Source organism: Cyprinodon tularosa, unplaced genomic scaffold, assembly GCF_016077235.1.
Source record: "Cyprinodon tularosa strain WSP-4 unplaced genomic scaffold, ASM1607723v1 ctg37, whole genome shotgun sequence".
In the NCBI taxonomy this organism is placed as follows: Eukaryota; Metazoa; Chordata; class Actinopteri; order Cyprinodontiformes; family Cyprinodontidae; genus Cyprinodon; species Cyprinodon tularosa.
Window position 1 is genome coordinate 360,215 of NW_024039085.1, and position 60,948 is coordinate 421,162.

The 60,948-nt window shown below is 37.5% G+C and overlaps 2 protein-coding genes across 2 annotated transcripts; both read right to left on the minus strand.

Annotated features, from left to right (window-relative positions):
- Positions 1-11,782: 11,782 nt before the first annotated feature.
- Positions 11,783-42,486, minus strand: loxl4 (lysyl oxidase-like 4). Its single transcript, XM_038296451.1, has 15 exons — positions 42,331-42,486; positions 41,006-41,338; positions 35,069-35,370; positions 34,773-34,987; positions 27,674-27,712; positions 26,333-26,546; positions 26,051-26,228; positions 21,995-22,149; positions 21,742-21,909; positions 21,303-21,465; positions 20,967-21,210; positions 17,833-17,948; positions 16,447-16,583; positions 12,334-12,445; positions 11,783-12,250 (listed from the first exon to the last, which is right to left on the minus strand). Exons 2-15 carry the CDS (start codon positions 41,316-41,318, stop codon positions 12,180-12,182), a joined length of 2,427 nt encoding a protein of 808 aa, XP_038152379.1. The 5' UTR covers positions 41,319-41,338; positions 42,331-42,486; the 3' UTR covers positions 11,783-12,179.
- Positions 42,487-47,591: 5,105 nt separating this feature from the next.
- On the minus strand, positions 47,592-60,694 carry zgc:123010 (uncharacterized protein LOC641500 homolog). Its single transcript, XM_038296423.1, has 16 exons — positions 60,472-60,694; positions 56,392-56,474; positions 56,225-56,302; positions 56,077-56,134; positions 55,790-55,996; positions 55,490-55,603; positions 55,249-55,294; positions 54,954-55,044; positions 52,221-52,362; positions 51,994-52,098; positions 51,799-51,892; positions 51,530-51,563; positions 51,349-51,426; positions 51,104-51,206; positions 50,879-51,000; positions 47,592-49,565 (listed from the first exon to the last, which is right to left on the minus strand). Exons 5-16 carry the CDS (start codon positions 55,844-55,846, stop codon positions 49,430-49,432), a joined length of 1,122 nt encoding a protein of 373 aa, XP_038152351.1. The 5' UTR covers positions 55,847-55,996; positions 56,077-56,134; positions 56,225-56,302; positions 56,392-56,474; positions 60,472-60,694; the 3' UTR covers positions 47,592-49,429.
- Positions 60,695-60,948: the final 254 nt, after the last annotated feature.

Consider the following 60,948-nt stretch of genomic DNA (forward strand, 5'->3'; position numbering starts at 1 on the left):
TAAACACCATCACAATGGAAAAAAAAGCTTTATTGCATGAACAAGTTAACGAGTTTCTATGACAGTTGGAACCGACTGAAAAGGGCGACTGCATTTGGGTTTTGAAAATTAAGAACTTTTTTTTCAATTGAAAACCCAAAAAAAAAGAGTTTTAAAATGAAAATTATTTAAACAAAAAGGATCCAGTGAAGCAGAAGTTGCTTGGCAAAAAAAGCATGGAAAGGTTTCAGGATTTCCATTGGGAAAAAAAAGGGCCCCTTTCCTTTGGGAAAAGCGACAAGGGAGAACAGAAATCTCCGGTCCAGGGCCCAAACCCAATGCTTTTTCCGAGGAGATTTAAAGCGCTCTGCTTTTGTAAGTCGTAAAGAAGAGCGGGCCCGCTGCATAAAAAAAGATCCCCTGTGAAAGATGGCATTCTTAGGGTAGGAGGGCGGCTAGGGTAAATCTGCCATGCCCGTGGACACAAAATATCCCGTGATACTGTCCAAACATTCAAGAGTTGCATTTTTCATTTCCCGAGTGACATCCATTTAAGAGGATTCCCGGGCATTTTGGCAAAATAAAAAAGTTATCGCAGTTAAGAGAGGGAAATTTTGGGTCCCCCAAGCAGTCTCCACCATCAGGAAAACTCATATTCCAAAAGGGCCGGGCCCGCAGAAGAAATTTCAAGGGCCCAGTTGGTGAACAGAAAATGGCACCCTGCCCGAAGATCGTTTTTACCCCAAAAAAACCACCAAATTACTAAAGTTGGAATTGGGGTTTTTCTTTTGGGCCCATTTGAAGTGAAAAGGGGCCCGGGGAAAAGGTAATAAAAAAAATGGTGGATGGGGGGGGGGGCACCTGGCCCCACCTCGGGCAGTGCACATTGAGGGGGGCTGGAAATTGGGGCACCAAGGGGCCCGGGAAACAATGTCCCTTTGGGCGCCCTTTTGAGGGGGAAGGGACGGTCTCCATAACCGACGGGACCAAAGGGGGGGGGGGGACCAATTTTTTGGGGGTGGGGGGGGGGAAGGGGGAAAATTTAGAGAGGCCCCTGAAAAAAAAACCCGGGGGAAACCCAAACGAGATTGAGGGAAAACAAGCAAAAGGGAAAAGGCAAATTTTTAAGTGGTCTTTTAAAGTCCCCCCAGCTTCAATTTAAGGCGGGACTTGGGGAAAGGGAGATCCCTTCAGTTCGTAGAAATTTTATGCCCTTTTTCAAGGAACCCGACCCCCAAACCCACGGACAGCCTTAAAAACCCCCTTCTTTGTGAGGGTTTAAAGCATAATAAATGGGGCCCACCCCTAAATGCGGGTCAGATGATCCATAAAGATTTAGATCCTCTGACCCCTAACCACCTGTTGTTGATGAAAGGGACAGCCTAACCCGCCACCCCGGAAAACTTCAACCAGGATTATTATTTCGCAAGAAAGGCTGGAGGCAAGTACAGTTCTTGCGGGTCTATTCCCGGCCAGGTGGGCCTCGAATACCCCCCCCCCCTCCAAAAAACGTCAGAAGTACGAGACAGAAAAGGAATTTTTAACCTGGAGATGGGTGCTAGTAGTAGAAAAATTTATCTCCACGGGAACTCATTTGGGTCAAGGGAAAAATAGTTCAATTTCCCACCCCGACCCAGTGGAACTGTACTCTGTCAATTTTCAAACGAAGAACAGCATCCTGGAGAGATCTGTGCATAAGCTATGCTTATTGCAAGAAGCCATATGAAGAGAAAGAAGATAAAAGGACTCTTTTACTTTAAGATTGTTTATTTGTAGTTTATTAATAGTCTTGATTTGATGGCTCTTAGTTTAAGTTAATTATAATTGAGTAATCTTACAATATACCCAATTAGGGGCCGGATATGTAAGAGCCATAAAGCAGAAAAGATAGAATATGCAATAAATAAGTACAGTTCATAGTTGCAGTTTATATTTTCTTTCATTCTTAGTTCATGTCATTGTGTATTTCATAGTTCTAAGAAAACAGTTATTGATATAAAAAATATTTGATGACTGCCCCTTTAAGTGATGTAACTGAGAACGTGCAGGTGCTGTTTTGGCAGAGCTGCATATGGCATGGGAGCATAAAGTTTTCTTACCGTGCGTCTTCTGATTTTGTAACCCTTTTATTTCTAAGTAAAGACATCAAAACTTTAAGAAATTGTCATGTCGTGCGAGTGAAGAAATTACTGTGTCTGCAGCTCTAAGTGGTATTTGGGAAAATGAAGAAAGATTGCCACTACAATATATATATATATATATATATATATATATATATATATATATATATATATATATATATATATATATATATATATATATATATATATATATATATATATATATATATATATATATATATATATATATATATATCAGATATCCAGCTCTGCCTTTTCAAGCCAGTTTTCAAGCCAGTTTTATTATTGTCTGGTCATTTACTCACTCAGAGTTTTTCCATTAGTAAAAAGGGACAGTTATTCAAATATATTCATTATTCAGAGAAGCATCTACTTATCTTCAATCATCAGCAAACCAGCTGCTGAGCTCGCGCCTGTGTGTCAAGTGATCCGCTTATGATTTATGAACTCACAGAGATGCATAAATGTAGGCAGAATATAATCAGAAGCGGGGGAAAAAAACAGTAAAAACATCATTCATGCCAAGCTTTTACATTACACAACAGGTTTTCATCTCCAGACATGATAATACAGTCACTATGATGAAAATAAACTGCCACGTGTCTTCAGAGATGAAAATCTTTCACAGTATCTGCAGCTTGATCGCCATATTCCCTCTGTCTGGCTGCCGTATAAACCATGCAACGTTGACCCTAAAAGAGTTACAGCAGAACTTGTTACTGTGTCTAGCTTTTTTTGTGTGTTCCTCTTGGGTTGTGCATATGTGTTGAGGGGGTGCATGTATGGACAGGTCTGTTATTCAGACAGCACACACAGTCTCCATTGTTGATATGCCTGTGGTCCCCTTCAGGTCAGGGTGGGGTTCCATGAACCTTTCCATAATAAAAACAAAGGTGCCATATAGGAAATCAACCCAAGAGGATTTCGATGCAAAAGTAAGAAGCGTATATACAGGTGCTGGTCATAAAATTAGAATATCATGAAAAAGTAGATTGATTTCAGTAATTCCATTTAAAAAGTGAAACTTGTATATTATATTCATACATTACATACAAACTCATATATTTCAGATGTTTATTTTGTTTAATTTTGATGATTACAAATGACAACAAATGAAAATCTCAAATTCATCATATCAGAAAATTAGAATATTACTGAAGACCAATAAAAACAAAGGATTTATAGAAATGTTGGCCAACTGAAAAGTATGAACATGAAAAGTATGAGCATGTACAGCACTCAGTATTTAGTTGGGCCTCCTTTGGCCTGTATTACTGCAGCAATGCGGCGTGGCATGGAGTCGATCAGTCTGTGGCACTGCTCAGGTGTTATGATAGCCCAGGTTGCTCTAATAGTGGCTTTTAGCTCTTCTGAATTGTTGGGTCTGGTGTATTGCATCTTCTTCTTCACAATACCCCATAGATTTTCTATGGGGTTAAGGTCAGGAGAGTTTGCTGGCCAATTAAGAACAGGGATACCATGGTCCTTCAACCAGGTACTGGTAGCTTTGGCACTGTGTGCAGGTGCCAAGTCCTGTTGGAAAATGAAATCTGCATCTCCAAAAAGTTGGTCAGCTGCAGGAAGCATGAAGTGCTCTAAAACTTCCTGGTATGTGGCTGCGTTGACCCTGGACCTCAGAAAACACAATGGACCAACACCAGCAGATGACATGGCACCCCAAACCATCACTGACTGTGGAAACTTTACACTGGACTTCAAGCAACGTGGATGAAGTGCCTCTCTTCTTTTCCTCCAGACTCTGGGACCTTGATTTCCAAAGGAAATGCAAAATTTACTTTCATCAGAGAACATGACTTTGGACCACTCACCAGCAGTCCAGTCCTGTTTCTCTTTAGCCCAGGCAAGACGCTTCTGACGCTGTCTGTGGTTCAAGAGTGGCTTGACACAAGGAATGCGACAGCAGAAACCCATGTCTTTCATACGTCTGTGTGTGGTGGTTCTTGAAGCACTCACTCCAGCTGCAGTCCACTCTTTGTGAATCTCCCCCACATTTTTGAATGGGTTTTGTTTCACAATCCTCTCCAGGGTGCGGTTATCTCTCTTGCTTGTACACTTTTTTCGACCACGTCTTTTCCTTCCCTTCGCCTCTCTATTAATGTGCTTGGACACTGAGCTCAGTGAACAGCCAGCCTCTTTAGCGATGACCTTTTGTGTCTTGCCCTCCTTGTGCAAGGTGTCGATGGTCGTCTTTTGGACAACTGTCAAGTCAGCAGTCTTCCCCATGATTGTGTAGCCTATAGAACTAGACTGAAAGACCATTTAAAGGCTTTTGCAGGTGGTTTGAGTTAATTAGCTGATTAGAGTGTGGCACCAGGGGCCATCAATTTTGAACCTTTTCACAATATTCAAATTTTCTGATATGATGAATTTGAGATTTTCATTTGTTGTCATTTGTAATCATCAAAATTAAACAAAATAAACATCTGAAATATATGAGTTTGTATGTAATGTATGAATATAATATACAAGTTTCACTTTTTAAATGGAATTACTGAAATCAATCTACTTTTTCATGATATTCTAATTTTATGACCAGCACCTGTAAATGGAGCATCTTCATATTTCCACTAGTTTCATTTTTACATCAATCTCTTACAATTATGATTCACGTCAGCAGAGTAGGGTCAGTGCCAACAAGAATCAGCCTGGCTGGAGATGTAATCAGGTTCTGAAAGACAAAATCACATTCTACTAGAGCAAGTCTCAGACTCAGTTGTCTGGAAGCAGGATAAGATTGGTGATAAAAAAGAGACTTGTTTCCAGACAAGAAGCAAATTCCTCTCTAAATTACACTTTTCCATGTAAGGGGTCAGTGTATAGTTTGAGGCACACCTTAGACAAACCGGGCCTCCTTCATAGGGCTAACCAAACAGACAATACAAGTTTACAGGTGGCCTGTTTCCTAAAGTAGACTTAACTTGACATAAATGTGGTAAATAGAACCACAGCACCTAGAGAAAACTGAGTCAGGCTCAAGGCAAATGGCTGTTTTCAGGATACCACTTTGTGAAAGGGCATGAAAGGATGCTGAATCTGTGTGATTTCACTCAGTGGACCATGGTGCGGTGCTTTCAAGTTTTTTTTTCCTGTTTGTCCAGCAGCTGTTTCATCCCAGCGACTCACAGCTCTGCTGTTTTCTTTCTGGGCAGATTTGTCAGCTGTGATCAACTGAGTCTTTTGTTGAGCTTTTTTTTTTTTTCCTCCATCCAGACGCACCCTCGTTTACCGAAGCTTTTATAAGCAATTTTTAGTCATTAAAACCTGGATATTTTTGTTACTGGAATGGTTAAGCAAGCTGTGCTTAATTTATTCCCATTCAATCCAAAACCACAAAAGGTATTTTTTGTAAACTAATTTAAAAGTTTCTTTAACGTCAGTAACTAAAGTGGACAAAAAGACTTTTTGAGGATTTACCTCAGAGAGAATGGATGTTCTCATTAGACAGAGACAGATGTATTAATGCAGCTGTAAGGAAATCACTATTTGTGTTCAATAAACAAAACCTTCCAAAAATCTAGAGATATATCTTAGAACCTGTCTGTCATCTGTCTGCAATATTATCTGATAACCTTGAGAACTTGCAAAAGTTTTCACACTTTCTTAACCTTATTTGTTAGAATACAAAGAGAAATCTCTTATTTTATTGGATTTGTCTGGTAGACTAACCAAAATGTAGTGGATACGTGCAAAATTAGAAGACAAATAAATATCTGCTTTTAACTGATTTTACCTCATATATCTAAAAGTGCAGCACTTTCTGCCTCCTTTCTCAAATACAATCCAGTGTAAACAATTGCCTTTAGTAAATAGTGGCTGCCTGCTATAAATTACCATCTCTCCAGTTGTCTGTAAAAGCAATAGATTCTTTTTGAAGAAGCTCATTAAAGAGAAAGAATCCCTAAATTTAAGAAAAACTTCAAACAGGTCAGAGATAACAGTATGGTGAAGCTTAAAGCTGGGTTAGGTTATAAAATAATACCAAAGCTTTAAAGGTACAGTGATTAATAGTTACAGGGATTTACTGACATAAATGGTATATAAATATTCATCCAGGTCAACATAAATAATGTTATTATGGTATTGAAGGTAATTAGTTCTATCCTTAAATCACTATAGAATGCTTATGCACATCTCTCAAAAATGTTTTATAACTTTTCTGAGAGAATTTGATGCTTTTTACATTTTCTCCATTGCTGCTTGTCGAACGTCATCATGGGACATGCTCAGAGTAGTCCGGAAAAATAAGATTCCACCATGTTTTTCTGTATTTTAGTTGTTTCTTTCTTTAGATCATGGACTATATACAATAAAGTGTAAACCAAAGAAAAAAATTAAACTCAAAAAGATTAGATTTGTGTTTAAATCCAAAGCCAAAACAGTTAGCTCCTGGAAGTAGCATGGGTTCCGATCTCTGGCACAGATCAGGCACAGGCGAGTGATAAAACAGAAATGATTTAAATGCATTTATTTTCTCAGGAAATACATTATTTTAGTATGCCTACTATTTTCATGGAGGGAAAATGTAATTTAGGTAGTTTTTACAAAGTAAAATAGAGTAAAAGCTATGAGAATAGTTAGTGACACACAAGGCTAACCTGTACATTCAACTGATAACGACACTTTTCATCGGATAAAGTCTAGTTTAACTTTACACCACTTAATACGGCAAACAGCATAACAGACAAGCATGTCTCAGTACTCAGTACTTTAGCCACCTCCATTTTAAATGTAACGTACCATATCGAATTAAACCATCCTAGCTATCTTTGGAAATATCTGCTACTGAATGAGGAACGTATGACATCATTTTTGTTTTTTGAAGTTCTGTGTATTTTGACTAAGTGAAGGCTTCAACGCACATACAGTACACCTTGACTGCATCAAGTATTTTCTATTTCTTTCTGTATATTAGGATCACGTATTTAAAGAGGGAAATACGAGATTCTATTGAGTAGGATTGTGGCCTAATTTACCAGATGAACTTGTTCTACCTCTAGTTCAACTTGTTAATTTATAGGTTTGTGAACTTTGAAAAACGTGAACTATGAGCGTGAACTATTTCATTTTTAGCTAAGTAAACTGAACTTTTAGCTAGTTCTTTTTAACTATGAAGTGGCACAACAATGATGACAGCCTCCATATTGTGGGAGGAGAGAGGCGGTGTGGGGGGGCAGTTAATTTTGCTGCAGTCTGAAGTCTGACCATTAGATGTTACTGAAAATTACAAATTATGGCTTTCAACATCTTATGCAGTTTATCATGGGAAACTGGAGAGCATTTGGTACAACGTTAAAGCTACTGTATAAAGCCGCTGATCCAAACTGAAAGACCAGACAAGGGGAAAGTTAATTAGAAAGTAGCAAAGGGCGCATGATAACCTTGGAGAAGCTGTCAAGGTACCATTCTCAGGTGAGAAAATAAGGAAATGGGTCCACTCTTTGGCTGTGTTATTAACAAATCTGCTGTTTGTTTTAGTTTGCAGTTTGCAAATATTCACAAGGCAACTGAAAGTCAGAGGTTATTTTGTTCAACCATTCTTTAATGGTAGGATTTAAAAAGAAACCTCATCAAACAGGCCACAACAAAAAGGATGTACCGAAAGGAACATGTTAATTAAATCATGGTGTGTCCACTAATTACCACCACAGGTGTCTACAATCTTGTAATCAGTCAGTGGGCCTATATGTTGGGCTATAGTCACTGTGCTGTTTGGCATCATGGTGTGTATCAAGGGTTGTCTATGGATATTACATAATAATAATAATAATAATAATAATAATAATAATAATAATAATAATAATAATAATAATAAAAGAAAAGCATGTGAAAGGCTGTTAATATGAAATAAAAGAGCCCAGAAAAAAGCCTGAGTTGACTAAATTGGAGATGACCAAGGAGAAGGCTCTCTTTACTGTGAAAAATGGAGGAGGCTCTGTTATGTTGACGGACTGTGTTGCTTCATCTGATACAGGATGTCTTGAATCTCTGCAGGTTTCAATGTAATCTCAAGACTATTGAGGGATTCTAGAGAGAAATGTGCTGCTGAGTGTCAGAAAGCCTGATCTCAGTTGCGCACTTTCATCTGGTTTGGTCTGCCGCGGTTTCCGTAGACTCGTGAACGCGCTTTTAGGAAATCCTATACACTACTGTTTATGCTCTAAAAACATTCTAAATGACTTCGTTTCGAGTAAATTATGGACGCTACCCACTCAGGACACTTGGAATACATTGGACGAGCAGTATGGAGGAATATTGACACGTTTTTTTTGTGGACTTTTATGGACCTTTCTGCCTCGGGCACCATAGACCTCCATTATTTGAATGTCAGCAGACAGCAAGAAGCCTCCCAGATCTCCAGATGCATTTGAGATATCAAAAAAGTACTCCAGAGTGTTGTTCAGCATTGGGTTGAGTAGAAAATGAAGGCTAATCATGTTTTGGGTGTACTATTCCTTTAATGGGTCTTCAACAGAATGATGACCCAAAACACAGCTAAAAACACCCAAGAATGATAAAAGGGAAAACATTGAACTATTCTAAAGTGGTCTTCTATGGAACCTGACCTAAATAGTATTGGCCATCTTCCGAAGGAGCTGAAACATCCCATCTAGAACCATTCAAATCTGAGTTAAATGAACCAGTTTGCTCATAAGGTGTGGGCCAAAATACCAAGTGAAAGGTTGCAAAAGTCTCATAAAAGTTACGCGAAACGCAGTGATATCCTTAAAGGGTTGTGCAACAAAATATTAGGTCAACGGTAAAATAATTTTTGTCCTGGCCTGTTTCATTATTTTATTTTATTTTTTTATTAGTCTGTTATAAAGCATGCTTGAAAGGCAATGCCTGAGTGATTTGTTCATTTTTACTGAATATTTTATCTATTCTAACTTTCTATGACCATTGTGGGCTTTGTTTACATTAAACAAGGGGTACCAAACAATGTGTCCATGTGTGTACACAGTGAATCATGGAGATTATAATTTCATGCTTTGGAAAATCTCCTTTCAGTGGGAAAAGGAAGATGTTTAGATTTGACATTAAGATGGATAGAGACTGATACATAGCAATCCGTTAAGAAAATGTTAGAGGATGCAAAACACTTGAGCCCTGGGCAGTTTTAGTTTCAAGCATGAGAACACTAAACATTATTGTACAAGGATTGACCTATTTCAAAGCATATGGCCTTATCAATATTCAGACCAAATGCCAAATAAAAATCAGCAGTAAGACTTGAAATTGATGTTCAGAAACACTCAACCTGACTAATACCACATTTCAAAGGTAATATTTACTGTATAAATAATGTTTATTTTTAACATAAAATGCCAAAAAAAGAACATTGAGGTCTTTGGTTATAAAGTTACACATGTGAAGTGTTTAGGTTGAACGGGTACTTCTGCAGAGGACTTTTAACTTCAATCTATTCTTTTGCAGACAAAAGTATTTTCCATGGCTACTTTGGGATTAATGCTTACAATGTTCCATGCATTAACAAGAAAGAGGCAGGAAGCAGCAGACAGCTTAGTGTGAGATGAAGTTTTATTGATTCACAGTAATGATAAATGAATGGGTTGTGATTTGACTCTGACTGAGACAGTGCGCATCCACAGTTATCTGAAGTTCCTTCAGGGCATGAAATATAACAAAGCTTATCACTGCCATACCTTAAATTCTTCCCAACAAAGTAAACATGTGGGTTCAAATTAGTTTTTGTAAGAGCACCAACATTCCCGAACCGCTCTGGTTTATTTGTTGTCATCACAGCAAAAATTCAAACTAGTCACATCATATGAAATATATTGTTTAAATGAGGTCAAAGTCCCTGAGAGTATAGCTTTCTATGAATATTACTGTCTGTCAGCGCTTTTAGGGTTTCACTCTCAGCTTTAAAGGCGCAAGCAAAACTGGCCATAGAAAACAATATCCCAGTGCTATGCATAGAGCATAGGTAGCAATACAGTAAAACGAGGAAGATGAACCAACTCATACTATGGAGTCACATAGTTTTAAATAACACAAACAACAGAAAATGGTTTTATGTCAAAGTCAAAAGCATTAAAAACAGCAAACCTTAAATTCAACATTTCTAGACTTTAACGCTACACTCCTTCAAGAAAATGTAAAAGATATGAGGTTGACATGAGACGTATATTGTAGTTATTAAATTGATTAAATTAGTCAGAATTAAATGCATCAAAAACCATTAACTGAACCATCTGAACAAGTTAAGCCATAAAACCAAAGTAAAAATCTAACAGATTAAAAGGCTGGGTCAGCAACACTAACCCCCATGAAGCTTTTTAAATGTCTGTACAGCTACTACTTATTCAAAAAAAGAGAGTACAGTACATTTCTGAGGGCCTCTTTTAGTTAAAAAGAGGCCACTGTTTACTACTTTAAAGCCTGGACAGTTTATTTTTCCTCCCAAACATGTTGTTTTTGTTGAGAAGCTGGAAATGCCAGCCTGTGGTCTCCATGAGGCTGACAACAACAAGGCAGTTTTTTTTTTTTTTTTTTTTAAATCTGAACATCTGAATAAATCATTTACCAGATATCATCCACTTCTTATTCTTTCCTTAACTTCCCATCTTTCACTGAGTCTCTCAGATAATCAGTATATATAGTGTAGTTTAAGCAAAAATGCTAAATCAAATTATTGTCTTTTCAATGATTGTAGAAGTAACAAATCCATGGTGTTTCTTTATAAAGCACAAGCCCGAGCCCTCAATCGTAACTGTAACCTTAGGTCTAACCAAGCGGCGGTAATTAAAAGGCTTTTTATATGTTCTGAAACCCAGCCCGCCTGTCTACCACAATACTGTGGTTTTGTCAGACCAGTTTTCTCTCCCACAAGAGGCTGGAAGAGGAAAACTATACAGTTACAATTGTTTTAATGATTAAAATAACACAAACTAAAATTATTCATCTACAGGATGAAACATTACAGGATAAACATTTTACCCTTGATGAGTATACCTGGAAAAATAGAAAATATTTTAGATGTAACGTTTAGATAAAAATCTAACAACTTGTCATGCTGTATAGAACCCAATAAATAAAGTAATAAAATACAGTTTCAATAGCAAAATGAACGAGAAACCTGATGACAACCCCTTTTGGAGTTTCCAGTATGTAAAATGATAAAGAGGTTAAATAAAAACATAAATTTAAAACATTGCGGCTAATTAATAAAGGGACTTGATCTGAATACTTGTTAAAAAGATAAAGTGCTTTCTTCTATTAAACAAATGACCTCCTGTTATATACTCGAAAGGTGAAGCACAACATATGTTATAAACTGATAAAAGATAATTTGTGAGAAAAGTAGAATTTATAAAATAAAGCATGTCTATTAAACAGAAGTATTGAAAATATGCTGTACAAAATATTAAATCTAAAACATATTTAAGATTTATGTGACATAATATTACAGTATTGTTGGTGTATGAAAAGAAAGCACCAATATTCAAAATTAACCGACTATAAACTAAAATGAAGAGGTTTGTAAGCTAAAGCTAACATCTGAAATTTGTTTTAACTTTTTTTGCAAAATGTGTATAAACGAGTTAATTAACCACACTTACTGGATTATGACATAAACCACACAATCTCATCTCTGTTTTTCCAACAGTAAATAGTTTTTATATCCAGTTTAGGAATGACACCAGTTTTCCTTTTCTTTTTATCTATGTTTGTTTTAAGTATTAATTGTTTGTACTTTGGTTAAATTCTGAACAGCTGAAATCTATATCTTATCTTTTTTTCTTTACATAGCAAGAAACGATGCTGACAACGCTACAACTTCACCTCTGCTGCAACCAATAAATGTTCTAGTTAGTAGAAGACTTGATGCGATAGTTGCTGGTGTCACATATATTCAAGAATGTTTTACCCAGATTTGCCAGGACACCAGCAGGCACTGTATCATTATAACTGTGGGTTCTACCGTCCTGAGATGCCTGGGCCTTTCGACTTTAGCCTACTTTAAATAGTCTCTGTGCTTCACTAGAAAGCCTTTAGTCTGGACCCTGCAATGAACTACACAAAATTGTTGGTGATTTGTCTTTGGTGCTCAAACAGGTCTTCCGTCTCTGCGCTGTAAGCATCCCCTGTAGAAAACAAAAATACAATAATATCAGAAAAACTTAGAAATCTGACTGGATGAAAAAAATAGAACATTTTCAGTCTTTACCTGCATGACAGCTGTACATATAAGCTCTGTGGCCATCATATTTGCATCGACATCTCATGACGTTGTTCATAAAGTCAGACTCAGCCATATCCAAGGAGGGGTTAACTTCCACCTGTAAAGCATGAAATTATTATTTGCTTGGTCTACTTTCATTGTGATAGTCATAAAAAACAGTATTTGCAAAAGACAGGAAAAATCAAAAGTCTTTGGAAAGACTAACTAGAGCTATACAGGCCTTCCGCAGAGACAACCTGCTACAGGTTGCAAAACAGTAAAAATTTTGAAATGGTTTTAACTTCCAGCAACACAGCTATACTAAACATACAACTAAAGCTGCAATGGAATAGTTTAGAACAAAGCATATTTAATATGTTAGGCATGTCAAGAAAAGGGTTAACTTCTACAGACAGCTTGACATGATTCATTGCTGGCATTCCTTCACTGGGAAAGTCATTGTAAGAAAACAGTAGTTTCACATAAAAACAGATCGGCTGTTAATAAACACCTCTCATGACTTGTATTGTTTTTATAGTCAATCTATTTCTCAGCTATAAACAGACGGCCTTGATGACTTTTCCATGCAGGTTTCCAGTTTGTAAAGATAAATACAATGTGGGGAACTTTTAAATGGACCTGAATCTTGGTCAGAAGATCAGAATAAAGCTTTTTGTCCAAAGTACAAAAAATGTTTGATTCTATAGTAATGCATTTAGAAAAACTGTCAGCAAAAGGTTTATCTCGCTTAAACTTTTGAGAGTCTTAGAACCTGGCAGCAACCAAAATATGCAATACTTTGTGCAGAGCATTGCTCACAAAATATTTAAACCCCAGTTTGATATTTGAGAGATGGGAACTGTGTAAACTATGGTTGAGGCAACATCATGAGGCAGGATATTTTTCTTTAGTGGGTAAAGGGAAATTGGTCCAAGCCGGTGTACCAAGCCATACCAGACCACACTACATTATAACACTTAATTTATAAAGCTCCTGAAAAAAAAGCCAACTGAATTTTAATTGATAAAAAAACATATTAAATGTGTAATTTTTTTACCTTTTTCATCATATACATTCATTTCACCGAAATGTGCAAAAATGCTCAATTTAATCTGTTAAAATTTTCCGAAGACTTTTAATTGTAAAGATTTGGTCAGATGTTATTCAACAACTATCTTTCCTAGACTAAAATAATGAAATATTTCTGTAAATTATTTTTTTTCCTCATGTTTAACTCTTTCAGTATCAATACCAGTGGTGAGGTACACACGTCGTAACATGTGAAAAGTACAAAACATCAAGATTCACTTGGCACTTGAAATCTGGACTAGATTTTTATGTTTAAATAACACTATTTAAATTAAATGGATTGCAACCAAGTGAAAAAACAATGTGACAAAGACTAGAGGAGGGATGCCCTCGACTTTACACTGCTAGTAAAGAAGCACAGGCCCATGCAATGTCTGGGCAGCAGTTAGGCCATTATTTCAGCTGTTTTTTGGAGAGCTGAGGTCCATTTAAAGCCATTGAGTAAATGAACCATTCTCTAGAAATGCAGATAAGGATGAAAGGTTCATTTTGATCTATATAGAAACAGGATGTTGGACTATCTCTCCCAAGAAGACAGACCATCTCTGACACACACAAGTGTAAGGATGCCTTTTCTGGGCTAGGGAAAAGCTATTTTCACAAATTTTGCATATAACATTTATCTATCATTATGTTGGCTCTATATTTGATTAAGTCAATAACAATTATTGTTTTAATATTCAATAGATGGAATTCATTTTCTCATTGATAGCCTGTAACTTGTTGCCATCCTTCATGCTGCTATTACCCTTTCTGTCTCTGGTGGCATTAAAAAAATAGTAAAGAAATCAAAAACGCTGATGGTCAATATGTTACATGGAGCTCTGTCATGTATGTTGTCTTTAGAGTCACTAAAAGCATTAATCTAAATGAACAAGATGTTACATATAGGTGCAGCAGATCAGACAGCTAAGTGAGCCACATAAAGAAAACCGATTTGAGGTCGCTGAAGACTCCAGACCGAGCAGGTTCACAAGAATAAAAATACTTAGCAGCCACAAAAACACAGCATGTGTTAAACCTAATCATGTTAAAAGAGGCGTTGATTTCAACCTGTAAAGAAATGACTTGATCCCTTGCTGTTCCCCCCCTTACTAGGAAAGTCACATTAAGAAAATAGTAGCTGCAAGTAAAATTGTAAGAGGGGCTATTATTAAACAGCACTGGTGAGTGGTGTCATTTTTATAGCCAATCTGTTCCTCAGCTATAAAAAAAAACAAAAAAAAAACAACCGGATGACTTTTCCATGCTGAATTCCAATTTGTAAAGATAAATAAAATGTGCCGAACTTTCACATGGACCTGATGCCTTAAAGGATTTTAATTAGGATTTCCATATATGAGCGTGTGACCATTTGAACACTGGCTTTTAACATGTTTCATGGAAAATATGAAACACACTGGTGGATCTGTCAGGAAAAAGTCATTGTAAAAATGTTTATACCATGTGCCAACTTCTTTATATCTTGCCAGACAAAACTGGCCACTGAAGACTTTCTGCAACATTTACAGGGGTCTGATGGAAAGAAAATTATAACATAGTGCATGGTTAAGTTCTTGCATGAGAGGAACGTGCGCCCCATCTCATACCACTATAACTCTGCAAAAATAAAAACAGTTTCAGCCTAAAAGCCAAGTCTGTTGCAATAGAGCAGTTATGAGTAAGCATGTTTATATGTCTGAAATCAGTCATATTCTGGGTGCTACCATACATGTTCTAATGGCGTGTCATTTACAGAGCAGCTCTGTAACCTGCTGATACAACTATTCTACTAATCTTGCCAAGGGATAATACTGTGAAGCTATTAACTCTAATAGCTGCTCTGTAAACTACTACACCCACTTTAAGTAAAGGTTCCAAACAGCTTCTGGTAGAAAGAAGCCAATATACACCAAAAACAGGATGAAAACTTTGAAAACAAAGCAATGCACCAACAAAAAGTGTCCCTTCATTTTTTTGGAGCAAATTACAGCGTTGGTCCTAAGCGTACCGTGCAGAAGGCATCTCTTAGCTGAAAGGAGGCAGTAAAAATAAAAACAGGGCAGGAGGAATTCACTGGTGGCAAATTAGCCGTTCCTAATGGTAAAGGGGAACTAGGTGCTGCTTTACTAAAGGAAGCCAATAGTTAATTTGGGTAAATTGTTGCATGTCTGGCAGGTTCAAGAGCAGGCCAGCTGTTTTTTTTCTTTGTAAAGCCTGTTGTTAAAGATGGTTGAGGGTTTTTTTTAGTTTAAAGACTCTTAACTTCTTCACTGCTTGGCTTGCTTTATATTTCTTCACGCTATGCTAAACTACTATAAAACAAACCCTACATAACATGTTTAAAATACACAAACCTACCAAATAATGCATACGCATCAATTAAGAGACACTGATTGTGTAGGGGCAATAATCATCAAATGAACCCACTAACTGACTGGGTGACAGCAATAATTAACTAAGGGGTTCATATGGTGAGTGTCACTGTGATTTGTCTCCCACAGCTTGGAGATAATTGGCAGCTTGTCATGATCTGAAGAACCCCATATACCACAGCAGCTCAGGGTTCTGACATGAAAACTGGAGATAATGGGATTGGAGTGCTTGATCTGTTTATGACTGCTAGTTGCAAAGACTTGAGGAAATAAAATGGGTATAAATGGTAGAGGTAGAAATAAAAATTGTGTTTTTGCAGTTTTAAACGGACTAGAAGAACAAAAACCAGTAAGTTATGAATAAGCAACCTGTAAAACTCCCTTTCTACCATAATATATAGTCCTCATTATAGATGCATGAGAAGCTGGCTGCTAACAGAACTTGCCTCATTAGAATCTAAACTGTTCCACCCTCTTGTAGCAGGAGAACATAACATGACCCTAAAACTGGCCTTTACACATTATACTCAAACTGTGGGTGTAGGAAAGTGCACTTAATTTTTCTGTTCGACTACTTTAAAGGGGAAGCAAAAGCACCATGACCAAAGTTGTTAGATTTACAGTTTCCATCCAAGATAGATACAATGGATTGGGAGAGTTTAAAAACACCTCTAACCTGGAAAATGTAGTCCCCTGGTCGTACATCTGTCACATCAACCCACTGACAGTCAATGTCATGGCGATAGGTGTCCCAGCAGCCAACAGAAATGCCTTGATCACCCATGTTGTAACAGGAGAACCTCTTCTGCATCCCTGTGACAAAACACATTTGTCAACATATTTGTCACTAACAACATTCCCAGTTTGGACAATAAAGGATATTCTTTATCAATTGAAAATGATTTCATGTTTGCAGCTTGTATTTTTTAAAATTTATCCACTAACCACAATAATTCATCAGTTGAACAAAGCATAGTATAAGTAACTATAAAAGAAAAGCACACCATTAGGTATTGTTCATATTCAACAGCAGATTGCAGAGGAATAGAGGACTTAGAATAGAGATTAGATTCAGACTACAGCAATTTATAACATGGCTTGAAAGCAAGAAGTAAAAATTCTGATTAAAAAGAAATAGGAGAAAATATTAACAATCCTTTTAAGGCGGTTTTGTCCTTTACTACCCATTAAACCAACTGATAAAGAAAACGGTTCAAATTGTATTAGAAACACTGAGAGAGTTAAGCTTTTGCAGTTGTCCCCTCTTGACAGTCAGATTTGCATTTAAAGACTGTGAACTTCTTCACTGCTTATCAAACAAAGTGCCAAGATATTTAGAGGAGTCTACAACCTCAACTTTTTCATTGTGCATTTCACTTGCTTCTATCATTCTCTGATTCTATCAAAAAATAATAAGAAGATCTTGTTTCACAGTAAGATCCAGGAAGTTATTGCTATACAATTCCACAGGGGACAGGTAAGGTCTCACCATGACCTGATTCTAAACCCTAAAGATAGAGGAAGTCTGTGTCATCAGAAAATTAAAAAAAAATCTAAAGTGTTTAAGACATTCTGAGATAATCGATGCATATTTAAAAAATGCTAGTGGGACAGGACACAGTCTAGTTGTGAACCTGCTCTCCAAAGCTTGAAACTAGACATGCGTCCATTTGAATGAACCCTCTGGACTCGGTCCATGAAACTGAAAAGCAACAATCTAAAACCTAGTCCGTTATTTCAAAGTAAGACAAACAGTGAGTAACTAAAATTTGTGGCTCTATTTCATTAAAATCAGAATAAAAATATGCAAGAAAAATTCTTGGATGTAATCTTTCTTTCTCCACGTGCTTTGACAATCCAAAATGAAAAGCTTAGTATCTTTAATCGCTTCACCAGGTTGTTAAGCAGACTGTAAGGGATCCAGTTTGCCATTCATTTAGGTAACCTCCATGTCCCCTGAGCTAATACATTAGCCACAGTGTGCAAATGTGAATAGTTGGAAGCTGAAATATTTAAATATATTTCCTGTCTCTAATATGAAACATGACTTCATGAACATTACCCTCAGGGCAGTATGTGTCCTCCAGACAGAAGCTGGCTTTGTGTCCCTCTGCAACCTTTGTGCCATTTAGCGTCAGCAGGTCGTAATGGGTGAACACCTCGATGCTGTGGTAGTGCCTGTGATGTCAGAGGGGAAAGTCCAGGTGAAAGTCTGAATCTGCTGACTGAGGGTATTTACATATCCAAACACTGGCTTCCTATGGCTGCTTTAGGCTATGACCTCACTGCCTGAATATGAACAGGGTGTCACCAGAACACCTCTAATAGAGGCTTGTTTTAGGGTCAGATTGGCTGGGCTATTTACTCTCTCTAAGTCAAAAGAGAGCTTTGAAACGTCCATGCATAAGTACATTGTGCTTTAGCAAACTGAGTCAGACTTGATTTTGCCAAAAACAGCTTGTCCCTTGTCTAACCTGCAGTTTTCTTGTCCATCTACCACTGCCGCAGACAAGCTAGCAAATTAGGATAGGTGACAACACTGTTTCTAGCTTTCAAAGAGATAACCAATGTAAAATGTCAAATAAATGGTACCTATGGTTATTTCAGCAAGCTTTTAGCATTTTTTCATTTTCCTGTCAGCCGGTTTAGTTTCTATCAAAGGTGCATATAAGTTACTACACATTGAGGAAGTTGTCATTGCATAAAGGAAACTTTTTCATTTTCTCCCAAAAGACTATTTGTGAAATATTTATCAAGAAGTCTGTTAATAATATTTTTTGTATAAATTTGTGATTTTTCTTTCTTTTCTTAATCTGTGCTATTATACAGCGGAAACTACAAGTGTTGATGGTAAGGCAGGGGAATGTGTGATTCTTTGTGGAAGTCTTCATATAATTTGAAATTACCCACACTTTGTCATAACCAGAACTGAAATGTATAAAAACCAACCCAAAAAAAGTGTCCCAGTGAATAGAGTAGTGAAATTAAACTATAATGTAATGTAAATCCATTTATTGTCCCACAATGGGGAAATCCACTCTCTCCATTTGACCATTCCATAGCAGCTCCGCAGGAATATTTGGTGTAAGTCCGTCTGAATTCATCGAATTCGAGTTTCACTGTTAACATTTGTAAGTTAATGCATTGTATGAGAGAGATGAAAACTGTGATGAAGAGACATCTGGAGATGTATAGTACAGGTCTGTGTGTATTAGAAGGAGATTTAGCAGAACGTTGTGATCTTGGCTAATGGAGAATTCATTTATTAATTCATTCATTTATATAATCTGTTACACTTACAGTAGTTTTGATCCAAAAATAATGTTTTTTACATCAAATGATTTTTCTTTTATTGTTTTTACTTCTGTAACAGTGTAACCGCGACACTTAAAACTCTTGCAATTTATTTCCCACTTCTTGGCTTTTACTGATCCTTTAATGCTGCTGCTCAGCTCTCATTCAGCAGATCTTCGATCCTTGAACCTGTAAAGTTTTTTTTTCTTTGTCTTCAATGCCATTTCTATGAATAAACTCCTTTTGGTAGCAGGGGAAGTCATAGCCTTACGACTTATATGCAGTGTTGTGCCTGAACGCGTTCATTGAACGAAAGTTCATGAACTCGTTCATATTTTGCACGAACGTGAACTGAACGTACTGTATTACTGCCTGATGAACGTTATTGTGAACTCGTTCATTCTGGTGTCTGTGAACGGCACGCTCTCTCAGTTCAACTCCGTTCAATAGGTTGCCAGATTTCTATAGAGTCCTCCAGGCGAAACCCCGGCTAAATCACACCGTAAACAGGCTTTAATATGTAGCGGGGAAAACACCCAATCTGGCAACACCAGCTACCAGTGTCATAGCCTACAGCCGCGTGCGTCATCAAAACAAAATGCAGCGTGGAAGCCACAGCAGCATGGAGGCTACCGTGGATGCGACAAAGCAGCAGTATGATCACTTAAAACAGGTTTATGACCAGGTGGTCGGTGAGGATGATCGCAACAATCTTACATTTCTCTGCAAACTTTCCCCGCCGGCTTTCAGTAAAAAAATCCGCACTTAAATCTGCCTGGTATAATTTTCCAGGATTCCAGTATTCCTTTTTAGTATGTACTGAAATGGAATTTCAAATGGAAAAATAATTAAAAAAAAAAAAACATTTGCACCTTAAAGACTACTTTCCTGTTTTTCTTTTAATAATTCCTCATAAAAAAGACCATTCAAGCAGCACATTTTTCCTGATGTTTTTGAGAATATACTGTAGGGGTGAAAGCTGCAGCTGCTACTAGTGTGAAGTGAATGGACAGCAACAAAGCGTTAAAGCAACAATGGGGAAATGCTGTCCCCTCGATGCTAATGTAAACCCTGGTTGGATAAGGATTCAAAACTGGATATGAAAATGAAATCTGACGCACAGTTTCAGTGTTACAACTGATAAAATAATTGCTGTCTGTGGTTCTACAGTAGGCTATGATGTAATTGAGCAATATATGAAAAAAAAAAAAAGAACTATGAACTAGTTCATTTTTTGGAACTGTGAACTTAGTTCAAAATTTTGAATTATGAACTATGAACTGAACTAGTTCATTTTAAAATGTGTGAACTGAACTTTGAACTAGTTCACGTAGAAAGAGAACTTTCCCAACACTGCTTATATGTAGCCTTATATGGTAATAATAAGGCAAGAAATATGCTGAATTACATTTCTTGGGAACATGAACTCACTTATGGCCAGGTGGACTGCATCAGGTTTACGAGGATTATTTACAATCATTGACGGAAGCTAAGAATGTTTGTTAAATCCGATGTGGCGGATTCGTAAGAGCCAACTGCAGGAGAAAAAAGTAAGAGAAAGTTAGGTCAAGAATGCAAAAATGTTGCACAAGGCCCACTGACTCTTTAAGAGGTACTGAATGACAAGAAAAAAAAGTATTTGTTTCAGCTCAATGCTGGTCTTGTTGGATAAGTGATAATATGTCTTGAATAAGATGCCATAACCGCAGTTTTAGACATAGTAGATGATATTAAAAAGCAGAACTAATCAGTTCCAATGTTCATATTAATCATTTAAGAACAGATGCAGATTTGGCTTTTTTAGTCCATTTCCTAGAAAAACAGGGAACCAGATTGTTCCACCCCAAGATTATTCACCAATAGACTGTCACCTCCACCTACTTCTTAACTGTGAGCTCCTACCTGTGACACTGGTGCCATGTCCAGCTTTCTTTAGTTGCCTTGGGTCTAAAGTCGGACCGACCGAGGTTCATAATACGGGAAGAGAAGCGCAGGAGGCGTCGGTGGCCATAAGGCCAGTTCATTCTGGCAGCAGATGATGACAGACAGTTCTCTTCATGAGCACAAGTTAGCAAGTGGAGGGGTCGATCTTCTAAGTAGGTTGTTTCCTGGACTAACTGGGCATCTACAACAAGGTCCGGAGCAGCTAAAAGATGTAAGATGAAATATATGTTGAAATTGTGGCAGCAGAAGAGAAGAGACATCGTAAGGTTTGTAAAAAAAAAAGGTTTAACATACTCTCTGAGCATCTAACCCCAGCAGCCTTGGCTCCTCCTCCCCGAGGGCAGTGGACATGGTTGTTGCGACGACATTGCTGGATGGAAAACTCTGTTCCCACACAGTGAGTCCCACTAAGTATCACTTCACTTGCGTTTGCATTACCAGACCAGTACCAAGTCTCCTGCCAAAGTAATAGCATGTTAAAACAACCAACATGAAGAAGATCGCCATGGCTCATTATTTAGAGAACTTAGAAATGTCCATTCTCCAGGAGGTAAAGTAAGTCTCATTTTGATAACTAAACATGTTCATGAGATTTTGACAATTCCAAGAGATCAGATGTTTATATATTGTTGTGCGAAGGAGTTCTGCTTTATAATTCTCATAGCAGAAGCCTTTAAAACTTTTAGAAAAGCTGGCACTTTTAAGAGGAGTTGTAACAGGCTGAGTATGTTACCTGATGAGCACTCGCAGCAAAACCCAGGCCGAGCTGTCTGCACACCACCATTGCTTCATTGATCCCCCAGTTTTCACTGCAGACAGCGCCCCAACGCTTACGTCCCCCGACCTCCATCAAAACTTCTACACGTCCTTCTGAAGAGGCTCTACCACCCGCTAGACGCACCTGAACAACAAGGAGATTAGAAGATCTAATGGGTCACACACACTTCTGACTGGCATCAAGAGAACTAATGATCTAATTTTTATACCGTTTTCTCTGCACCGGTCTTGGGAACATTACAGCGTACTGAAGCATCCTGAGTGTGTTTGAATGTCCAAGGTTGAACTTCCTGGAAGAAGCAGTCCAGTATAGAGCGCTCTGTCCCCATACACTGTACATTGTTCATATGAATAGGTCCTGTACCTGAAAATAAAAGAAAAGATGTCAAAAATGAGAAGAATGTGTGTAAGAATAATGTACTAAAACAACTCGACAGCTATATATATTTTGTGTCTTGTGCCATCCAATGCAAACACAGTGCTGTAAGAAAAAAAAAGGTGACACCTTTAACATCAAACAGTCAATGAAAAGTTTATATCTGTCATGACAAAACAGTCCTGCAAGCCAAACATGTCAGCAAAAACATCTACTTTAGGCATCTGTCATACCTCATTACCACCATTCTTTTTCTTTGAGCACATCAACAACAATCACATTATGTGTAGTCTGCCACCCTGAGTGAGCAAACAAGGCCAAATGTGTGTCAGCTTTACAAAAGGCTGACTGGTGTGTGTTAAGATCGAGATAATCTTTTAATAATATAGACAATGATGGGCGAAAAGGGTCTTTCAAAAGCAGTGGTGTAAATGGCTACAGGATGTGAAAACACAGACCAAACAGCAGCTTTACTATTTCCTTAAAAGGTTGAAAAAGAAGAACCTGCATGGCAGCAAACAGAGCAGAAATCACACAATCAACAAGATAGAGAAAAACCACAAGAAAAGGGGGGTGAAGAGAGATAACAGAGTCTAGATTGCAGCCTAACTTGATTTGGTTGTGTGATGGTTTTAACAAATTGTAGGTTAGCTTGCAGAGTGGTCATCATGCGTTGGTTCACACCGTGTGTATAAAAAGTACAGATCTTCCCCACTTCCACATTTATCTGCCACAAATTTGATCTAATCTCCCAATGTTTAACTTGTTGAGGGAAAGGCTCATGAGAGAGATCCTCAGAATCAACTGTGGCATGATCTGTTTAAGCCTAACCCTAAAATAAATCCACAGAAACCAGCCACACATGCTTTGATATTCAAACAAACAAACAGGCATGAGGGTGCCTTGGTCTCATTTGTAACCATTGGACACTCTGTGTACCTCGATGGCAAAATTACACAGTACAAATAACACAGTTGGTTTAAAAAGGAAAGAGAGACATTTTTGTGTCATTTAATTGAGTGTTCATGATGATGATGATGATGATGATCCTAAACTGAGTATGTACTGGAAAAAGGCTTGATTATTTAAACCTTTAGAAAAAACAAAGAGAAGAACATGTTTTAATAAGTACTATTTTCAATATTCTGGAGAATAATAAATATCTTGAAAAAGAAAATGTTTTATTATAAATTGCGTTCCAGTAAATATTGTGCAATGTCTTTGATTTTTATTTCCCCAGACATGATCAGATATGAGTTTTAGTAAATTGGATAAATTAAACGTTTGAATAAGCCTGTCCCTCTCCTGACATTTAGACGATTAAAGCCCACCAGGATTGTAACCACATATTCAAACCTTAAAATGTATAAATGGTAGCCTATATGCTAACATTTTCTATTTTAGTAGGTGTGATAAATGTGCTATAGTAAAATAAATAAAAAATAAATAGTTTATATATTCAAGTGTCTTGTTAAAAAAGGGTCTTTGTTGATCTACTAAGTATGAATGCTTGCCAGTCTTTTTGTCTTTTTGTATGTTAATAAAACTACATTATACAATTTGAAAGTTTCCCAAAGCATAAATTAGCTCATCATGCTCAGGTGTGTTTCAATACTTGTTTTGGGCTTCTGAACAGCTACCATCAGCTGTACTTCCAAATCGCTTAAACTATTAAAGCCTGAATATTGGATATATTGCTAAATTTAGAAAGCTAGCAATATCATAAAACTTTCAATCCCAAAACATTAGTGAGAATCAATTTATCTTAACTTATTATAGGGTCTATGTTTTAGGAACACTAAGAATAACGATAATAAAATATGTTAATCACACATTAATTACCTGCTCTCTTGTGGCATTCATGTTTAAATTTCCAAAACAAATGTATGTAGTGAGTTTCCTAATGTTTTGTAACTCTACTAATCTCCCATTCAAATGTTCCAAATATGTTTTCGTCTTTTTTTTAAACTTAACTAAATTTGGTACAATGTGAGTAATGGAAACTGATGTTAATGGAAATGATATATCACAGCAGTTGTGCATTATAGGCTACATGCTATAGACGAGGAGCTGTGATAAGACCTTGACATTAAAGTAGCAGGGTACAGTACTGTATATGTGAGCTTTCGAATGAAAAGCAAACAAGGAGCTTCGTTTTTAGCTTTAACTAAGTATGTAATTAGAGGGTGGCTGTATGCTTCACTAGCCTCATCCCTCCATGATAGCAGACCCATTCGTAGAGATATATAATGTAAACCATTTTTTTATGTGCATATAAAGATTTTCCAATTTGAAAAACTAATAATAATAATTGCAAGATAGTTGGAGTTAAGCAAGGGACAATAAACTGCGAGTAAACCAGCTTTAAGTTGCAGTTTAAGCTGAAAAACTTTCCAGCATAATATACTACCTGCTGTTTGAAGTTATTTTAATGAGATGACAGACAGACAGACAGACAGACAGACAGACAGACACAGCTATACTTATTCCCATGTTGCCTCACAGTTCCAGTCATCTGGCTCTCAGAGGGCTTACACGTTTACAGTTGTGATAACAATTTGAATTTATAATCCCTTTCTCTGACATTCCTTTATAAGGTATAATGTTTAAACAACTATGGAGTTTATTTTTATTCATCATATGGACAATCGAGTGACCCAGTTATACTTGGGTGCAGAAATTGCAGCTTCTGAGTGCAGCAGTTGCAGCTGGAGTGGAAAACAACTCCCGATGACAACTTCTCTCAATGCAATACCTCAATGCATTGACACATGTGCTGCGATGAAGATTTTCAAGGTATTGAGATTAATTGAGATTGATCTCACAGTGGAGAAATTCCCTTGTCACATCAGCTCAATATATAAGAGGGTGCCAAAAGGAGGAAAAAGTGCATGGGGTATATACAGATCATCCACATATGTAGGTTTAGACTTTATCATATTTTTGCGTGTTCAGTTTTGATGTTTAGTTTTTTACTTGCGGTCCTTTCAGGTATTTCCTTCTAAATTGCTGAATACCAACATGTAGAGAATGTATACGTTTTTGAATGTATCATTCAACATAAAGGTGCCAGGACAGTTAACTACTGCTCATAACCCTTTAAACAGAAAATAACTTCCAAATAAAAACACAAATAATTAAATAAACATTTGGTAAATTAGACTTTAGCTGGTTAATCAAAAAGTAAAGAGGCAGAAATGGCATCTACAGAAATAGCATAAAATTGAATTGGCTTTGATCATCCAAAATGCTGAAGCAGTGAAACATCATCCCACATTTCATCCTCTTCAATGTAATTTAGGACTACACCCTGGTAGCCTGAGACATGGGGAAGCTGTTCTCCCTCACATATCATAAGGGTGGGGACACCACTGAAACAGCTGGATACTGGCTGTAACTGTGGGTGACACAGGAGCTGGACATTTCCAGTTGAAGAGTGGAAAAAAAAGCATTGGTGAGTAAATGAAAAGCTAGCTTAGATCTTACAGGATTTCATCTCTGGGTTGAGTTGCTAAATACTAAAATAAACCACCATAGTCTTTTTGTTAGAGTGTGAGTGCTCATGCACATGTGTTTGGGCAGCTGGTACCACTGGCACAAAACTCACATAATCACAGCTGGAGATAGAGCAATCAACATATTTGCAGCTCACAAGGTAACACACCTTGAAAAAAAGGCAAACGCACATGCCAGGACATTATCTAATCAGTCAGGGCAGACGGGTGCGGTGTCTGCAATAAGCAAAAGATAAGCAAAAGTCTCCTTGTTCTCCCTAGAATACCATGATGCGCAATAAACATATTTGAACCACCAAACTGCTTAGAACACCTGGTATAGATATATATTTATCAGAAAAGCTCCAAATGTCTTTTGAGTGTATCTGTCTTACCTTGGCCCATGTATGCTCCGTGCAGGGCGTCCTTGGCGGTACCAAACCCAAGCTCTCTGCACACAACACTGGCCGCCGTTCTGTCCCACAAGCGATCAACAATTGTCCCCCATTTCCCATTTCGTAGAACCTCTACACGGCCTTCACCCAACCTGGGACCTGCCTTGAGACGCACAGGCTGTACAGGGTAGAACATTTAGATTGAGATTCCTTTCTTTATAGAACAGAAACTGAAACAGAGACAGATAGTTCTAACATGGATATAACTCTTTTAAATCTTACCACCACTGGATAAGGAGCCTGGGGTCTTCCTGAGGAGATGCGAGCAAACTGAGGTCCTGGTATGCACTTGGCCACTGCAAATTGGCCATTTTTACATGGGGTTGGACTTCGGGGGATTGACAGCTGAGCGTGGCACTCTGATAGAGTGTTTTCTGTGCCCAGACAGTGCACCTTCTCTACCCAGAATCCTTTCTTTTTTGCCATTTGGCTTAGCCTGGAGAAACAAAAAAGATAGTGTGTTATATATTTAAGCTCTGGACAAGATGATGTCCCATTGGTTAGATTTTTAGCGATGCTAATGTTTATTTCTTATTATTACAACAGATTATTTTTAGTATGGTCCTTTTAACCACAGAATATAATCAACAGTGGTGTAATCAAATCAAGACGAATGTATCCAAACCAACGTTCCTTTATTGGTGAAATAGTGCCTGTGCTTGTAACTGTGATTAACCACATTTATTTCAGGTAGGTTTTATTGGGCTTGATTCCGCCTGATGACCACAAGACCTATAGACTCAAGAATTAGCATTGTCCGACAAGATTAAGTAGAGTACACAATCTCAAAGGGCAACATATCCTCACCAATATAAATTAGTTAAATTCAGTGAGATCAACACATTTTTGAAGAGGGTAACAGCTCACCTCTAAGGCTTTTAGACTCAAGCAAATCACAGTAAGAACCTTTTTGCAAAAATGGAGAAAAAAGGGAAATGGCAAATCTACCTAGAAGTAGCCATATATATAGCGAGAGCACACAGAAGTGCCCAGTATAACATCTAAAGGATTCTAAACCAAATTGGCCTCAGCTAAACTCAGTTTTCAGGATTAAACAGAAAGAGACAGGGAGGGCAAAACTTACATAAATGGGAGCTTGCTTTTTCAATGTCACTCCATTGTAGTGATTTATGGATCATTGCATAATGAACAACTTCCCATATACAAATGGATAAATCAAGCTTTCAATGGTTGAACACAGCATTAAAGAGGTGATCATAATGCCTTCAGGGTCTTTCTTTTCTGAGGTCCTTTAGACACCAGGAAAACACCCTGTAGTAGAACCAAAACTTGCTGGAGGGACAGCATATATCTATTCTTGGCTTTCCCTAGCTGACTAATTATATGAGCAACTAACTCTTAGATGAGACATTTACTGAATGGATGGAATTTTACCAGCAAACAACAACAAAGTCCACATTTACATCAGTAGAGCTTGTTATAGTTTAGCAAAACAAAAACTGAAATCTAATTAATTTAATTTAAATTAATTGAAACAGATCTAAATCAGGACTCCATGTATCCCATGCTATTCATCTTTGAACATGTAGTTGTTTTAATTACCTTGTTGAAGGATCTTTAACCTTGTTATCCCATATTTTCCTGAAAAGAAACAAAACCAAAAAAGTCAAAAATTATGTTAAATATTTCACAGTTCTGTCCTCTTCTACCATGACGTACTTAGGCTGTTGTAGAGTCAAAAGTTATTAAGCACAAAGCTGTGAAATGAGGACTTAGTTGTGTAGGACCCACTGAATCTAAGAATTAGGATCAATATATAACATGAGGCCAACATTATATGCATACCAAGTATGAAGGATAAAAAATAAAATAAAAAACCACCTAATATATTCTGAACTGTAATGTCACCATCAAAACCACCCATGCAATCAAAAAAAAATGTTGCATGCCATTTCAGCGAACCAAGAACAATAGACAAACAAAAACTGTGTTACCATGAGGGAACTAAGCAGTAATGTTTGGGCTGGCTCAGTTCGGATGGCATTGAGGAAATCCCTCTGTTCAACCCGCAGAGACATAATGTAACAAAGAGTACATGCTGCTTGGCCCAGGCCAAGTCATCCGCAGACCACTGCAAAGGCCATATTCCTTCTACAACAAAAACATGATCTAAATTAAACCGATACACATGGCTACAGGCAAGCTACCACTGTCGTGATGTGGCTTGTACCAATACTTTATGTGGGACACTATATTTCTTAAATGTCAAATATCTTATCTGCCATAACAAGAGAAATTAACCTACATTTCACTGGAAAAGATGATGTATTAAAATTAATGCACTATTTTTCTACCACATCTTTCAAGAACACTTAAACGAAATGTTTACTAAAACTCAGTATGCTGTTTTCAGTAGCTCTCCCATTTTGGAGAAACAGACACATCTATGTGTATCTGAATGAAAGCGAAGGCGGGTCAATATTTGCATTGCTGACATGAAACTCAGCATGCTCCTGTAATAGTCAAAGCACAAACCTTGAAAAACAAACTGAGGATGTTGGAATCAAGAGGCTCGTTGTCCATGACCTAATGTCCTGTTTGACAGCTGCATGAAGTCATGGATTGATGAATGTACACTTTCCAGAATCATATAACCTATTTCCGTGAAATATGTGCTGTCCTAAAAATATGTGTTTTTAAAAAATATTTTAGGATGGTTTCATATTTAGCAAGCCTTTATTCTACAATCATCTGAGCTATGCATTTACTCAACTAGATATTTTATACCCAGTTGCCTCATTTCTTTTTTGGTCCCATTAAAGTACAAATGCAATTACAAAAACCATAATGCAGGCCAAAACTTTGATTATTTCCAAATGAAATTAAGACTTCTGAATCAACCTAATTTAAATTAATTCGAAACAATGTTAGGGCTAGCCTAGAGAAGTTCGATAAACCTCAAGCAAACTGTGATTGTTTGGAGCTCTGAATTTATCCTTTACAGTGTCTTAAATTAGTCTTATAAAATACTCTAATGTGTCTGTCATGTGGCTTCACAACAGTGGTTTATAGAGAGCAGAGTGTGTATGTACACTCCTGATGAGGCAAACATGTCTGACTTGTTTGTGACCTCACCACAAACAAATCAGCTAACCGTTCTTCCTTTTCAGAGAGCAGGCTGTAAATGTTACATCCTGGTCTTTCATTTGACTAAACTACAGGTGGTTTGAATTTAATACATATTTGCATATACCGGTAGTTGTAACAAAGAGAATAAATTTGTCTGAATTCAGTTTTTGTTGGAGCGTCAATGAACTGCACTAAGACAGCTTACTGTCTGGGCTTTGTTTAAAAAACGTCTCTGTAGGATTTGTTGTAACAAAGATAAATAAAGCTTAATAGTTGATTAATACATAACAGCCAGGTGCCTGAAATTCTACATAAGATGACTCACTTTCACCCAGATTACCAATTTATTTCTAAAATTATTTGCAGTTTGCTGCATTAAAAACTGTGTAAAAAGATTTACATGTATAAAAACATGCAAACTAAATATATGTGCAAAGCTGATCTACTAAACCAAGTAGGCTTGTCCCGATCCGATACGTGGATCGGATCGGGACGCCGATATTGGCAAAAAAATGCGTATCGGCAAAGCATGTAAAATGCCGATCCAGACTGCCGATCCAGTTTTTTTAAAAAAATCCGGTCCGTATTTTCCAGTTTTGCCGATTGAAACGATCCATTCCACTATTTTGCGCCAGTGTTTCCCTGTTTTGCATTTTTATTAAAACTTACAGTAATACTTGCACCTTTAACTGTTTACGGTTTTACTGTTCACTGTGCAATTTCAGATTGCTATTCATAATTTTGTCCAGTTTGTGTTTATCTCTTAATAAACAGGTAAGTTTGTTGTTACCAAGCATTGTGTTTCATTCAGTCTCACCTAATTTAGCTGGCTAGATGTTATCAAGAGTACTAAAACCCTTTTCAACATGAGTCTTACAACTAAGGCTAAATACTTTAACTTAAACTTAAATACATGGTCGGATAGGCTGGTATCGGCCAGTATCGGTATCGGATCGGAAGTCCAAAAACAATATCGGTATCGGATCGGAAGTGCAAAAACATGGATCGGGACATCTCTAAAACCAAGTGCCTATCAAATTATATGTGTAAGAGGAAAGGAAGCACAAACACTTCTGTCTGTGTCATCATCAATATGCAGAACACAATGCTAATGACTAAAACTTGTAAAATACCGGTAGGAGGATATTTAGCACTGCTATATCTGGCACGTTTGAAAGACATCAGAAAGCAGGCATTTGTACAATGACAGGCATTTGAGATGGAGACTGTGCACAATTGAATAGATTTGGACTGCCTGAAATAACAGCAGGTAAACGTATTTTGTAGGGAAAACAATGTCTACGTGGGACCTATTATTTGCATTTTTTCCTGCTGTAAATAAATGCAAGCAGACAAAATGAAAAGCAATATGACACAATAAAAAAACAACAACAAAAAAACTATAGCATGTTTAAGACAAACAAAACTAAACATTAACAACCACCAAACCATCAGAGAGCCTGTAAAGAATAGAGACACTGAGGGAGGGGACAAAGAGAACTCCCCTATGCATGCTTAAAATTTAGATCTTGAGCTTTATCTTTTCTCCGTGTTACTCTACTGCCCTATATGGAGCAGATTATATTGTATTACCTTGGTTTGCATTAGTTTGGGTCAAGTGGGAGTTGTGCAGGAGTTGGTGTAGGTAAATACAGCTGGTTAAAGCTAGATTCCGCTGTAGACCTAATAGTGGCTGCTTCAATAACTAATGTCTATCAGGAGGGGTTACAGGGCAGAGAAGACAAAGTCAGCCTATTTTAACCCTGTAATGCCAAATGTATCATATTTGATACATACGGTTTCTGGAATGTTTTGCGTCTGACACCTTTTGCATAATTTAATGGTAAAAACTTTGCTCAAACTCCTATTGTACACAATCAGATATACCTGATAACAGAGGGCAGAAGACTACACAAAAAATTATCTTGACTTATCGCATAGTAATAAATTATTAATATCAAAAATGTATTTCTATTTTTTCTTTTTACATATTTTGTTAAAAGGCAAAATAAGGACTTCAAACCAAAAAAAAAGTAATTTTCTGTTTTGTTTTATTCTTGGATCGGGCTTTAAAGGGTTAAGGTTCTTTTATTTTTAAGGTACATTCTTAAACTTCAGCATTACATATTCAAGATGTACATGTTTTTAAACACGTCTACTTAAAAAAGATGGATCTTACTGTTTTTACAATGTGTCAAAAATGATGTTTTATATGACTTCTCTACTTCAGTTGTACTTGAAAGGAATCTTGCAGAGTGTGTTGCAAGCCTGAAGCATAGCCACTGGAATGCATGCGATAATTAAAAGATGGGAGAGTAAATTAGAGAGGTCATTGAGGAGGATCACACAGACACCAGACAGGAAAACCACATTTGGACACAAAAAATGTAACCATAAAGCCTGAAAATGATACACTTATTATAAGAAAATTTGAGCTGAAAGGTCATTAAACAAATGCTGGTTAAGTCCCCAAATCACTATGGTGACAGAGCAAGACAGACAGCCGCTGACACAGCGGACAGTGCAGCAGAGCTCAGTTGTAATTGGCCATATTTCACAGGAGCAAGCGAAAACCTCGCACGTCAGGCTCTTGCTCTCTATCCATCTCCCTACTGCCGCCTGCTCTTGTTACTCGCTTCCATTTTCATTGCCAGCTCTCTTTTACTCTCTCACACACTCGGCTATAATTGGGGGTGTTTTTTCACCCTCAGTAGAAACCCAGAAGAGCTTTGGTCCTGACCAACTTGTAATTACAGCATCTTCAGAGTTGCGTCCAAAAAACACACAGAGCTGAGAAACATGGCAGGGTCGAGAATTTCGAAGAATGGACTGAAAGGCTGAGTTAGGAAGAGGAGGGTGGCCGCCTATTTAGAAATGTGGCCTATTTAGAAAAACTTTGTAGTTCTTAAAAAAAAATATTTCCAATATGAATTTGAGTAATAGAGAAACAGCTAAAACATGGGGGCCATTGTACTCTGAGAAGCAGTCTGCAGTTGAAAACACATATCAAGAAGGAGCAAATAAGCATCTGCAGAGACTGCAGACAGGTAAAGATTCAGAAGCAAACACATAATCATGATTCAGACCAGTGTAGAGCCTTATACCTCAGCAAAACACTGGGGTTATATGCAGGCCAAGCTGACAGAGAAATAACAATTCATGCACACTTCTATGCTACAACTCTAAAATGAGCACACCCAAAACAATTCAACATAGTGGGATAAGTTTGCCCAAACCTTTCTCTGTATGTGTAGATATAACAACTATTATCCACTTCTTGTGGCCTGAGTCAAATCCCAAGAAAGCAAAAGAAGTCCTTTTATCAAGGCTCCTTTACTTGACCTTTGGTGAAAAATTAAAAAGTAGGTAAATTCTCTATAGGCTTAAATCTGTGTCCTTCAAGCTACTGCAACCCTGTTCTCATCTGTCATCTAGCGCTCCTTGGTAAGGTGCCAAACGTCTCCTTTAATGTTGCTGTAATACAAATCTACTCATCCAACTCATCTCTTGGATGATGCTTGTGTGTCTCATCTCCAGCTCTCTGCTGTCCAGTCTTAACTACAAGAGGAAACTGAATTGAGACACAGAAGGGTTCACAGCTGAACTCCAAGCATGCTATAATAATAAATGATCTTATTCAGACCATGAACAGAGCCAGGTTGTGCTGGTAATCTCCACCTTCTTCATAGAACCATTGATGTTGTGTGATTTCCTCTCTAAACACCAGGAACTTGTTATAGCTCATTGGTGTTCCTAATTATTCAAGAATCTAAATTCCTGTTGTTGCTCAGTTAGAAAAACAGCTAAATTGAGGAATATAAGGAATAAACCAAAACCATGAAACAGCATAGGCCCACCTATGAGCTGCCTTCCAGTTGCAAAGCTCATTGGGTCCAACTTAAAAGGATAAATCGATAAATATTTGTGGTTTATATCATCTACAAAGTTAAAGCATGATTTTTAAATGCTTTTCATTCTTTAGCTAAATTTGTCAAAGTTCAAACAAAGTGAACACTTAAAGGTTAATACAATAAAACGAGGATCTTGGTTGCAAACATGTAAATGATATATAGTTTAGTATAAACAAATTAAACTGGGTGAACATTTGTATATTTGTATATACACTGTAATGCACTGATTGGAAACTGCTTGTGTCATAATAAATCGAATTTATATTTTAACATCTTAAAAACTTCTATTCAATTTGTATATATTTTATTTATATTTAACTTATTGGTTCTGTATGGTGTATAAAAACTGTATAACTTTGTAAAACTGGATGTGATTGGTTTATAACATTGCAGTGTTCTTTAGCCAACTTTCAACATTCAGTTTTTACCCGTCTGATCTGGTGAAAATGCTATTAACTTTAATTAGATGCATGTTTTAACAGAAACCTATAAAACATTGGTCTTATTGGTCAGATAAAATACCTTTTCAAATCAACTTTTAAGCAGGTATTAATATCCTATCATAAGGCCAACATTTCTACATGAAAAATGCTTTTATTGGTCTGATGTAATGTTCTAATTTAAATAGTATTTTCATTACTTCCTCATAATTAACAAAAATAAAGGCTTAAAGTGATTAGTCATCATTTGGTATAATGTTTCTATTGGTGAATTGAGCTACTAAAATAAATGAACTTTTAAATGAATGTAACTGTATGTACTGCATTTTCTCAATGTAAAACAGATTACTTTTCAACTTTTAGTGTACTTCTGTAAAAACAGTTTTGGTGTGGCATTTTGTTTTCTTTGTATTTATCGGTTTCTAAAATGTTGTCTTTAAGAAGCCAATGCTATAATCAATTAACTTAGATAAGGTCAAGACTACCTTTTAAGTTTACTTCAATAGTCCTAAATACTGACTCATCACATTTGTTTGTTTTTTTTACAAGAAGAAATTTTATTTTAAGCTGCTTCACATAGACTCCTCGCATATCCACATTCGTAAATAATATGTGTTGATAGGAATTGCACACATACTGAAGATACGAGGAGGCTAGATGTATAAGCAAATACATGATGAGCTGTACTTGAGGAAGATGCCCTGTCAATACGACAAGTCCTTTTCCACAAACCCTGATTTCACTTTCCAATAGTAATCTCAGCCAAGCATGATATTAATGGCCCAGTTTCCCCACAATCAGCACTGATATCACAGCTCAGTATGGGAATCTAAAAGTTAAAGTGCTGCTTTTTGTCTGAGAGCTTCAGCAAGAAGATAGCATCGGAAGGAGGGAGCACAAAGATGTGAGAGAAAGGCAATGAGGTGTGTAGGGGTGATTTGCCAAGCGAGAGGTGCAGAGAAAGGGCAATGGAGGGGGGACAGGGATCCCTTTATCATCATCCTAAGGCTGAATAAGGGGGTGTAAATGGTGACACGGTGGAGAAGAGGATGCGCAAGAAAGATAAGCCTAAAGCGAGTCATTTGCTCAAAGGAGCTCTGAATGGGGTGCTGCTGCTCTGTTTTTATTCTCCAGGAAAGGTTTATATTTATAAAGAAATTTCTGTTACCCAGCAGGTTACTCTTCTGAAAACAGCTTCCAAACAGCGGCACTCATACTCACTTGTATGTTTTGACACTATGCTGACTTGCTTCTGGAAAGCCAAGCATCCCACACACCACTCGGCTGCTGTTGAGACTCCAACCTAGGTCACAGACTTGCCTCCATCTCCCAGCATGCTTCACTTCCACCACACCCTCTGTAATAATTCTCTTCTTCTTTGTAGCTGAAAGGATCGGACGCAGACGGACCTCCTCAATCCGCACTTTGCTGCGACCCTGTCAGAAGAAGGGACATCTGGTCTATAAATTGACATCTGTCTTAGAAAAAGAGGAGAGATAGCCCAGATGAAGCACTACCTGGTAGTGGTGTGGCCTGTGGAACCTTGGGATCTCCTGCAGATGACCATTTCCATAATATCCGTAGCCTGGATGCCTCTGTGTTGCCACAATACCACCCCACTGAGAAGCAGTGTTACCAAAAGGCCGGACAGGTGTAGTGTGACTTCTGCTGGCAGATTGCTCCAGTCTATGCTCGGGGGTGCACACAACCCCTAAGTCTTCAGAGTGTTTACAGTCATTTACCCCCCAACCATTGTGTTTGCAGTCCTTCAAAGACTTCTCTGAGCCATCACACCGTACATTATCCATCCAAATAGGACCTTATAAAAGAAAAGAAAAAATCATAACGTTATTCATTAGGGCTCTAAATGATGGCTCTATGCATGGCTTTGAGATACATCCCCACACAGCAGCTTAAATCAGCACCCTTAACATCTAACACTTGACGTTAACGGGCAGGCTGATTTAGGTATGCACCCTAGCAGTGTGTTTAGCAGTGGATACACAGTATTTTACAAGGCAGCACAGAGGATGTAGATTCAGCCTCGTGAATACACTCAAGCTTCTCTTTAATTTGGATTTAAAAGCCCTGCTAAAGAATGTACATAAACCACAGCAACTGTTCCAAACACTGGCAAGCAAATAGAGATTTTTTTTCTCAACTAAACTGCTTCTCAACTGCTTCTTTTCTAGCCATAACTTTTTTTTTCCGCTGGCCTGCCACTCATCCTTAGCAAGCTGTAGACTTTAATCTCAGAGTTTTTCTTTGTTTGCTCATAATCTTAGTTATTTTTAAAGTCTGAGTGGCTGTGTTTGCTAAGACACTGTAACCTTGTCCAGTAAGGATTTTTGCCACTGCTGGCAACCAAGAAAATATTTGTACATTTTAAGTTAACATAATAGAACATTTTGGTAATCATTTTTATCAGTAAAGTCTTTACATCAGATATAAGGGATTTATGCCCTTTCTAGTCAAAATAAGTAATTCTGGTTTTCAGAATTTTTTCTTCTTCACATTCAACAATAAGAACCATGTAGGTACTCCCATTGCAAATAAAGAGCTCCCCTTTTGCAGTTGTGTATAAAATGAGTTTAGATCAGAATATCAACAAGTAGTTCCTTCCAATGTAGAATGAAAATTGTAGATATTTCAAATAGAATTTGAACAAAAATCCCCAAAACTATTGCCAAAACTATATCAGACATGTGTATTTTGATTTAAACACCAACATTATGGGTATAGAATCAGAACTTGCAGGGTTGTTATTGATTTTTCCACAAAAATAATCAAGATATAAACTAACCACAATATCAACTACATTTTAAACATTTCTGATTTTAGAGCAGTTTTCTTAAAATATGGGGGAAGTGGTTATCATGTGTTCAGATGTTTGATTTAAACAATCTGCAAGTTATGAAATTAATTTTAGGAAGTGAGTATTGACTGAACCATCTTTTCCAAAAATCCTTTCTACAGGTTGAATCCCTGATAATTATATGAAGTAAACCTTTCTTTCTCAAAGTAACATGCCATCCAGCATTTGGTCCAAAAAGTAGTGAATAATTTGATTCATCTGATGATGTATACCATTTTTCTTTTCCTACCCCCCCAAAAAAAATCAATCAAATCAGTCAATTTTAAAGATGCTTAAAGTTTCATTCTATGCTTCCTGAGATGTTTGAACATAAATATGGAAGCCCGTTTCCGCCACTCTGTAAAAAAAAAAAAAAAAAAAAAAACTATCTCAATATAATGAGATAGTAACTCAATATAATGAGATAGTATCTCAATATAATGAGATAGTATCTCAATATAATGAGATAGTAACTCAATATAATGAGATAGTAACTCAATATATTGAGATAGTTTTTTTTTTATTTTTTACCAATTTTTTAAGTTAAAATTGAGTATTTTTGGTCAATAGCTCCCAGGTCATGTGACCTATTGATGCAAAATCAGTGTGAAATTGTTCTACTAGTCTCTGTAGATGGGGCACACTCATTTGTTTTTCATTTTAACTCTTTTTTTTATTTTTTAAGCAATTTTTTAAGTTAAAATTGAGTATTTTTGGTCAATAGCTCCCAGATCATGTGACCTATTGACGCAAAATCACTTGGAAATTGTTCTACTAGTCTCTGTAGATGGGGAACACTCATTTGATTTTCATTTTAACTCTTTTTTTTTTATTTTTTACCAATTTTTTAAGTTAAAATTGAGTATTTTTCGTTGATAGCTCCCAGGTCATGTGACCTATTGACCCAAAATCAGTGTGAAATTGTTCTACTAGTCTCTGTAGATGGGGCACACTCATTTATTTTTTCTTTGTATCTTTGTATCACACAAACTACATACTACAATCTCAAGGGAATACAGGAAGGTCAGGCTCAGTACTGCCAGTAATTATTTCACGTCTGTTAATCTCAGCTCATGGCACCCAGTGCAGGAATCTATTTAGGCTAAAAAATGAATTAATGATCTGAACGGAACATTGGTGAATATTACCTTATTTTTCTAATTATTAAACATTGTGTTACATTGTTATTTACTATAAGGTGACTATGCCCTTTTAATAAAGCAAATTATTTTTTAGAGATGTTGCTTTGAGGGCTGCACGGTGGTGCAGTTTGTAGCACTGTTGCCTTGCAGCAACAAGTTTATGGGTTCAATTCCAGACCAAGGGTCATTCTGCATGGAGCTTGCAGTTTCTCCTGGTGCAGGTGTGGGTTCTCTCTGGGGACTCTGGCTTCCTCCCACAGTCTAAACATATGACTGTTAGGTTAATTGTCATCTCTAAATTATCCTTAGGTGTGAGTGGATGTTTCTGTGATGGACTGGCGCCCTGTAGGATGTGCCCCACCTTTTGCCCATAGAGTGCTGGTTATAAGCACTAGCCCAACCATGACCCTGATGGAGTAAGCAGAAGAAGATGGATAGATAGATAGATAGATAGATAGATAGATAGATAGATAGATAGATAGATAGATAGATAGATAGATAGATAGATAGATAGATAGATAGATAGATAGATAGATAGATAGATAGATAGATAGATAGATAGATAGATAGATGATAGTCTAATCAACCTAAATTATGTCAATATTAATTTAGAAAATAGATTCTCATTTGTCCTAATCAAAGTATTGACTTATATCCAATTAAGATGCTGCGTGACCTTAAAAACTCTGTGAATGAATTGATATAACTCAAAAACAATGTATTATCGTTGTTTTCTGTATTTTTTAGATTATCTTGGTCTTATATAAATAGAAGGGGAAAAAAATGCAATAAGAGACTATTATTTTTCAAAGTATATTCTGTATTGGAGTTTTGTTATTCCAGAGACATTATAAGACCAACCTCTTTTTTTCTGTAAAGTTCAGTTTGGGCTGCTGTTGCCAGCGCTGCTGTTTTTAATTAAAATGAGATAGTAACTCAATATATTGAGATCGTTTTTTTTTTTTTTTTTACCAATTTTTTAAGTTAAAATTGAGTATTTTTGGTCAATAGCTCCCAGGTCATGTGACCTATTGACCCAAAATCAGTGTGAAATTGTTCTACTAGTCTCTGTAGATGGGGCACACTCATTTATTTTTCATTTTAACTCTTTTTTTATTTTTTACCAATTTTTTAAGTTAAAATTGAGTATTTTTCGTCGATAGCTCCCAGGTCATGTGACCTATTGACCCAAAATCAGTGTGAAATTGTTCTACTAGTCTCTGTAGATGGGGCACACTCATTTATTTTTCATTTTAACTCTTTTTTTATTTTTTAACAATTTTTTAAGTTAAAATTGAGTATTTTTGGTCGATAGCTCCCAGGTCATGTGACCTATTGACCCAAAATCAGTGTGAAATTGTTCTACTAGTCTCTGTAGATGGGGCACACTCATTTATTTTTCATTTTAACTCTTTTTTTATTTTTTAACAATTTTTTAAGTTAAAATTGAGTATTTTTGGTCGATAGCTCCCAGGTCATGTGACCTATTGACCCAAAATCAGTGTGAAATTGTTCTACTAGTCTCTGTAGATGGGGCACACTCATTTATTTTTCATTTTAATTCTTTTTTTATTTTTTACCAATTTTTTAAGTTAAAATTTAGTATTTTTGGTCAATAGCTCCCAGGTCATGTGACCTATCGACCCAAAATCAGTGTGAATTGTTGGGTCCCCCCTTACATGGGCCCACCACCCGTGAGAGGGGCCATAAGGGTCGTATGCAATGTGTGTTGGCCGGGGGAGGGGACCCTGGTGGTCCGATCCTCGGCTGCAGAAGCTGGCTCTTGGGATGTGGAATGTCACCTCGCTGGTGGGAAGGGACCGGAGCTAGTGTGTGAGGCTGAGAGGTTCCGGCTAGAAATAGTCTGTCTCACCTCGACGTATGGTTCTGGTTCTGGAACCAGTGTCCTTGAGAGGGGCTGGACATACTTCCACTCTGGAGTTGCCCACAGTGAGAGGCGCTGGGCAGGAGTGGGCATACTTGTTGCCCCCCATCTCGGCGCCTGTACGTTGGGGTTCATCCCGGTGAACGAGAGGGCTCCACCTAAGGGTGGGGGGACGGGTTCTGACTGTTGTCTGTGCTAACGGGCCGAACAACAGTTCAGATTACCCACCCTTCTTGGAGTCCTTAGAGGGAGAACTGGAGGGTGCCCCTCCTGGGGACTCCCTTGTTCTGCTGGGAGACTTCAACGCTCATGTGGGCAATGACAGTGAGACCTGGAGGGGCATGGTTGGGAGGAATGGTCGCCCCGATCTGAACTCGAGTGGTGTTCTGTTGTTGGACTTCTGTGCTCGTCATGGATTGTCCATAACGAACACCATGTTCAAGCATAAGGGTGTCCATATGTGGTAAAAAATAAAAAAAGAGTTAAAATGCAAAACAAATGAGTGTGCCCCATCTACAGAGACTAGTAGAACAATTTCACACTGATTTTGGGTCAATAGGTCACATGACCTGGGAGCTATTGACCAAAAATACTAAATTTTAACGAAAAAAATTGGTAAAAAAAAAAAAAAAGAGTAAAAATGAAAATCAAATGAGTGTGCCCCATCTACAGAGACTAGTAGAACAATTTCACACTGATTTTGGGTCAATAGGTCACATGACCTGGGAGCTATTGACCAAAAATACTCAATTTTAACTTAAAAAATTGGTAAAAAATAAAAAAAGAGTTAAAATGAAAAACAAATGAGTGTGCCCCATCTACAGAGACTAGTAGAACAATTTCAAACTGATTTTGGGTCAATAGGTCACATGACCTGGGAGCTATTGACCAAAAATACTAAACTTTAACTTAAAAAATTGGTAAAAAATAAAAAAAAACTATCTCAATATAATGAGATACTATCTCATTATATTGAGTTACTATCTCATTATAATGAGATAGTAACTCAATATAATGAGATAGTATCTCATTATATTGAGTTACTATCTCATTATAATGAGATACTATCTCATTATATTGAGATACTATCTCATTATAATGAGATACTATCTCATTATATTGAGTTACTATCTCATTATATTGAGATAGTTTTTTTTTTTTTTTTACAGAGTGGCGGAAACGGGCTTCCATACATAAATGTACCATTTAGTTTTTAGATATATATTCTTTTATTGACTATTCTATAGTGCTGTTTCCTTTCTCTGCTTTAAAGGGCATTTAAATATATTTGTTTAATTAACAAATGTTTTTTATTTGATGTTAATAATTTTGAAATTATATATTTTTAGAATCACAAAGGTAAGAATGTCATAGGGCATTAAAATAGATGCTGGTGGATGGCAATGAAAGACACAAAATGAACATTTTGATATAAAAAAAATTTAAATTTTCAAATATGAAACCTACATTTTTAAACTTTGCACATATTCTCTGTGCAGTTAGAAGATGCTTCTTCTAAGGGACAACCTTTATACAACTTAGGAAAGGTTTGAATTTAAAGTGGTGCCTTCACCTGTTCCTTCTCCATACTTGGCGCTGTGAGCCCAGGTTACTGCTCCTCGATACCCCAGTTCTCGGCACACCACGTTAGCCAGGTTTATGTCCACCTCATCATCACAGACGGTCCCCCAGGCGTCATTGTGCAGGACCTCCACGCGCCCTTCGTGCGCCTCGCGCGCAAAATTGCCTGCCAGGCGCACCTTAGCGGGCGGTGCACGAGGCGTTCTGCGTTGAGGGGTCGTGGTCCTGCGAGGTTCAGCACGTGCGGTGAAGCTTAGGGACAGCAGCAGGAGGAGCTGGACGCTCAGACCGAGGGAGTTGGTCATTATGGGAAGAAGGAAGAATCCTGGAAGTAGAAAGAGAGAAAACGACTCAGCTAGATCTTAATGTTCATTTAAAAAATAAATAAAATACTGATCATATTCAGCTAGATTAAGAAACCAGCATTCATTTTAACTTTAAGGGGGGGAAAAATAGAACTTAAATGGCACACAATAGTATAAGAGGCCCCTGCTAGAGTATTTTTCTTTTTTAAATCTTTTTTTATTATTATTATTATCAAGAATTGTTTTCTCAGAAATAATTCTTATCTGGTGATTGTTAGTGAGATATGACTTGTTTTGCCTTGTTTTTTTTTTTTTTTTTTGCCAGGTTAGTGACTTTAATCACTACTGCTGCTGTTGCAGACTCACGGTGATGCAGTGGAAGCCATATATAACAAATCAGCACATTTTTCCCTCATGTCAAACGCAGGCATGTAATTTAAAAAAACCTTACCACGCTTCTGTAAGGCAATTCATGTGAATAAACATTCCCCAAGGCAAACTACCCAGACAGAAATACACCAGGCAGGTTTTAACCTGGTGCTGAACAAGTGTCTCGGTACAAACACAAGTGGGTAAAATAGAGAGAGAGAAAAATACTTTTAAACAAGTCAGACCACAGGAAAACATTGTGCCACAAAAAAGCTCTAAAATGTGTGTGGATGTCATTTCAGAACAAAGATTACAAAAAACAAAACTGTCAACATGTAAAACAATGTGCAAAGCACACCTCAAGTAGGAAGCTTGGATGCCATTAACCATTGCTATGGAATAAAATATTAAGTTTATAATATTAAAAGTTTATTGAACTTTCCTGTAACAGTCTCAGTACTCTTAAAGAAACAGGACATAAGTGAGTTTGGAACCCTATTAATCATCAACAAGTCATCCTTTAAAGCACCTGTTACACTCACACATTAAGAACCATGTGCTTACATCCACATAACTAAAATTAACTTAAGGAAAAAGATTAAGCTATAAAATCCCATGAAGGTTAACATGAAGGTTAACTCACCTGGTAGGCAGCAAAAGGTTGCAGTGGTGAAAGTCACTAGCAAGGGGAAAGTGACTGTGTGAATAAGTGTGCCTACCAAATGCTTCTCTCAGTCTCTCACCCCTCTGCCCTCCTTCTCCATATATCCCTCCCTGCTTCTTTCACTGCCTCCCTCCTCTTTCTCCAGATCTCTTTCTGTCATACTGTATATAGAGAATTATGGTTAACACACTAAACAGTGGAGCTGATTGCAGCCACAAAACCGTCTGCATGATGCGCAGATCTTGGGTAACAACCGCTAAAATAGAAGCAGTACTCTTCATCCTTTTATTGGTATTACTTTGTACTTTTACTAGCTTTCTTTTCTTAAAATGTTTATTTCAAATTACTGCTCAGGTTGGTACCTGAAAGTTTATTTAAGGGCGTTAAAGGAAAACAGGTTAAAACATGTATTTTTACTCATATCAAAGATTTAAACAGATATGCATTATTTTTCCCATCAAACTGGTGAATTACTTTTTGTTGATCTTATATATAAAATCCAGATCAGATACATTAAGGCTTGTGGGTTATCTAGTAATAAAATGTGCCAAGAATGCTGTGCAAAACACTTTATACAAAACAGCTGGTTTCAGCATTTATTTTAACACTGAACTGAAACAATATATGCAGCACTACTCAATAAGTTAATGGTTTATAACTGATGTTTTAAATGCAGCAATCCGGAAGCTAGTTTCAAGAAACGTGTAGAATTAGCATAATAATTACATTAGTAAGTTATTTCTTTATTATCTAACTGCTTTTTTCCCCTCACATGTAACGTATTTACACCTCTCTCCTCCTATAGGCTTAACAGATCTTTTACACATCACCCTCAGAGTGTTGCACAACTTCAGGGCCAACGTGTTTGAATTAAACCAACAGGAAGGCCGCTGCTTCCAGAATAGTTTTAAATTCTAAGTTCCAAGTGTCTTAAAGAAGCTCCCTATACCACAGGGTAGATATTTCCTTGTTGGGACAGCCACAAACCACCAACTCTAAAATAGGACCAGCCTCACCGTAGCCATGGTGAACGTGACCGATGAGAATGCGCGTTTCCACCCTGGGCCTGGGGTATGCAAGATTTCTATAACCTCCCATTGTTGAATAAGGAGCATAAGGATTTAAGTCATCGCTTCAGATCCAGATTGATTTATCTGAACTTCGAGATTTTGACCATACCTAAGGATTTTTGAACTGTTTCCACTGGGGGAGCTTGAAACATGTTTGCTTATTGAGTCTTTTTTTTTTTCTTTAAAGAATTTAGACAAATTTAGCAGCATGGAGAATGTTGGCGTCGGGCTGTTGTTTTGATAAGCTATATTTCTGTTTTTAAGTAAACCTCAGTGGGCACCTCTTTAAGGCAGCTTGGTTTATTCATAGACATGAAAAATGGCAATTAGGACCGGAGAGGTAGAACTTAAACATAGAGCCCAACCATTATAAACACTTAGCTGTATGCAGATTTCCAGCTTGAAGCGTGTTAAGTAATTGCACATCAAAAAAACTGCATGTGCGTAACCTTTGAAGCTGCAGCAGACATGTTTGGGTATCACGGAGATGGTGCCACTGGGTGGCAATGTGGTGGTCCCTCCCTTACTGTTAAACCCAGAACAGGAAGAGCAGACCCCCTATTAGTGCAGCCAAATCAGAGGGATCTCTGAGGGTGACAGGGAAGAAAGAAGAGAACAAGGAAATACGGATGCTAAGGTTTAAACCATCACAGTCTGTGGCATGGATCCAGTTTAGTTTGTGACACAGACTAAACATATCAGAATAAACAAACGAGACTAGACAGGTGTCCCTGCTTGTGAGCAAATGCTCTACGGTTCAGTCGGGTGTGGGCTATAGGGAGAGTGCTCCTCAGGGCTCCCAGAGAAATCAAAGGACTATCTGAGAAAGCAGGTCTCTGCGGCAGAAAGCTTTCTCTCTCCACCTCTCTAATTACACAAACCAAGCCAGCTCTGCCCTTACCCACAATCTGTGGAGGCATGAAATAAATACATGCTCTCCAACAATAAACAAGTGCCTTTTCAAATGACATGTTCATCCCCACTGCCGTCTTTTCAGGCTTTCATAATGCTTGGACTTTTGACTGGCAGTAGAAGAATGTAAGTTTCCACTGTAAACCATGGAGTGCAGTAGGAGGTTGATTATGTTAGATTGTGCGCAAATTTCATAAGATTGATTAAAAAAAATCCAACTAATGAATTCATATACTTTAAAACTGGATTATGACCTGATTTGAAATATTACCTGTATAGACATTTAATGTTTGTTAAAAGTCCTATATTAGGGATTTTGTTTATTTAGAAGAATGGAGAGTTCTCTGAACAAAGAATCAATTTAGCTGATTTTTAAAAGTGTACATGGTTGTATTTTTTATACTATGTGACAAGCAATAAAAAATGCATAGATTAGTCAGTATGTTTTGTGGAGGAAAGTTGTATAAAAATTGTGAGAGTTAAAACCTGAAAGAGGCGGCCGGCCTGAGGCAACTGTTGCTGGGGATTCCCAGTGACAGCGCAACGCAGGTATGTGGGGGTCTGCTTGTCTCCGACAGCTAAATTATATTTTAAGGCAGGATCATAATCTTGATGAACTGACTGCACAGACAATGTTTTTAGGTGGACTTTCTTGCTTAAAGGTATAGTGGAGGAAGTTCTTTTTACAGGTGGATCATCAAAATAAGTGGGCCTCCTAACTGTCAATCATTCTGGTCATATGTTTTCATAAGGCCGGCCTTTGTGCTCATCACGTTAGCTTTGTTTTCTTGTGCTGTGCACGTTTTCAGCCAGTCATTAAAGCTTGCCTTTCTCATCACGGTTCTATGACAATGGCCGAGGTTCGGAAGAAAAAAGCATTCAAAAAGTGTATGAGAAGAAGAGAAAGGTCTCAGAAGAGAGAAACAAGACCAGAGTGATTTTGGGAGATTCTTTCACGTGACGGCATACACTGAAAACACAGGTCAGGCTTCCCACTGATGCATCGGTTGCCAGGATTCTACTCGACAGATAAAGTATGGTATGCTATTTGGAGAAATCCATTTAAAAAAAAAAGGTGCTTTTTTGATGCTGAAATTGCGTACAGTGTAAACGTAGCATAAGGAAACGACTGCGTTTCAAGTGCAGTTTGTTTGGATCACGTGTGCCTGTCAGGTGTGCACATAGGATACTCTATAGGTCAAGTCAGATTGGATTGAATGCATCTTCACATGCCAGCTTAGATCTTGTTACTGATTTTCCTTTCAATTTAAAGTACTTCTGCAGGTTTTCTTTTATTGTTTCTTAACAAATCGGCATTCAACTCAGCAGTATTTCATTAAGCACAAATCTAAAGAGTCTTAGTTTAACTATTGATAGATTTCAACTGTCTTAGCTGTCGATTTCTGCTTCTTCTACCGAATGACTGTCTGCCTCTCTGCTTATTGCTCTTCCTGCTTAGTCTTTCAGTTTAGCTATAGTTGTCTTTCTTTCATTTCCAGATGATCAGAACAATCTTGTCAAACAATGAATGAGTTTTAACCTTATGAAAGGCACTGTGGATCTGCCTTTAAAAGCTTAAAAATAATGGGAATCATACTCCAAGTCTCAACAAGCCAAAAGCTCTTAGGAACCCCCTCTACAGAAAGAGTGGACACCATAATAATCTGCCAAGTATAATGGCTCATAAAGCTTGATCCTCTAGTATAAAAATCTTCTATTTATGATCTGATAAAATTTGATTTGATTTTTGGGAATAAAGCACAAGGACAACTCACTAGGACTGAAGCAGCTACCTCTGACCTGTACATACAAGATAGCTCAAAAGGTAAATCCTATTTCCTTTGATTATACTTTAACTGATCAGAACTGCTTTACTGTCTGGTTAGTACCACACCGGATGTGGATCAATGTGTTTTATGAACTCACATAGTAGTGAAACATATATGGGATTAAGGAGAGTTTAGCCAGTTAGGAAGGTCTCAATTCTTCACGTCTTAGAAATACTTTTTAAAGGCTTGTTTTATCTCACAGTCAGTCAGAAACATATGCAAAGGAACACTTGCTCCAAGCTTGTATAGTAGCATATATAAAAATCTTGGTTTTATAAATTTGTGTCCACTGCTTTTTGGAAAAAGGTTGGGAACATTTAATTATAAGCCAGTTTTACAACGTTCTTTTCTTCATCTCCAATCAGTACTTACTGAAATTATCACTTTTTCTCATTTTATTCCAAGCCTGTTTTTTTATTTTATTTCACTCATCTGTGACTGGCAAAGGAAAGACTTATTTCAGACTAAATGTAGATGCCGCTTCTCTGTTCTGTAGTCAAGGGAAATTACAGACTCTTCTCACTCATGAATTTGTTAATTTTGGGTTGTTTTTTCAGTAGGTGCATTGTGGGGTGAGGTGAGATGGTTTATGGGCTACCTTTAGTCCTGAGTTAACAGTCTAGAAGCAAAACTGAGATTTTTAGTCTTTCATTTCTCTATATAACATTTTTCAACATTGTAATACATCAAATATGCAAAATGTGCATTTGACATAAGATTATAAGCAGATCATTCCCCAAGTACTGAATTAGATAAGAGTATCAGACTGTCTTTGTTTCTACAGTTACATAAAGCAGGGCGATAGCCTTCACTTTAGGGATCATTTGCATGAACACTAGCACAACCTATTAACAATGACATAATCAAGAGTCTTGAAAAATATCAAAAAGCCCTTAAATTTCACACATAATCCACCACTCCTGAAAAGATAATTTGGCACAAAAATTATTTATGTTCATAATCTTCCTTAGAAAAATGGCTGATTCACATCTTGAGCACGTTCAGTGTGGCAAACTCCTTTTTAAATCTTGCAGCATTGTGCACTCTCATACATCCGCTGGCATTAAGCCACAGTTCCTCTATTTAAAATGTCATCTGTGGCCCCTTTGGTTGCCTTTTCCCATAGGTTCTCTGGGCTGCCTGCAACTCTCCTTGGTCTGAGCGGTTTTGCACAACTCCTTATTGCTTCATGTCGGCCACACAAGTGTGTCTTCTAGTGATGAGAGGGTAAATGTGCTGTCCCCATACCAGCAAGCATGTTAGAAGAAGACACTTAAATACACATTTCGGTTTCTCATAATTAAAAATGCATAGAAAGAAAAAAAAAGTGTGTAAAGCATGTGGTGGGATCTTCAAGAATGTGACATTTCAGTGCAACCCTGCCACCTTGTGGAGCACATGGCCACATGCAAACATAAAGAGCAATAACTTAGCAGATGGGACAAAATCTTTATTAAATATAAAACTCTTATTTGCATTACAGAAAAAAAAATACATAGTTTTTGGTAGATTAAAAGAACCTCAGCACTCTTTGTGGTATGTATACATACATAACTTCAAATAAAATAATTCCTTAGAGGGAATAAACGTACTTGGAACAAGAAAAAAAAAAAAAAAGTCCAGATTGAAATGTTTAAAAACACTAAAATTTTAAGTATAACATGCTTTAATCAAATATTAGTGGGCCAAAAATAATTTTATACCCTTAAAGAATTTCATTTCAAATACTGAACACCATCAATTCAATGAGGAAACAGCAAATGTTTAAAAAACAAGTGCAGTCTGGGGGTTGTTTTTGTCCGATTCCATTGTCACAAGTTTTAACCACAAAAAACCATAAAAGGAAAGAAGAAGTGCAACATGTGATATGGTTCTAAGCAAACTGGGGGGGTTTGTAAGTTTGTAAAGTATCCCTTGTTAAAAAATATATATGCATATATGTATAAATAGGAAAATAAATACTCTTCCTACGCAGTGCATAGTTTACTAGTGAATGTAGTGTGGACTTCAGCTGTACTTGTTGCCGAGCAAGTGACAAAAAGCATGCCAGCGAGTGTGTAATTCTCCAGCTAGTGTTGAAACTATGTAAAGCCATCAGATTCTTCAGCCTAGTGAAATACTGACATGTAGGCCCCAAGGTCATGAACACTGATTTTCGAAAGGTTTAAGAATGAATGATACATATTACTGATTTTTATTTGTCTATTTATGCCCGGGGTGAGGAAGATGTGATTCTCTGACACTGTTTGCATAGACCTAAAGCAAATGTCACAAAACGATTAGTTGAGGGTCAAAAAAATAATAAAATCTACTAAACGCACACCTAAATACCTTAGTTTGGTTATGATAAACAGATTTAGCTTTTTTTTAAAACTATGAACCCAACTGAAACTGAAACATATCACAGCTCATGTCATGAAATCTAGTCAGTCAAATCAAAACAGGCCTCAAACCTTCAATACAGAAAAAAGAACACTTCTCAGACAGACTCACCAAATGAGGCATTACCATCTTAAGAGGCACTGTTTTCATCAGGCTACATGAGATTTTTGACATCATTATGCCTCACATGCATTATGAAGATAATCAGGCCTTAGCATAACCATACTGACTCAACAATCTCTACGCCTGTTTTGTTGTCTTTCAGTCCAGTTGACGATATAATCGTACCCAAGGCTGAATGATTTAGTTGCATAGGGGAAGTGCTGAAATGTCTTTGGTTATTTGCTGATAATGGCACAAACTTATGCTCCAAATATAACCTGCATGTTTATGTGATATAAAGGCAAATTTAGGAAATGAGTACACCTCATTTCCTAAATGCAGCAGCGTTCACAAACTGAGGGTCGGTTAGCATTCTGCGAGGTCTATGACATCCATTAAAAGGTATTTTTAAAACCTGTATTATACAAGGGGGAGTTAGGATTTTCTATCCCCTCAAACAGTTTTACTTCCATGAACTGTGAGCAAGTGTTAAGTTCCAGTGAGAAAAAGTCCCTATAGGGCTGCCAGTGTGACCATTATCCCTCCATGGTTAATTTTGTACTTTTGAGAAAAGGCATCCATTGAGATCACTGGGTAACAGAACCAGCATGGCGCTCTCAGTCTTACATGTCTAATGTGCAACTATTCCCAACTCCTCTGCCTGCCTGTAATTTTTTACCAAAATATTTTTAGTCCAGAGATCCCGATGCGGTTAGTTCAAGCTTTTGTGGGCAGATTTTGGAGCAATTCGATTCCACCGCCGAGGCACAGTTTGAACATAGTTCAAGGCTGCCAGGGTTTTCTGTCCTTGCCTTTCTGGTCAGGAAAGTGTTTGTAGCGACATTTGTCCCCAAAATGGCAGCCGGTGGTTCTCCAAAAGTAACACTCATCTCCATTAACTGGACCACGTCTTCGAGGACTGAGGTTGAAATAAACAGAGGAAAAAACAGACAAGAGGACAAATCAGTTACTTTGATTTTAAAAAGATAAGGATGAGACGTAGAGTGGCCTGGGGCTGTATATGTTTTTTTTTTGTGACATGTGATCGAGCAACATAAAAATAACACAAAACTAAAAAGCATATTGTTCATATCTCCTCAGCCATCCAAGCTAAAACTTTGCAGAAATTCCTTGTGCTGCAAGTCCAAATTGGTGTTCTGCCAGCCTTGCACATCTAAGTATAGCAGATTTGCTTGTTCTTTATAAAACAGTTAAGGCTTTGTCAGATTGTTCACAATTTAAAAGGGCTCCAAACTCCTGAACCACAAGGGCTGCATTTGTCTATTGTTAGTAGTTTTTGTCTAAGCGGGTAGCACACACTGATGAAGCTTCTTAATGCTGTATCTTGTATAAAGTCTAATAGTAAATGGTTATCATACAATCTGGACACATTAAATCTGGCTTTATTATAAAGTATTAAATCAAAGATGCATAATGTATCGAGGATTATTAAGATGTCTTAAACACCCACAATTGGTCTACTATATGTAGTGAAGACCATGTGTAGACTCCCATTGATTTTAGGTCATTTTCAACCATTTTTATGCATATACCTCACCCCAACCAAATTGACCCCATGGCCCTATACCTAACCATTAGCAAAATAGCATGTGAGGACCAATAAAATGTCCTCACTCTGCAACAACTGGTCCTCAATTTGCTGGTAAAATTGGACGAATGGTCCTCACTCTGAGGGCTAGACAGGTACACCAGCCAGAACTATGCTTTACAGATGGTGAGCTCAATTTAATATTTGTTTTCCCAATCTTTCTCAGCCTCTGATTAGTCCTCTCCTTGCTCAGCTGGTACCTTCACATGGCTGGCCAGGTTTTGCTAAGTTTTATGCATATTCTTGATTTTGAGTTGGATTAAATAGGTGCCTTTTAAGAAGTTTAAAGCTGGGATTAAATTTTGACAACTTTTCCCCGACTTTAAACTTTTCCAATTCGTGATCCATGAGTGTTTTTCTTTTTGGAGGTCTGTTCACTGATGCATCAACAGAACAGCTGTATTCATCCAGGTTGACTCTTAAAATTGAAATGGCTGCAACAAGAAAAATGCCTACCCCTGTCAGATTTATGCTTATAACAAACTATTGAAAACCAACAACAATTTTCCATTTCACTTCATTATACACTAGTGGTTTGGTTAAAATGCAGAACAGTTAAAGGGATATGAAAACATTCACAAGGCTTAAGGGGAAAAAGTAAGAATTTTAAACCTGTTACTTACCCAGGTGCTGTCCCTGCCTGCTGTGTGATGGGAAGAAAAGTCCTAAGTGGAATAGGAAGGACCCTCTGAGTGCGGCGGTCAGGATACCTAACAACTAAACGCGTGTTCTCAATGCAATACCCCTAATAAAGCAAAAATATGCACCAAGATTAAACCACAAAAAAAAAAAATCTGGATCAAGAGAGGCAATAAAATAAAAGAAATAAGTAAAAATCAATCACTGACATTTAGCTTTTCCATTGCTCGGGCTGCCATGTTTGCATTCCTAAAATTGACAAAGGCACAAAATCTCTCATGCAGCACACGGATACTCTCTATATCGCCATACCTGCAATGAAAATAAGAGACATCTGGTTACCCACTTTGGGTAAAATATCACCCTCATAAGCTTCTGCACAACAGTTTTGTTAACAAAGGCTAATTTTAACCCAGAAATAAGTATTGAATAGCATACCACAGTAAAATCATACATTTTAAAAAGGTCCCATAAGTGTTTCTCGGTTATCTCTGTTGTCACATTTCCTACCCAAAGAGATGGGCAAGGGCTTCTACAATAAAATAAAAGACAATATGATTAAACACATGTTGAAAATGAAAAGTGAAAATCATTTTATGTGACCCTTTAGTTTGAGTGAACACATGTTCACCTACCCTGGCTGCACAATTGATGCATCTTGGCCTCCAGCTGTGGAAACACAACCACATTTTTACTAAAAAAAAAAAATATTGAAATGTAGCATAAAACACACCACATGTATAATTCTATACATTAAAAAAAAGGAAAAATGATAGGGATGTCCTGATACTAGTTTTTCATTTTCAATACTGTTATCAGAGCTTTAGGTGTAGAACAGTATAGAATAGAACAGTTCTGATCAGTTTTGGATTATAAAAAGCACTGGAATTTTTTTTTTTTTTACCTCTTGCTGACTCTGAACAAGATGCCAGAACAGCCTGCACAGATGAAAATCTCTCCAGCAATGACACACTTTGCATCTCTTCAAATCCAAACTCCTAAGAAGAAAATATAAGAATAAAAGAGTCAAAATGTCCAGAAGTAGTTGGATCTGGTTAAAAAAAAAAAAAAAAAAAAAAAAAAAAACAGTTTCTTTTACCATTAGTTGAAGGACTTTGCAGCTAAAAAGGTCATTGACTGCCTCCTCACAGTCTTTGTCAAGTTTCAACACCTGCTCCATGGCCTTCTCAGCCTCGCTGTACCGCTACCCCCACAAGCAGACAAACAATTTGCATACTGTACAACACAGCCTTACAGATGCTAACATTTAGCAGAAATATTCCTTATTGTATTTAAATCTGCATAGCAAGAATGCATTGTGCCCACCTTCATACCAATGAGAGCTCTGCCTTTGCGAAAGTATCCTTTGGCCCACTCTGGAGCCAGCTCGATGGAGCGTTCTGCATCTCCCAGCGCCTGAGGATATTGCTCCAAGCAGTAATAGCAATACGAGCGGTTTCCAAAGAATCTGCAGAGTTAGGATTTAAATATATGACAAAAGGCTGTATAAAATTTACCTTAATAAAAGGACTTCTAGTTTGAAGTAGGGCCGAGTGATTCATTGAAAAATCAATTTCTTTTCCTACCAATGCACTTCCATAGATCAAGGTGACATCAGTGCATCACTTTGTTCTAAGATGTGTACCGATAGCTGATGAACTAGCTGGCTGTAACACCACTAGTTGCAAACATTTAGTTTGTTTTAATTTTTTTGCTGTGAAATTCTGCATTACCACCATTTTCACAGCTTGAATTCTGTTGCAATTTAAATCAAGGTCACCTGAAACCTAAGGTAGGAAAAAATAAATGAATCAAATTTGGTAGGAAAAAAAATTGAAGACCAGATTTTTAAGCCATCATTTTTTATGTTTAAGGTCCATTTTATTGAGACACTATCAGTTATAGAGACACAAAGTGCTGCATTATTAGAATTCCCAAGGGAAATAAAATATGGTTTTCTATTTAATAAACATCTGAATTATGTTATTAATGCAGTACCCTTAACAGGCTGAGCATCCAGTGGCCTGAGGAAAAAAATAAAATAAAAGTATGAATTTCTCCTTGTGTGCAAGTCAAAGTAAACCCAACTGTTCTGTGAAGGCTTAGAAGATTTGTTAGAGAATATATATATATATATATATACACTATATTGCCAAAAGTATTTGCTCACCTGCCTTGACTCACATATGAGCTTAAGTGACATCCCGTTCCTAATCCATAGGGTTCAATATGACGTCGGTCCACCCTTTGCAGCTAGAACAGCTTCAACTCTTCTGGGAAGGCTGTCCACAAGGTTTAGGAGTGTGTTTATGGGAATTTTTGACCATTCTTCCAGAAGCGCATTTGTGAGGTCGCACACTGATGTTGGACGAGAAGGCCTGGCTCTCAGTCTCCGCTCTAATTCATCCCAAAGGTGTTCTATCGGGTTGAGGTCAGGACTCTGTGCAGGCCAGTCAAGTTCATCCACACCAGACTCTGTCATCCATGTCTTTATGGACCTTGCTTTGTGCACTGGTGCACAGTCATGTTGGAAGAGGAAGGGGCCAGCTCCAAACTGTTCCCACAAAGTTGGGAGCATGGAATTGTCCAAAATGTCTTGGTATGCTGAAGCATTCAGAGTTCCTTTCACTGGAACTAAGGGGCCAAGCCCAGCTCCTGAAAAACAACCTCACACCATAATCCCCCCTCCACCAAACTTTACACTTGGCACAATGCAGTCAGACAAGTACCGTTCTCCTGGCAACCGCCAAACCCAGACCCGTCCATCAGATTGCCAGATGGAGAAGCGCGATTCGTCACTCCAGAGAACGCGTCTCCACTGCTCTAGAGTCCAGTGGCGGCGTGCTTTACACCACCGCATCCGACGCTTTGCATTGCACTTGGTGATGTATGGCTTGGATGCAGCTGCTCGACCATGGAAACCCATTCCATGAAGCTCTCTGCGCACTGTTCTTGAGCTAATCTGAAGGCCACATGAAGTTTGGAGGTCTGTAGTGATTGACTCTGCAGAAAGTTGGCGACCTCTTCGCACTATGCGCGTCAGCATCCGCTGACCCCGCTCCGTCAGTTTACGTGGCCTACCACTTCGTGGCTGAGTTGCTGTCGTTCCCAAACACTTCCATTTTCTTATAATACAGCTGACAGTTGACTGTGGAATATTTAGGAGCGAGGAAATTTCACGACTGGATTTGTTGCACAGGTGGCATCCTATCACAGTTCCACGCTGGAATTCACTGAGCTCCTGAGAGCGACCCATTCTTTCACAAATGTTTGTAAAAACAGTCTGCATGCCTAGGTGCTTGAATTTATACACCTGTGGCCATGGAAGTGATTGGAACACCTGATTCTAATAATTTGGATGGGTGAGCAAATACTTTTGGCAATATAGTGTATATATATATATATATATATATATATATATATATATATATATATATATATATATGTAAAGCGACAGATCTGTCTGTAAAGCGACAGATCTGTCTGTAAAGCGACAGAGAAATGAAGAAGAGTGGCTAATAGGCCCATGGTCATGAATCTCTAGTTATCAAGGGGTTATCAAGTGGCAGAACTTCAACATGACACCCATCCCTGCCTAGTTTTTCTTTATCCTGTTTACTTAATCAAGTGATAAGCCACTCAGACTGCGCTGTAAACCCAGAAATGCAATTGGTTGGAGGTAATCCCTGAACAGGCCTTTTACTTTCTGGACCTGAATTATCCACCTCTGCCCATAGGTCATGGACACAGCAGCCATGAGCAACAAGGTTTTCTGGTTCGAGACAAAAATTATACTTTTTAGTCTGAACAAAACATACCATCTGGAGTGGAAAACTATTGCCAAACCCTTGCAACATAATGACAGTTAAAAACAAAAATAGAATGAATTGGCAGGGGCATTATGCTTTGTCATTAATGCAAATTAGCTCCACATTTCTTCCGTTTTAATTCTGAAAAAAAAAAGACACTGTGGTTCTGACAAACAAAAACAAAATACAACAGTTCTTTATGAATACTTTTGCAAGACACAGTCACTTATTTTGCAGACAGCATATGTACCTGTAGTCCTTTGGATCACACTTTATGGCTTCTGTAAACATGCAGACTGCTTGTGCATACTGCCCTTCCTGCACCAGCTTAATACCTTTTTCTGAAAGACATACAAAATAAAACAAACTTTAAATAACTTTCAGTTGAGACACTAGCTTAAAGGCTTGACCAATGCATCATAGGTGAAATATCCCGAGGAAAGAAAGTGTAAATCAATAATATTCTAAAAGCCATTGTTAAAAGTTTAAATGAAAAATCAATTTAAAGACTGCTTGTTGCAAGGTGCTGAAAAATCATTCCCTACCCGTCAGTGATGCACTTTTCTTGGTCATATTGTCAGTTCCATTTGTCTGTAAACAGAATAATCCTTTCAATGTGTTGCATGCATGGCAATAGACACGCATTCACAGATGCATTAAATGGTTGTCATGGTCCAGAGTCCAGTTCTTCGCTTAAATAAGACTTTGTACCATTCAGCCATTTAATTGATAAGTAAACAGATCATTTTTTTTTTGTGTGTGTGCAACATTGATCGTTTCATTCACCTCTTTTCTGGCCTCATTCTCTTTGTTTTCTTTGGATTTGCGACTTGATCCTTTGGGCTTGATATGGCTAGCAGCATTAGCAAAGAAGGCACTGCTCACATCCCATTCTGGCTCCTGTAGAACACAATAAAACCAAACACTGTTATAGATCATGTGCCACTCATGCCATCTGGCTAAAAAAAAAAAAAAAAAAAAGAACCAGGCTACACAAGACAATTTATATTCCAAGTCTTGTGGGTTCATGAGAACAATAAGAGCATTAGACAGAGAATATGTAATACACTTATAATTACGCAGTACCTCTTCAGTTGACTTGGCTTTTGTCTTCTGCTGCCCTTTGAGTCCTGTGGGAGCCATAACCAGAGAGCTAACATGCTTGTCAGGAACAGCTGATTTTGTTTCTTTGTTCTCCTCCTTTGTTGCCCTTTGTTTCTCCTCTTCAGCAACATCTGCTTCTGATTCGCTTTCATCCAGCTCAGACTCTGCGCCGCCATCCTCTTCATCGTCCTAATATGTGACAGCACATGGACAATTAGCTTCTAACAGCAAAGGGGAAATGTAGAACATTTTTATGATGGAAACACTACCTGTTCAGCGCCATCATTTTGCTTGATCTGCTCTTGCTTTTTTTTTTTTCCGGCGGCGCTAAAAAAAAAATAATAAAATACAGAATAATACAGAGCACCACTCATATGGATTAAAACAAACTGGTGATTGATATCATTTAGAGCTCACCTTCCTCTTGGCTCGCCGTCGCTCTGCTTTCCGTCTGACCTTTTCCTCCTCGCTCAGGTCCTCTTCATTTAATGCATTCTGGGCAAACACACAGATGGTAGATTAGATCCACACACCAGAGACTCACTTTTGAAGTCAAAGCAGGTTTGGTCAGGATGACACAGTACCTGTGATAAAGTGGCATCATGACATGGGTCAGAGGTTGCAGCAATACAGTCCATCGGCTCCTCCTGCTGCTGCACAGCAGGGCCTGTTAGGGAACAGAAAATACTGTTTAAGGTTTAAGCTTTAAATGATCAAAGCAGCACACTGACGGTGTATACTAATTTTTTATCATTATTATTATTATTACAAACTAGTAGCTCACTCTGGTTGCATACAAGGTTTTTCTTTTATTTGTTGTTTTTTTTTTAAGTTTATGGCATCCATTATTTAATACTTTTGTATTTTTAGGTTTTATCTCAGTTTCTTAGCAAACAGGGCCTTCTGTGTATATTTTAAAACAACAACGGCAGTACAATTCTGCATATGTTTGCAGGGGGGTAAACAAGGATGTCTTACAACCAAGCCTGTTAGGTCCTCCCAGTGGAAAAGTCCGAGATAAAGCGTGAGAAAATAAAAACAACATATTTGTTTCCAAGTGGGATAAGACTTAAATGGGGTTTTTATTACAGAATGAATGTTTGTGTTCACAAAGAGGAAACTAAAGCTGCAGAGTTGATAGTTGAGCAAGTAAACCTCATCTTAGTGCTATAGATTTTAGTACCAGTAATGATAAGAAGAGACCAAGCTATGGTTTTACTACGTGGCATTACAGGATGGATGGGCTCTATTAGGTACCTGCCTCTGTTGTCAACGCCTGGCCTTCTGATAGTTTAGCAGCAATGCTGACAGACGGCGCCACATAGGTTTATGTCAGCATACCATGTCCCGTGCTGAAATTCTATTTAGGCTCAAAAAGAAATATCAACGCAGTATCCGGATGGACACTTTGTGTATATAAACCTATTTTATTAAGATCAAATTGTTTTTGAATAGGCATAACATGACTATGTCCCTTTAAATATATGTTTTTGCTTTCGTCTTTGATGTGATGCCAGAGAAAAAGCCAGGGAGAATGGAGTTTTTTTGGGTTGTGGGTCTCTAAACATCGCAGCGTGCAAGCCCAAAATAACAATGCCATAGACTGGGAATCACCTAAAATAAATATGATTACTTCACTTTGTATTCATTTATAAATAAATAGTGAAATGGTGACTTTAATTTTGTGATTTAAAAATGGATATTTAATCACTTAATGGGATTTCTTTGTAGAACCATGCTGAATAGCAAATTTAAATGTACGTCTGGAGAAATACATTTTATATATATATATATATATATATATATATATATTTATTTATTTTATTGCTATCCGATAATTAATTGAAGCAAAATATTTATCTTTTGCAAAATATTTATCTTTTGCAGAACACTTTACAGTACAGTATTTTATTTTTATCTTTTAACTCTTCACTATTATGTTATTCTTACACATTTTCTAAGGTCCATATTTGTGTGACCATTTTTTCTATAATGTTTCTGGTGCTGTAAACACCAGAATTTCCCCATTGTGGGACAATAAATTGATTTTCTATTCTGTTACATCTAACCGTATTCAGATTTAGCACTACCAAAAAAAAAAAAAAAAAAAAAAAAAAAAAAAAAAAAAAAAAAAAAAAAAAAAAAAGACGACTATTCTGTTAATCTAAGAAATACTCAGCACATACACGTATTATCAAAATAACCATTAGTTGGATTTTGTCCCCAATGTCCCTCCATCCAGCTCCAGGGTCAAGATATTGATCAAGATCATCCCAAAAATCGTCTCACCCACTTTGTGTCTCTTACTTTGTATTTTTTCTAAAGAATATTCTTTAGCTTATTGCATTGTTTCATGTTGCTAAAGCCTAAAAAAAAAATGCTTTTACATTTTATATTCAGGTAATCTTTAGTGAGTGTAAGCATTAAAATATGGTTTAACTTTGACATTTATAATGCTTACAATACATCGCATTTGTTATTAAAGGTGACTCTGCAAGATGTGGCAGATTAACAGATTGAACATGTCATGTACTGCAGGACAGTGTCACTCGAGGGTTGATTTTGCCAACCCCTGACCTACACCCACAGCCAACAATGCAGCATTCCTGCATCATCTGACTTTAGTCCCACTCATTTTCGTCACATTTTAACAGCAAAAAATACAGCTCAAGAAAGTCATGCGTTTCCAATTTTTTTGTCATATTAAACATAAAAATTCTATGTTTAACTATGTAGAGCTCTGTCAGGACCTGGGTAGATCTCATTTTAAATGCTGTGTCCTCTGGATGTCAACTAAATATGTTTCTCTGTAATATTAAGATTTTTCACATTTTATTAAAGCAGAAATTTGCAAATAACTTTAGATGTAGACAAGGGGAATTGCTATTCTTCATGCTTTCTGAGCGTCAGGAATGCCTAACAACAGGCTAGAAATTGCTCAGAGGTTTCTCTTTGGCTTTAAGCGAGAGGAACAGTTTAGCCATCGCATACCACAAAAAGTCCCGTTGAGGACTGCCGTATGACCTACAGAACAGGCACTGCGTTTTTATATGTAGTGTATTGTTTGGGCACAGAGCAGAAGGAGGCACCGCTCTGCCGTTTCTCTTAGAGTAGATGACAACAAATCACAAGACAAATTCGAAGCAAAATAAAATGACCTTGGAGGAAACTTTGCAGTGTCAGATTTCCATTGGTTCAGCGAAGTTTTGCGGAGAATGACAAATCCATACGTGGTCTGTGAGTCATGCTGTGACTCAACGTGATGATGGATAGTTTTGCCTTTCAAATTCCTGCTTAGTTTATACTCTATTCCTTCTGGGGGAAGAAACAAAAAAGACAGGGGAGCCTCTGGGCTTCCTCGTTCTCTCAATGTTTATGTGTAATCTCCTGGGTGCAGTAGCTCTGGTCAACAATGCAGAAAGCAATAGGAATCGTCATAAAGCCCGCTGAAGGTACCTGGAACTCTCTTCATCTACTAGTTTTTATGTCCTTAGGTATGGAATCCAGCTGAAACAAACAGTGTAGTCAGCATAAGGAAATAAAGCCAGCTAATCACGTAGTCTTACTCTTCCAAAACAAATGGTTTAAAAGTTGCAGAATCTCTCTGTTCACAAATAACCTAGGCGGATTCCTCTCTGACACTTAAATGATACAAAATTTGTGGACAAAGGCAACAAAAGATCCTCTGTTTCTTCTGTTCAGAGAAACTTCCCCAATCAGAGTGCAGTTGAAAGGTGAGCTCTTTCCACAGGAATGCAAAATAACAGTGCATCATCGGGAACTGGTGGGCTGGACAGAAAAAAAAAAAGCATTGCAAGGCTGTCTTAAGAAAAAAAGAAAAATAAAGTCAGTGTTTTCCTTTGACTTAAACAGGTGTATATTAGCTGCATTCTTCTTGTAACAATGTGAAGCTAAAAATGGATGACTGTTCTTTCGGGTGGGGTTTGAAAAAATAAGTAAAAACAAAGAAAATTGTAACAATAGATACTATTTCAACTCAAAAAACATTTGCAGATGTGCAGAAAAGCCTGAAATCTGATCCCATAATTAAAAACATCTGTTCTTTGGAGAAATGTTGACTTATTTCTGGTTTATAAAGTCCCCCTATCATACTAAATCATGTGTACTAAACATTTTGCAATTAAATAAATAAAAAAGGAGGTGGACATAGTTTAAACGAGCTTCAGACTCAACCTGTCGCGAATATAAATAAACAGACAGGCGAGGTTTTTCCATCTATATCTGAAGCATTGTTTTCATACCAACGCGAACAGGGAGCGAATGTTTGTTTCTATTTGGCCTTCAAATCAAACCATTCTCACAATTATTAGCCACATTCACATAAAAGAACCCTGCCAAACGAATAAAACGTGTTTTCTGAGTCAGCTTTAGGTAAAAGTTTGGATTTGTTGATTAAATAAAGGCGAAGTAGCGAGTAGAGGGAAAAGGGTGGAACTAGCAACATGGGAACTTGTCATTGTTGCTTCAACTCCATTTAACTCTTTCGACAAAAGACAAGAGAGGCACACAATAACAAATAGGAACCAGAGTGTGTGTTTCGCATGTCGGTTTACCTCCAGAGTTAGTCAATTGCATCATTATTGTCGGTTTTTAAAACTTGTGGCTAGTTGGTTGAAGTTTTCAACAGAGGGACGTTAACTTACCGCTTCCGAGTCCCAACAACCGGCATATGTCTCTGGTGAATTTCATGAGCGCAACCATTCAGCATTATCCTCTTGAATAAATCTTTCCCTGGTGTTTTAACAAGGGTTTCAGTGGGCGTAGAGACCCCTCTCACGCATTGGGACAGTCGCTATCTACGGGGATCCTCGGTGGTTTAATCCACTTCCTGAGCGTCAAACAGGCCGACGCTAGTTTACCCTGAGCAGCGTCTTAAAGGCGCAGGACACCTGATGGAATGGGAACATTGTTACTCATCACGTGCCTGTTTTCCCCATCAAAAAAAAAAAAAAAAAAAAAAATGCTGATCTATTAGTCGTGTATTATGCCAAAATAAAGCATAAAAAAACAGCTGTGGCTGGCCATTACTTGCATTGGATTTAAATCATCCTCCACCTGATTACCCCTCTGCGCCTCCTGTTGTTCTTTATTTACTTGAAGATGTTTAATGTAGACCTGCA

Bases quoted from the DNA above. Each gene is read 5' to 3' on its own strand.
- loxl4 (XM_038296451.1), bottom strand. From the start codon at position 41,318: ATGACCAACTCCCTCGGTCTGAGCGTCCAGCTCCTCCTGCTGCTGTCC. The intron at 35,371-41,005 runs GTGAAGGCACCA...TTCTTTTATAAG, and splicing joins CAAGTATGGAGAAGGAACAG to GTCCTATTTGGATGGATAAT. The intron at 26,547-27,673 runs GTAATTAAAACA...TTGTTTCTCCAG, and splicing joins GTTAAAGATCCTTCAACAAG to GCTAAGCCAAATGGCAAAAA.
- zgc:123010 (XM_038296423.1), bottom strand. From the start codon at position 55,846: ATGGCTCCCACAGGACTCAAAGGGCAGCAGAAGACAAAAGCCAAGTCA. The intron at 55,604-55,789 runs GTACTGCGTAAT...TGTGTTCTACAG, and splicing joins AAGCCAAGTCAACTGAAGAG to GAGCCAGAATGGGATGTGAG. The intron at 52,099-52,220 runs GTGGGCACAATG...TTGTGGGGGTAG, and splicing joins GAGCTCTCATTGGTATGAAG to CGGTACAGCGAGGCTGAGAA.